The following is a 69,396-nucleotide window of genomic DNA, read 5'->3' on the forward strand; positions in this document are numbered from 1 at the left end:
AATTGGAATTTGCTCCGTTTTACTCAGCTGTGCAGCAGAAGCTGCTACAGGGGGGGTCTCTGAAGCAGTCAGAGCCTCCACCCAGGGTGGGGATCACTGCATTTATGCACAAGAATCAACCTGGGCACAGCAGGATCTGCTCATCTCTAGGGCTGCCCCGAGTCCCCACCTGGAGAGCTCCCAAACATTTCAGTCCCACAGTTCATTTTGAAGGTGACTCATTTTTGCTCATTTTAGAGTTGGTTCATTTTGAGGGCTCTTGACTGAACTCGGTCACTTGGTTTCAAGTTGATGGCCTGTCTCAGACCAGGCTCTCCTCTGCTCTGTGTGGACAATGAGATGGGAGAGCCCTTGGGCCACCCCGGGGACCGATGACTTCAGTGCTCTGGTTGCACATGAACAGAGCTTTGTTTCACTGCTTCAGACCCTCCCTCTCCTCTTCTCCCCTGGCATTTTAAAGAATCCTATTTTCACAGTCATCTGCTCTGCTCTTCTCCATGTTGAAAAGCAAATCAAAAAACCTGAAAAGGAGAACACCAGTCTTTATTGCATATATTTTTTCTCATACATCTTTTCTTAGCTGTGTATTTTGGTTTCAAAACAGAGTAACTTAATTACTTAATTAATCAGGGATTTGAGACTTGAAAAGTGAGTTTCATCTACTCCCCTGCAGGCACCCAGGAGAATTTGTTTTCTCGAGGCTCCCTCTGTAGCCAGTGGAGACAAGAGAACATTTGGAGGCTGGGTACTACCAACTGGCACATAAAACAAAAATTACAAATCTCTTCCTGGCAAATCTTTTCCCTTGCTCTGCACAGGTTCATTTTGGTGCAGACAGGTGACAGCTCAGATCCACACTCTGTGTGGATCCATAATAAATTCCAGTCCTCATTTAGAGTACTAAAAATCCAAGTTCTACTTGGTCCCTATTCTGCCCTCCCCATTCCTTTCCTGAAGAGACAGAGAGGAAAAAGCTGTGGAAGAAAGCAGAGGGTTGCAAAAGAGATACTTGGGATTGCTTCTTTTGGAAGCAACAGTTCCTCAGGGACTCCTGGTCCAAAGGCAAGTACTGAAAAGCAGAAACAAGGAAGTTCAACGCACAGATTTGGTGTAATTTCAGCGTTTAGTGTTTGTGCTGTAGATGAGAGGTGTTTGGTGCATGGGTGTGACAGATGTTTGCAGGAGGTCTGAGTGAGCTGGGAATTTCCCAGGAATGGGGGGAAATAGCCAATAGCTCCTTAGAATCCTCTGTTCTGGTGAAAGAATTCTTTGGGAGTGTTTGGAAAAGATAGAAAGAACACAATAAAATCTCTGAGGTCTCTACCTGAAATGGGAAAGAGAACAATCAGGGTGTGAGAATTGTTTGAAGCACAATCTCTGTGCTCTATAGCAAGAGTGCAGGAAAAGAAAGCAGCAGAGAAGGAAGGATAGAAATGTTTGTCCAGACTGTGAAATGATACCACTTGGTTTTGCCATGTTCCTGTCTCAGCAGGATGAGCTGGAATTCAGCATGGGACCAGAAAATGAAACAGCAGTTACTGAGTTCATCCTAGAGGGTTTCCCAGAGCTTGATCCGAGACTGCAGCTATTTTTCTCTCGGGTCCTTCTGCTCATGTACCTGACAACAGTGATGGGGAATGCAACCATCATTTTCCTCGTGTGTGTGGATCACCAGCTGCAAAGCCCCATGTACTTTTTCATCAGCAACCTGGCCTTCCTGGAGATCTGCTTTACATCCTCCACAAGCATCAAATTGTTTGTCATGCTGAGCTCTGGTCAGAACACTCTCTCACGAAGCAGCTGCTTTGCCCAAAACTATTTCTATTTTGCCCTGGGCTGCACAGAGTTCATCCTGCTCGTTGTCATGTCCTTTGAGCGCTATGTTGCCATCTGCCAACCTTTGCTCCATGCTGCCATCATGAAGCCTCAGCTCTGTGTCCACCTGGTTGTTGCTGCTTGGCTCCTCGGCTTTGCCCTGCTGAGCTACCGGCTGTTCTTCCTCTCGGAGCTGTCTTTCTGTGGCTTCAAGATCCCCCATTTCCTTTGTGACAACTCCCCCTTGTTCAGACTGTCCTGCTCTGACACCAGCCTGCTTTGGAAAATAGACTCTGTCTTCTTACCGTGTGTCGTGCTGGGTTCCTTATGTTTGACTCTGGCATTTTACACCTGCATCCTTTTCTGTGTTCTGCATCTTCCAGCAGCCTCTGGGAGGAAGAAAGCCTTGACTACGTGTTCTTCCCATCTCATCACCTTCTCCATTGCCTATGGGAGCTGCATTGCTCTCTACACGTGTCCTGCAGAAGATGTTTCCTTGAGGACCAACAGAATTGTAGCTCTGCTCAACACAGTCCTGTACCCATTCTTAAATCCATTCATCTACAGCCTTCGGAACAAATCTGTGATCCTGGCCCTGAACAAATCCATTGCCAGGGCAAGAACAAAGCTTTTCCCCTAACCATGGTGCATTTCTGGAAAGCCATCCCAAGAATCTGATGTCATCTGTTGCACACTACCAGTGCCTGTGAGTGCAGCCTCCAAACAGGGCTGCCTCAGGAGACTGATGCTCCTGCCGGCTTGTGTCAGGTTAAGAGATAAGAGACTCATCTGCACACCCAGACAGGGCACCAACAATGGCAGGAGGAGAAACTCAGTTCATTCTCTGCCCTGGCTGCTCCCAGGCCCATCACTGGAGAGCCCCCAGCTCATTAAGAGCCCATCTCCAAAACAGAGAAGAGCTCAGCGGAACAGTGGCAAGTGGCAATCCAAATTACAGCTCCTGAGCAATGGACACCTTGTCCCAGCTCCTTTCCTGGGACAGCCATCAGCCCTCGTGTCCACCTTTGAAACCCCAAAGTCACTGAGAGCAGGTCACCATTTGGACTAAGGGGATTGCTGCCCTGGCGTGTAGGACACGTTTTGGGATGAAGGAGGAGGAGGAGCAGTTTTGGATAGCACAGGACTTGTGGGAAGGTGAGGGGAGGACCCCAACCAGAGCAGTCTGTCCTGTCTTCTCATTAAACTTGAATTCTCCCCCTGTGTGAGCAAATCTCTGTTCTGCCTGAGCATGGGAGCCTGGGGGTGTGAGGGCAGCAGTTGGGGGAGGGCACCAAAGAGCCCACCTGCCAACGGTGCTGGCCACGGAGTGACCGGAGGGACTGGACTTAGGGGTCTGGGGGTGTGGGGTGTGTCTGGTCTGCACCAGCACCTGGAATGGGGCTGTGGGCTCAGGGCTCAGATGCCCAAATGCCTCAGCTGTGAGACTGGAATCCAGGGGAAGCTGCTGAGCAGACGAGTGTCCGAGCACAGCTGTGCAGGGATCCGTGCACAGGTATGACTATGGAATGGGACAGACTGGACCAGGATAGTCCCGCTGGGAATGATCTGCAGTTCAGAGCAGAATGAGGGTCTGGTCCAACTGCCCGACCCCTCCAGGGTCACCAAAAGTTAAAGCAGGCATTAGGGCACTGTCCAAATGCCTCTTAAACACGGACAGGCTTGGGGCATCAGCCACCTCTCCAGGGAGCCTGTTCCAGTGCTTGACCACCCTCTCAGTAAAGAAACCCTTTCTCCTGTCCAGTCTAAAGCATCCCGGTACAGCTTTGAACCCTTCTCAGATGTTCCAACACTAGATATCAGGGAGAAGAGAAAGGGAAATGCAGGGCAGAGCCGGGGGCAGCGAGATGGGAGTGTGCAGCCTGCAGGGACACAGCAGCAGCTGTGGGACATGCAGGACAAGCTGTGCTGGACATGGCCAAGGGCCCTGGCAGGGCTGGCAGTGCCCAGGAGAAGCCCAGTCTGGGTGCCCCGGGGCACAGCAGGGTCTGTGCCACCGAGGGCTGTGAGGAGACACCTTGTCCTGAGGCCCTGGGGCCTCCTGGCACAGCCCCAGCCAGGCTGGGCACTGTCAGCCCCTTGTCCTGCCCTCAGCATCCCCCCCTAGCCCACATCCCAGTGGCCTCAAGGATCTGCTGGAAGGAGTCCCTGGGGAGCCTTGCTCAGGAATGGCCCTGGGGGCTCCACAATGCTCCCAGGGACTGCAGGTTTTTCAAAGGACTTTGGCTTTGGCTTTTGCCTTGGAGTCTCTGAGAGCTTTGTGCAATCATGGCCTCCAATTATCTGCTGTAATTAGTCCCTGGAGAGGCTTTGTCAGGAACAGCACTCAGTGGGGCTCATGAATGCTTCAAGGTACTCAGTTATTTTAAGGTACTTGGTGTTTCCCTTTAGATGCAGACTCTGTGAGAGGTTTGTGCAATCATGGCCCCAATTATCTGCTTTAACGAGTCCCTTGAGAGCTTTGCACTGACACTCAGTGGGGCTCAGTAATGCTTTGAGATACTCAAGATTTTTAAGGTATTTTGGATTTTCCTTTCCATACTGAGAGGTTTTTTGTGCCATTTTGAGTGTCTGAGAGGTTTTTGTGCCATCCTGGCCTCCAGTTCTCTCCTCCAAGAGGTCCATCAGGAGCCTGTGTTGGGGATGGACCTCAGTGGGTCCCATTAATGCTTTGAGACACTTTGGGCTTTTCATCTGACTTGAACTCCTGGAAAGGTTTGTCCTATCTCCTCTCGGGCCCTGAGGTTCCAGGGCTCAGCTCCAAATGAGGGCTCCATGGGGCTCATTAGGATCAAGCAAGTCCAGATAAGCCATGGCTCTGCCTTGATTTCCCTCTGGCCTGGTGCAGTTCATCAGTAAGTTTTCCTACTACAGTTATGGAGAATTATTTCAAAGAGCTTCTAAGAAATATTTATTCCTATTTTAAAGGGTATATTTCATTACTGTTCTCTTTCTAGCAGAGGTGATTGCAGTATTCAGTGATTCATAGTGATCCAGAGATTCTCTTAAGAAGGTCTGGCCTGCTCAGAGAAGCTGTGCCTTGAGATGTGACCCAGTGGGGACAACCTTGCTCCACATTCCCCAACCCATCTTGCCTCTCCTTCCTCATCTGGGGCCTGCCTTGCTTGGAGAACTCATTGCACACAGCCAAAGAAGGGTTTTCTTCTTCTTTTTTAAGCAATCTAAATCTGCCAAGTTGCCCACTAAAAACAGACACCCTCCTCAAGGGTGTGCCAAGACCAAGCTGCCTCCAAGGAGGTACAATTGCAGTGACACTCGTTGGTGCCGCCAGGTGCCACGGCCACGGCCACAGGGACCCGTTCCTTAGTTTGGTGCCACAACAACCAAGGCCTGGAGGCGTTGTGATGGTTGGTTGCCATGGAAACCTGCCCTGGGCCCCTTGCTCAGGGCTGCTCTCACTGCCCAGAGCCAGAGGGGATCCCGTGCTGGGGGCTTGTGCCACGGCCACCTGCCCTGTGCCGCGCTGGCCGCTCAGGCGCCGCGGAACCAGCAGCAAAGGGCAGTGCCAGGGCCAAAGGCCAGGTCAGCCAGACAGAAAGGGGCCGTGCTGGGCACTGTTTCCATGGCAACCCTCACTGGCTGTGACACCTGGGTCACCTGTCCTGGCAGTTGCCATGGAAACCCGGCTCATTGGAAATACAAGGGTGGACAAAGGTTTTAGTAGGGCCTGTCACAACAGGACAAAGGGGAGTGGTTTTAAACTAAAGGAAGGGAGGTTCAGATAAGAAGAGATAAGGAGGAAATTTTTGATTATGAGGTTGGTGATAAAACAGTACAGGTTCCCATGGAGGTGGTCAATGCCCCATCCCTGGAAACATTAAAGTCCAGCTGGGACAGGGCTCTGAACAACCTGATCTGCTGAAAGATGTCCCTGCTCATCGCAGGGTTTGGATGAGATGAGCACTGCAGAGCTCTTCCCATCCAAACCATTCCAGGATTGCGTGGGGAGAAGGGGATTCTCAGTGGACATTGCTGGCTGGTCCTGGTACCTGATCTCCACAGTCTCTCCTATCCTACTCAATCTTCTTCATCCATGTGTGTTTCCTGCCTATTCTAAATTTCTGTCTGTGTGTCTGTGTGTGACTGCGGAGCAGGGACAAGGAGGCAATGAGGCCCCAGGCCTGCAAGGGTCACTTGTCCCCTCCTGGAGCCAGGGCCAGCAGCCACGGCCAAAGTGCTGCACAGGTTGGCTCTGTCAGGGCCTTGCAGCTGCTGCACATGCCTGTGCCCTCTGCAGCCCAGGCTGTCCTACGGTGTCCCTGCCCTGCGCCTCTGTCCCTGCAGGCTGTCCTCATCCCCCGGCTGCCCCACCTGGCTGGCCCCTTCCTTTGCTGACAGCTCTGCCTCCTGCCTGCCCCTGCCTGGCCACACAAAGCCTTGGGCTGCTCCAGGCTCCTTCTGGGGACGTGCTGCACCACAGCCCTGCCCTGGGAGGGCAATTCCTTTCTCCTGGTGTCCAGTCTGGGCCTCCCAGCTGTACTTGGAGTCTTTATTTCCTTCTCATGCTTATGTCCTCTATGAAGAAAAGCTCCAGCCTCTCTGAAACCACCCTTCAATCCCTCCCAGGCTTCTCTTGTTCTGTCCTCAGTCTCCACACCACTGAGCCCAGAGCTCGCAGCCTCTACCTGCTGATTATGTGATGAGGCCTCCAAACCCCATCTTGGGAGATTTTTGGGTCCTCTCCAAGGGCTATGAAAACAGAAACTGTGATCAAAGTTATTTTCTCCCAGAATTTGCAGTGACAGAGAAAGAGTCAATATCTCTAAACTGAATGAAGGTTGATTTTCATTTGTTAGAAGGAGGAAATATTTTTCCATGATGAGAGTGGCAGAAAACTGCAACTGTTTTTCCAGAGAAGTGGATGCCTCATCCCAGGAATGCTCCAAGAGCAGGAGCTTTGTGCAACCTGACCCAGGGAAACCCCGTCCCCTCCCCAAGGATGGAATTCCTGTTGTGTGGGTTCTCTGATGTGCTGGGTGCCCTCACAGCGCTTCTGGCCAGAATGTCTGCTGAGGGCAGCCAGGCTGCTGCAGGGGCTGTGACCTCACAGCCATCACCATTGCAGCCCTGTCCCCTGGGCCTGGCTCTCCCCTTTCCTCTGCCCCTGCCTTGTCTCTGCTGGCATGAAGAGTTTTGTCATTAAGATCTTGTCTCCAAGGTGCTGGGGCCAATGGCTTCCCTGTCAGGCTCCTGGAGCAGAAGTGGCTTTCCAGAGCCCAGCCAGAAATGAGCCCTGAGGCAGCAGCTCTGCAGTGCTGGCCACCAGGCCGGCTTGCCAAGGGAGGCTTCTGGCCATGCCCTGCAAGCAGCTGCTGCTGCCAAGGTGCCTTTGGTGCCTCAGGCTCTCCCTGGCACAGCTCCCAGCACGGCACTCTGCCCTTGTGCCCGAGGCCTTCCCTGGGCTGGGGCTGGCCTGGGGCTTTTCCTGCAGCGGGACCTGCCCTGCTCCTGGCACAGGAAAGGCAGTTCCTGCTGGAGCAGGAGGCTCTGCCTGCACTGGGCTCAAAGAACTTCAGCAAGGCCCTGTTGACTTCAAAATTGGTTCCCAGAGCACTATATTAGAATAATTGTTATAGCTTCTGGACTGTGGAGTAAATAACTCTGGTTAAGATCCTTCTGTCTAATCATGATCAGAATCAATCAGAGCTGTATTTATATAAATATTTCTATTATTCCATCATTAATCCTGTGGGACAAATTGCATTAAGGTCCTATTCTACCTGTCCAATCTTTTACACCTTTGACAAATTGTGGGGCCGGGATTGGATCCAGTCACTCCCAGTCTCCTCTCGGGTCCTGCAGTGGTTTGAGGCTGCATGGTGGCTGCTGGGTGTCATTTCTCCACCTCATGACTCAGCAGGAGTTTCTCCAATAAAGAAATAAAGCTTTTGCCTGAAGCTCCCACTCTGCCCATGACGGGAACCCCTGTGATTGCCTGTGCCATCCTGGCTCTTTGGCAGCCTGGGGACTCCTGGGATGTCACCGTGGAGCCCCCGTGAGTGCCTGTGACAGATCGGTGCCTGAGCAGCCCAAGGTGCCCTGGGATGTCACCATGGAATGGCTGTGACTGCCTCTGACCACACGGCTCTTGACCATCACCAGAAAATCCTGGGAGATCTCCATGGAGCCCCTGTCTCTGCCTGTGACATTCCAGCTCCTGAACAGCCTGGAGACTCTTGGAAAATCCCGATGGAACACCTCTGAGGGCCTGTGACAAATCTGATCCTTAGCAGGCAAACATAACAAGGACCCATTGCTATGGTCAGTTTCCATGGCAACCATAACATCCCCTGTTGCTATGGTCAGTTTCCATGGCAACCATCATCACCCCAGGTTGCTATGGTCAGTTTCCATGGCAACCAGCATCAGGACCCGTTGCTATGTTCAGTTTCCATGGCAACCATCGCATCCCCTGTTCCTATGGTCAGTTTCCATGGCAACCATCATCACCAGCCCCTGTTGCTATCGTCAGTTTCCGTGGCAACCATCATCACATCCCCTGTTGCTATGGTCAGTTTCCATGGCAACCGTCACGTCCCCTGTTCCTATGGTCAGTTTCCATGGCAACCATCTCCAGGACCCCTGTTGCTATGGTCAGTTTCCATGGCAACCATCATCACATCCCCTGTAGCTATGGTCAGTTTCCATGGCAACCGTCACATTCCCCTGTTCCTATGGTCAGTTTCCATGGCAACCATCACCAGGACCCCTGTTGCAATGGTCAGTTTCCATGGCAACCATAATCACCCCATGTTGCTATGCTCAGATTCCATGGCAACCATTTCCTCCCCTGTTGCAAGGGTCAGTTTCCATGGCAACCGTCACCAGCCCCTGTTCCAATGATCAGTTTCCATGGCAACCATCATCAACAACCCCTGTCTTTATGGTCAGTTTCCATGGCAACCATCACCAGGACCCATTGCTATCGGCAGTTTCCATGGCAACCATCATCACATCCCCTGTTGCTGTGGTCAGTTTCCACGGCAACCATCATCACATCCCCTGTAGCTATGGTCAATTTCCATGGCAACCGTCACATCCCCTGTTCCTATGGTCAGTTTCCATGGCAACCATCACCAGGACCCGTTGCTATGGTCAGTTTGCATGGCAACCATCAACATCCCCTGTTGCTATGGTCGGTTTCCATGGCAACCATCATCACCAGCCCCTGTTGCTATGGTCAGTTTCCATGGCAACCATCATCAACAGCCCATGTTGCTAGCGTCAGTTTCCATGGCAACCATCACATCCCCTATTGCTATGGTCAGTTTCCATGGCAACCATCACCAACCCCTGTTGCTATGGTCAGTTTCCATGGCAACCATCATCACCAGCCCCTGTTGCTATGGTCAGTTTCCATGGCAACCATCAAATCCTCTGTTGCTATGGTCAGTTTCCATGGCAACCATCACCAGGAGCCATTGCTATGGTAAGTTTCCATTAACAACCACCATGACACCATGTTGCTGCGCTCAGTTTCCATGGCAACCATCACATCCCCTGTTGCTATGGTCAGTCTCCATGGAAACCATCACCAACACCTGTTGCTATCGGCAGTTTCCATGGCAACCATCACCAGCCTCTGTTCTTATGTTCAGTTTCCATGGCAACCATCATCTCCAGCCCCTGTTGCTGTGGTCAGTTTCCATGGCAACCATCACCAGGACCCGTTGCTATGGTCAGTTTCCATGGCAACCATCATGACACCACGTTGCTGCGCTCAGTTTCCATGGCAACCATCACCAGGACTCATTGCTAGGGGCAGTCTCCATGGAAGCATCACCAGGTCCCGTTCCTGTGGTAAGTTTCCATGGCAACCATAATGACAAAGGCCTGTTGCTATGGTCAGTTTCCATGGCAACCATCATCACCAATCCCTGTTGCTATGGTCAGTTTCCATGGCAACCATCACCAGGACCCGTTGCTGTGGTCAGTTTCCATGGCAACCATCATCACCAACCACTGTTGCAATGGTCAGTTTCCATGACAACCATTACTGTCCCTGTTGCTATGGTCAGTCCCATGGCAACCATCATCACCAATCCCTGTTGCTATGGTCAGTTTCCATGGCAACCATCACCAGTCCCTGTTGCTGTGGTCAGTTTCCATGGCAACCATCATCGCCAACACCTGTTGCAAAGGTCAGTTTCCATGGCAACCATCACATCCCCTGTTGCTATGGTTAGTTTCCATGGCAACCATCACCTCCCCATGTTGCTATGGTCAGTCGCCATGGCAACCATTACCAGGACTCATTGCTATGGTCAGTCTCCATGGCAACCATCACCAGGACCCGTTCCTGTGGTCAGTTTCCATGGCAACCATCATCACCAACCCCTGTTGCTATGGTCAGTTTCCATGGCAACCATCATCACCGGCCCCTGTTGCTATGGTCATTTTCCATGACAACCATCATCATCAACCCCTGTTGCTGTGCTCAGTTTCCATGGCAACCATCATCACCAAACCCTGTTGCTATGGTCGGTCTCCATGGCAACCATCACTTTCCCAGTAACTATGGTTAGTTTCCATGGCAACCATCACCAGGACCCGTTGCTGCAGTCAGTTTCCATGGCAACCATCATCACCAGCCCCTCTTGCTGTGGTCTTATTCCATGGCAACCATCACTGTCCCAGTTGCTATGGTCAGTTTCCATGGCAACCATCATCACCACCCCCCTGTTGCTATGGTCAGTTTCCATGGCAACCATCATCACTAAGCCCTGTTCCTATGTTCAGTTTCCATGGCAACCATCATCACCAGCCCCTGTTGCTATGGTCTGTTTCCATGGCAACCATCATCACCACCCACCCTGTTGCTCTTGTCAGTTTCCATGGCAACCATCCTCACCAGCCCCTGTTGCTATGGTCAGTTTTCATGGCGACCATCACATCCCCTGTTGCTATGGTCAGTTTCCATGGCAACCATCCCTGTCCCTGGTGCTATGGTCAGTTTCCATGGCAACCATCATCACCAACCCCTGTTGCTGTGGTCAGTCTCCATGGCAACCATCACTGTCCGAGTTGCTATGGTCAGTTTCCATGGCAACCATCACCAGGACGCGTTGCTGTGGTCAGTTTCCCTAGCAACCATCATCACCAGCCCCTGTTGCTATGGTCAGTTTCCATGGCAACCATCACCAGTCCCTGTTGCTATGGTCAGTTATCATGGCAACCATCAACACCAGCCCCTGTTGCTATGGTCAGTTTCCATGGCAAGCATCACCAACCCCTGTTGCTAAGGTCATTTTCCATGGCAACCATCACATCCCCTGTTGCTATGGTCAGTTTCCATGGCAACCATCACCAGCCCCTGTTGCTGTGGTCAGTTTCCATGGCAACCATCACCAGGACCCGTTGCTATGGTCAGTTTCCACGGCAACCATCACTGTCCCTGTTGCTGTGGTCAGTCTACATGGCAGCCATCAGCAGGCCCCGTTGCTGTGGTCAGTTTCCATGGCAACCATCATCACCAGCCCCTGTTGCTGTGGTCAGTTTCCATGGCAACCATCATCACCAACCCCTGTTCCAATGTTCAGTTTCCATGGCAACCATCACCATCCCCTTTTGCTATGGTCAGTTTCCATGGGAAACATCACCAGTCCCTGTTGCTATGGTCAGTTTCCATGGCAACCATCATCACCAGCCCCTGTTGCTATGGTCATTTTCCATGGCAACCATCATCACCAACCCCTGTTGCTGTGCTCAGTTTCCATGGCAACCATCATCACCAACCCCTGCTGCTATGGTCAGTCTCCATGGCAACCATCACTGTCCCAGTTGCTATGGTTAGTTTCCATGGCAACCTTTACCAGGACCCGTTGCTGTGGTCAGTTTCCATGGCAACCATCACCACCAGCCCCTGTTGCTATGGTCAGTTTCCATGGCAACCATCACTGTCCCAGTTGCTATGGTCAGTTTCCATGGCAACCATCATCACCAGCCCCTGTTGCTATAGTCAGTTTCCATAGCAACCATCACCAGGACCCGTTCTATGGTCAGTTTCCATGGCAACCATCACATCCCCTGTTGCTATGATCACTTTCCATGGCAACCATCACCATCCCCAGTTGCTATGGTCAGTTTCCATGGCAACCATCATCAACAATCCCTGTTGCTATGGTCAGTTTCCATGGCAACCATCATCACCAGCCCCATTTCCTATGGTCAATTTCCATGGCAACCATCACCAGCCTCTGCTGATGTGGTCAGTTTCCATGGCAACCATCCTCACCAGCCCCTGTTGCTATGGTCAGTTTCCATGGCAACCATCACTGTCCCAGTTGCTATGGTCAGTTTCCATTGCAACCATCACGACCAGCCCCTGTCGCTGTGGTCAGTTTCCATGGCAACCATCATCACCAGCCCCTGTTGCTATGGTCAGTTTCCATGGCAACCATCACCAGGACCCGTTCTGTGGTCAGTTTCCATGGCAACCATCACATCCCCTGTTGCTATGGTCAGTTTTCATGGCAACCATCACCAGTCCCTATTGCTATGGTCAGTTTCCATGGCAACCATCCCCGTCCCTGTTGCTATGGTCAGTTTCCATGGCAACCATCACCAGTCCCTATTGCTATGGTCAGTTTCCATGGCAACCATCCCCGTCCCTGTTGCTATGGTCAGTTTCCATGGCAACCATCACCAGCCCCTGTTGCTATGGCCAGTTTCCGTGGCAACCATCACCAGGAGCCATTGATGTGGTCAGTTTCGATGGCAACCATCACATCCCCTGTTGCTATGGTCAGTTTCCATGGCAACCATCACATCCCCTGTTGCTATGGTCAGTTTCCATGGCAACCATTCCCATCCCCTTTTGCTATGGTCAGTCCCTGGGCAGCTCCATGGAGACCCCATGCCAGGGGTGGTTGCCATGCGCGCCAGCTCAGGCCTGGAGCCAGAGCCCGTTGCCATGGCAACCATTGGCAGTCCCATCCCCAGGGTCATGGGATCCCAGAGCCACAGAATTGGCTGAGCTGGGAGGGACCCATCAGGATCCTCGAGTCCAACTGCTGGCCCTGCACAGGACACCCCAACAATGCCAGCCTGGGCCTGGCAGCGCTGTCCAAACGCTGCTGGAGCTCAGAGAGCCCTGGAGCTGTCACCCTTCCCTGGGCAGCCTGGGCAGTGCCCCAGCAGCCTCTGGGCAAAAACCTTTTCCTGAGATCCAACCCGAGCCTGCCCCGACTCAGCTGCAGCCGCTCCCTCCACTCCTGTCCCTGGGCACCAGAGTGAAGAGGTTCCCACAGCCCCTGCCAGGGACCCTCTCCCAAGGCTGTTGCCGTGGCCACCAAGGCTGACACCAGCTGGGATGCTCGGTTTCCACGGGCCGGGGTTCAGGAATGGGATTCCCCAATTTCCTGCTCCCACTAAAACTGCGCTGCCGCTCACTGCCCTCCCACCTCCCATGGAAAGCACAAAAGGCAAAGATTCCGGGCTGGGATAAGAACAATTTACAGGGAATATCAACGAGACAAGGAACAGACAGGAACAGAAACAACATTGATAACAGAAGGGATAAGAAAAACTATTTACAGGGAAAACTACATCACCACCAACCGTCCCGTCCCAGCCACGTATTTCCTCCTGCCTGGAAAGGACACCCTTCTCCTCAGGGACAGAGAGAGAGAGTCCCTTTCCTGCCCCTGGCAATGACCTGAGGTGGGAGTGAATGTCATGACAGGGCCATGGCCAGACCCTCATGTTCTTCACTCCCACATAATGCCATTGGCAGGGGCAGGAGAAGGTACAGGTGTCTTCCCAGCATGGATCACAGGGAACATGGGTCACCAGGGCTCTTCCCAGTGTGGGTTCTCCAGTGGGAGATGAAGCTGGAGCGGTGCATGAAGCTCTTCCTGGAGTTGGGGCATTTGCAGGGCTTCCCTTACCGGTGACTCCACTGCTTTCTGGTCAAGTTAAAGCTCTGGGGGAAGTTCTTCCCACACTAGGGACACTCGCAGGGCCTCTCCCCAGTGTGGATGCGCCGGTGCCTGACAAGTGTGGAGTTGTGCTTGAAGCTCTTCCGGCAGTCAGGGCAGTGGAAGGGCCTCTCCTTGGTGTGACTCCGCTCATGCAGGAGGAGATTGGAGCTGGTCTGAAACCTCTTCCCACATGTGGGGCACTCGTAAGGCCTCTCCCCAGTGTGGATGCGCCTGTGCCTGATGAGGTGGGAGTTGCGCGTAAAGCTCTTCCCGCAGTCAGGGCAGTGGAATGGCCTCTCCTCTGTGTGACTCTGCTGGTGGCAGAGGAGATCTGAGCTGGTGTGAAACCTCTTCTGACACTCAGGACACTCGTAGGGTCTCTCCCCAGTATGGATGCGTTGGTGGATGATGAGGTTGGATCTGCAGCTGAAGCCCTTCCCATACTCCCCACACTCGTAGGGCCATTCCCCGGTGTGGATCACCTAGTGGCAGATCAGGTGGGAGCTCCACCTGAAGCTCTGCCCACCTTCCTGGCACAGGGTGGGTCTTTCCTCCTCACAGCACCCTGGGCTGGCTTTGCAGCCCCTCCTCCTGTGGAATCTCTGGGGCTTTTCCTTCCCGTTGGATTCCTGTGCCATGGAGCTGCTCAAAACAGCCTCTGCCACGAGGTTCTGCTGTGGGGATTTGTCCTCCCTGATCTCCATCCTCAGCTCCTGGTCTGGGGGAGGAAGGACAAGGAGAGGATGTGATTTGCCTCCGTGCCAGAGGGAAGGGGAAGGAGATCCCCCCAGTGCATTCCCGGCAGGATGGCGTCGGCAGCAGGGCTGTCCTGCAGCCGGGGGCTGTGCTGGGCTGGGAGATGGAGCAGGAGAGAGGGGAAAGGGGCACTGACTTCCTCCTCACGTGCCTGGTTGTCTTGGGGCACCTTTCTCTTCCTCGCAACCTTCTCCTCCATCCAGACAAGGTTTGAGGATGGGAAATTCTGTTTTGGGAGGAAAACAAGGGATAAGCACGTTGAGTTTTGTACTGGTTTGAGGGCAAACCAGGGGGAGAGGCTAAGCCAGAATTACAATTTAATAGGAAATTAAAATCAAAGCAATGATACAGAAACCCTGGCTTACACGGACAGAGTCAGGAGATAACCTGACACACCATTGGTCAGGGTGGTGGTAGCCGTCTGATGAAATGGTGGCTGCAGTCCTGTTGGAGTGATGAACGTGATTCTGTCAAAGCAGGGATCCTGTAGAAGGGTCTGGTCTTCCTCTGAAGGTCCAGTGGTGTTTATGGAGCTCTTGTCCTCTGGGAATCCAGTAGGCAAGGTGCTCCTGGTGTTGCAAGGGTGAGATTATATCCAGGTAGGAATGCTTGGTTCCTCCCCCTGGGCGGAGCATCCCACAATGGGATGATGTAATTTTATCAGTCCTGCAGTGACACTCAATGGCCCATTAAGAGAAGATGGCCCCTGGAGGGCGTTATCAGGGCTGAGTCATGGAAGAGATAAAGAACACTGCCCCACCTGTTTATAGCAGTTCATGAAGATGGTGACTGAAAACATACTTTTGGTTACATCTTACATTGTCACCTGAAACAGTGAGGCAATCCCTGCTCGGGGTGGGGGGTGAACACCACCCCCCTTACCCAAACTGGATCCGGTGTAAAACCCCCACCCCGGGAAGGCCACACACACAGGGGACAATGTCACACTTGCCCTGCCCCAGGGGAGGTCTCTGTCCCTGTCACTCCCTTGCTCTCCCCCCAATTCTCCTTCCTTCCATCTCTCTCTCTACCTCATATTTACTGTCCAATAAAATCCACTTTAGATTCGGTCTCCTTAGCACCTTAATTGGGGCAGAGGCATCTCTCTAACAATTTTATTAACCAGATTGTTGTGGGTATTCTCAGCTCAGTCATAGAGAAAGAGAAAGGTTTTCTAACCAGGCGACAGCCTGGAAAGCAGGTGGGGAGAGAATGTAAATAATTTTCTAATCTACCTTGTTATTCACATTGTTTATAGATATGTTCTGCCTCTGTGCGTCATTCACTGCACACCAATGCTGTGAAGTGTTTTTACTCTAAGACCAATGAAATTAGTCTTCTCAATGTTCTCTATATATAGAGGGGTGCATTTGAAATAAAGGAGAGAGTTCATTTTCTTTGCCTTCTGATCTGGAGTTCTCTGTTCCCGTCCTGCTCAACGGCGTCAGATTGTGATATTATTTTGGCACAGTGAGTTCAGGGCACTGTTCTCTGACACCAAGTGCCTTTGACAACAGCATGGTTCCCTCCTCTGAGCAGGTTCTGGCTCTTTCTGGAGGAACTCTTGGAAACTTGGACGCAGCTTCCTCTGAGCGACTTATGGGAGAACTTATGAGGAAAATGGCTCTTGTGGCTGGCCAGTGTAAAGAAAATATTTTGTTGTCCTTCCTTGAAAAGTTTGTTCAAATCACTGGAGGAAAGGGAGCAAATGATATCAGCAAGACTGACAAGGAGCATTCACCACAAGGTGAGGAAAACAAGGCTGCCAGAAGTCCTACAAGAAGCCCAGCTCAAGTAGCTAAATTCCCAAATAACTCCCAAATTCACAGGCTTGGGGCTTTGCCAAATGTGAGAATCATTATTTTCTTTGTCCCTGTCACCTTTTTGACAGATACACTGAGCTTTCCCTTCATTTTAATAATCTGTATTGGGCCGAATTTCCACTTTTCTCAGAACCTGCCAGCAGCTGAGCTGGAGCTGTGCAGGAACCGATGAAATTTGGAATTGCCACAGAATTGCTTCTATTGTCGATTTCTTCATGTTTGGGACTTGTCTGCGTTTCCATCACAAGTGACTTGTGGGAAGAGCAAATATTCCTCAAGGCACTTTATGTAGCCTTAAGTTTGATTTCTGCTGAGTTTATTTTGTCCAGTGCCCAGGGGATGCTCGAGGGGTCTCTGTGCCTCTCGCCCTGGGTGATGCTTGGGAGGGGCTTGGATGGGTTGTCCCTGTCCCTGTCACCCCAGGCCATTCCCCATGGGGTCTCCATCGTTTTCACTCCAGGGAATTCCTGCGGGGGTCTCCCTCCCTCTCACCCTGTGCCAGGAGAGTGCTCATGGGAGTCTCTGTCTCTGTCAGCCCAGGGGGTGCTCGGGGGTTGAAACAGGGTATTTTACAGGATACATTTAACAGGGTAGAATCCATTTGTATTTAGGTGAAATGTGCTGCTTTGAATCATTAGTAACTTGCTAGCATAGGTAAAATATGCTGTTTAGTCTGCTAGTTCTGCTGCACTTGTAAAATCTGCCTCAGCTGAGAAGAAAGAATGTGAATTTCCAAGCTGGAGAAATAAGAGAGGCCCCTTGAACTTTGAAACAAAGAGGAAAAAAATCCAAAGCTGAGTCTGCAAGAGATGAACAAAGTGACTGGAGAGTTCTCTGTACAAGGACTGTTCTCTGTACTAGGACTAATGGGGTTCCAGAGTCCATCAGGACTCAGATCTAAACTGGAAATTCATTGGGAAGAAGTGATTTGTTGACTTAATACCCCAAAAACTCACCTGCTCTGTCCAGTTGTTTCTTCTGGTTGCATCAAGCAGTGCTGCATGATCTTGGAGGTCTTCTCCATCTAAATAATTTCCTTTTTCACCCTGTCTAAACAACCAAAACTGGGTGGAAATAAAGAAATTAAGCAAATAGATCTAAAGCTGCACCATTTACCAGGATTTGGGGGTGAATTTGGGGTTGGTTCACTGGAATATTTGGGAGGATTTGGGTGTTCTGAGGCTATCAAAGGCAGGGGACATGTCCACAATCTCATAGGTGTGCTGGCAAAATGTGTCCACCTGAGCCCACCTGTTCTCCAAGAATTCTAATTGTCTGTCCCAGTCCCTGGCCTGGGTCTTCCCATTTGGGATGTTCCCCCAAAGTGCCCAAATGGCTGCTGAAGTGCCCGAGCTGATCCTGGCTGTAAATGTTCCTGTCCACCAACGTCTCCTGGTCAGTGCCACGGGAGGTGGGAGTTTAGGGGCTCCTGGGGGGACTGGGAAGGGCTTCTGAGGGCATTTGTGGTGCTGGGAGGGGGCTTGGCAGAGTGTGTCAGAGAGGTTTGGGTCCCTGACAGGGCTGCGTGGCTTGCAGAGGATTTGGGTGGGTCTTGGGGGAGATGCAAAGGGGTTTTGGTGGTTCTTGGGGTCATTTATCTTGCAGGGAGTAGTTGGGGGAGTCCTGGCTGGGAGCTGTGGGGTAGTTTGAGGAGTCCGGGAGTGGCTGTGGGGCTGGGAGGGCGTTTTTGGGTGGTTGTGACTCCCCCAGACCCCCAAAGCTGCCACCAGACCCCACCCCCCAAGATGCTGCCAGGGGTCAGTGGCTCCATGTTTGGGTTCATCCTCCTGGCCCTGCAGAAGATATGGGGGGGTCCCCAGGGCCGTGTGTGTCCCCCCCAGAGTGTGTGTGACACCCCCCATCCCATTGTCACCCCCTTGTCCCTCCCCACGGGGCTCCTGCCCCAGCTCCTGCTCCCCTGGGAGGGAATTTGGGGAGGGGGCAGAGGGAGTGCACAGCCCCCGCCGGGGGATGACCCCGGCCCAGCCCCTTTGTTCAGCACCAAGCTGGGCTCGGGGCCGCAGGAGGAAGAGGCCGGTGGGAAGCAGATCCTGCAGCTGGGACAGTGCTGGGGGTCAGGGCAATGTGAAAAATGCCATTCACTTGGTTTTTAAAAATTTTAAAGTTTAATAATAATAAAATGGTTATAAAAATAGTAATACAATTAGAGTAATAAAAATTTAGAGTTAGGACAATTACAAGACAATAAAAAGCAAAGAATTACCGACGTCCGGATGCTCTTGGGCACTTAAGCCACGACAAGCATGCCTTGTGAACAAAGGAATAACCCTTAAAAGCAATAGCCTGTTGCATATACAAAACACTTCATGATTATGCATATATTTTATTTAAAACAAGAAATTCATATGGTACTTGTCAAAAAGTTTCTGTTAATCCCCAGGCGCCTTCGAGTCTAAGTCAGGCTTGAAGAAGTTCGTTTCTGTTGATAAGGAAAGCCATAAATTCCTCTTCTCTGGAAAATTTAGGGGTTTCTGTAATTGTTATCTCTGTGTGAAGAATTCCTTGATTATCTTCTCCTTTTCTAATAAAAAGAATATCTCACACACATAGTTTCTATTTTAACTACTAATGCTTAATTTTGATTACAAAACTACATTTACTACATTATTAGAATATTAATACAGCATAACTTTCAGCATAATACATAGAGTAAATATCTGCATAGAGCCATATAATATGCATTTTTCACAGCAAGGTCCTGCCCTGCACACCTGGCTCAGGTGGGACCCTGCCCTGGCAAGGGAGCGGGACATTCCCATCCCCACGGATCAGGGCTGGGAGCAGCACTTGGAGCACGGACATGGAAATACTGGGAGCGATTGGGAGCACACTGAGGGTGTGAATTATTCCCCCCGCCTCCACCTTCTCAGGCTGCCCTGCCAGCTGAGAAATGCTCGCTGGGCCTCGGCCTTGGCCAGCAGCCCCTGGGCTCAGCTCCTCTGGAGCTCATCACAAACACTGTCTGCTCCAGGCACTGCTGCTGCCCAAACCAGCTCCTGGTTCCTTTAGGAGCAGCCCTGGGAACTGTTTTGTTCCCTCGGTGGCACAACATCCCTGTTCTCACCCTGCCAAAGAAAGCTGTTGATGCCAAGTGTGGCCAGGATGAAACATTGCTGGGACTGAAGCCCCTCTCTCGGGGCCCTACAAACAGCGCTCCAAAAGGAGCCCCTTGGAGCTCTCCTGGGCCAGCGACTCCCTCTGAGTGGGGCCTCTCCGAGCCAGGAACTCTCCCGTTTGCTGCACTCGGGGGATCCCGAACAACGAGGGAGCCTGGGCTGATCCCCCCACTCCTCCAGGCTCAACCCTTCCCCGCTGGGGAGATGCCAAAGCATCCGCATGGAGCATTTCCCTGCCCTCAGGGGAATTTCTCACAGGTGCCTTGCACTGACTCTTTGTGTCTGTGTGCACACAGGAGTGCCTGTGCTCGGGAAATGTGGCAGAAATGCTGCTCTCTGAGGGGTCGGAGTGCCTTGGGCAGCTGAGCCAGTCAGGCCTGTAAGTAAGGTCAAATCACAAGGTGAAAGTGAAGTTAAATGCTGCTAAGAGTTGTTCTTTTGCTAAGTTGTTATGTTTAATATAAGTTATAAGCTGAGTTAAATACTGTTAAATGTTATTCCTCTGTTAAATTGCAAAGTCATAGGTTATTAGTTAGGTAAAATGCTGTAAAGTGCTGTGCTTTTGCTAAATTGTGAAGTTTAAGGTAGAAGTTAAGGTTAAGGTATGAGTTAAGTCCTGTCAAGTTTGAGCTCTGTTAAGCTTTTAGGCTGTATTCTTTTTATCCTTGCCCTCACTGTCCTTGTGTCACACACACACAGGGCCAGTTCTCTGATAATTTCTGGTTTGATTGCCGGGATTCTGTTTGGTTTTGTTGTTGCTTTGTTTCCTTGGAGTGCCTGAAGTGTCCAGTCAGGAGCAGAGCGACTCTTGCCAAGGAACTTTGCCGTGCTGTCACTTAATATTAAAACTAATCTTAATATTAAATTAAATGGTTTTTGCTGATCCCTTGCCAGGGGATTTTTTCAGCACTCTCAAGCCCTCGTTGGTAACAGGGTGAAGGAGCCCTGGCCCAGGCTCTGGCCCTGGGGGACACGGGGACGCTGCCGGGGGTCCCTGTCCCCCTGTCCCACCCCCCACAGCCCTGTCCCCGTCCCCGTGTCAGGCTCTGGGGTCGATCTCGTGGAACATCCTCTGGGGGAGGCTGCGGCGCCGGGGGCGGGGGGACCCGGGGGGACAGGGGACCCCGCTGTGCACGAGCAGCGTTGGACTTCTCTGGGGGAACTGTGAGGGGGGGCTGGGGTGGAGTGACCTCCCCAGTGACCTCACACAGCCCCTGTGGTGTCACACAGCCCATGTGATGTCACACAGCCACCTTTGATGTTACAACCCACTTTGGGATGTCACACAGCGTCCTTTTGATGTCATAGAGCGAACTCTGAGATGTCACTCTCTGATGTCAGAGTTGTGCTGTGATGTCACTGAAGGCTGATGTCACAAAGTCACCCTGAGATGTCACTGTCTGTTCTTTGATGTCACCCTGAGATGTCACAGTCTGTTCTGTGATGTCACAGCCTGCTCTATGAAGTTACACAGCCACCCGGTGATGTCACAACCCACTCTCTGATGTCACAGAGCCACCCTCCATGATGGCAGAATCTGCTCTATGGCCTCACACCCTATTCTATGATGTCACAGTCCGCTCTGTGATGTCACAAAACCCTCTCTGAGATGTCATACTGCCACTCTGTAATGTCACAGCACACACTTTGACTTCACAGCCTGCTTGATGGTGTCATACAGCCATGCCATGATGTCCCAGCCTGCTCTGTGATGTCACACAGTCCCCTCTATCATGCCGTAGCTGCTCAATGACCTCACACAACAAACTCTGTGATGTCATAGCCTAATCTGTGACCTCACACAACCCACTCTGGGCTGTCACACAGCCCCTTTCTGACATCACAGCTGCTCTGTGCCTCCGGGACACAGCCACAGAGGTGCTGCTGTGACACAGCCCTCTCTGGGACATCCCACAGCCCTGCCAGTGCTGAGCCCCTGTGAGCTCTGTCTGTGCCCTGCTCGTGTTCCTGGCATGCCCTGGCAGTGCCCCAGCCCTGCTGGGCTGTGCACAGGAGCTGCTCCTGGCCAGAGCTGTCTCTCTGCAGCGCTGCCCTTGCCAGGAGCTGCCTCTGGGCCAGGAGCCCGACCCAGCTCAGCAGCACAGACACAGCACATGGACTTTAATGACCCTCTGGGGCTTTGGTGCTCTTTGCATCAGACCCAGTCCCTCAGAGTGTGCTCAAAGAACTTCTCAAGAACTCCAAGTGAGATTGAAGTTTCTTTTACTTTGAAGAGATCCCTGTGAGGGACACAACTGAGAAAGTGTCCCCAGGTTCCAGTTAGAGCAGAATACTGGAGGCACTGATGACAAGTGGGGACAGCAAGGCAAAGGTGTCTCTGGTGCTGAGCAAACCTGGACGTTTTTCAGGAATGCAAAGGGCCAAGGCTGAGCCCCAGCCCCTGGCAAGGCAGATCCTGTCCCTCCCTCCTTGCTCAGGGCTCTTCCCGGGATGGGCACTGGCATGTGGGGATGTGCAGTGCCAAGGGCAGGACCATGGGGCGGCCCCTGCCAGCTGCTGAGCAGGGACAAGGAGGCAATGAGGCCCCAGGCCTGCAAGGGTCACTTGTCCCCTCCTGGAGCCAGGGCCAGCAGCCACGGCCAAAGTGCTGCACAGGTTGGCTCTGTCAGGGCCTTGCAGCTGCTGCACATGCCTGTGCCCTCTGCAGCCCAGGCTGTCCTACGGTGTCCCTGCCCTGCGCCTCTGTCCCTGCCGGCTGTCCTCATCCCCCGGCTGCCCCACCTGGCTGGCCCCTTCCTTTGCTGACAGCTCTGCCTCCTGCCTGCCCCTGCCTGGCCACACAAAGCCTTGGGCTGCTCCAGGCTCCTTCTGGGGATGTGTTGCACCACAGCCCTGCCCTGGGAGTGAAATTCCTTTCTCCTGGTGTCCAGTCTGGACCTCCCCAGGTGATCTGTGTGGCATCATTTTTTTCTCAGGTTGTTTCATATAATGAAGAAGAGCTCTGCCATCTCTGAAACCACCCTCCAAGTCCTCTCAGGCTTCTCTTGTTCTGTTCTCAGTCTTCACACCACTGAGCCCAGCGCCCTCAGTCTCTCTGGGTCATGTGCTTGAGGCCTCCAATCCCATCTTGGGAGATTTTTGTGTCCTTTCTAGGTCTTTTCAGACCTAGAAATATTGTGGTCATAATCCAAGAAAATTTGAAATATTTGTATTGCCCTGTAGTGGCAGAGGAAGGGACATAGCCTTTAAAATGCTCAAGGATAGATTTCGATTTGATATAAGAAAGAAATATTTGGTGATGAGGTTGACAATTCGTAAACAGGTCATCCATAAGAGTGAATGTCCCATCCCAAAAAGTGTTCAAGGTCAGGAGCTTTGACCATCTGTTCCAGAGGTAGTTGTGCCTTCCCACAGCAAGGGGGCTGCAGTAGATGATATTTTAGGGCCATTCCAATTTTAAAAACAGAAGATAAAACATAATTTAAAGACAGTTCTGACACCTCCTCATGAAAGACTCACCCAGGGGGTCAATGGCAGGGCTTTCCAGCATGACCTCGCCAGTTGAGCATGGGGGGTTCTGCATTGGCTCTGAGATTCATGATGGAAATTAAGCTTAGGCATAGTAGTGAAATAGCTATGCTTGTGTTAAAATGCCTGCTTGGATGGGATAACATCCAGTGAACACAGGATGAGGACGCCTGTACAGATCTGCCAATGATCAGCATTCACCGTCTGAAGGCAGTGTGGGCTGGGACCCGGACTGGAAGTGATAAAGAGAAGGAGCCAAAACCACAGCCAAGAAACAGGCATGCTCTAAAAAGGCAGACCCGAGGAGGGGCCATGTCAAATAGTTCCTGGAAAATGTAAATTAGTTAATGGGTATGCATAAGAGTCTATGAATATGCAACAGGCTGATGTAATAGAAAAGGCATTTAAGGGGAATCCCCAAAGAGAAGGGTGTGCTCTTGGCTGCGTGTCAAGATGCACCCGGCCAAACTAACCTTTGCTCTATGGTCCTTGTCTCCTATTGTCCTTTATTAAACTTTGTAAATTTTCACAGGAGAGTGAATGTGTTTTTCACAGTTCCATGAGGTTCCCCAGTGTCACCATGGTGTCCTTGGACCTGCATTGTCACAACTGACCCATGGCTCCATGAGGCTCCCCAGTGTCACCGTGGTCGCTGTCAGAGGCTGGATGAGATCGATGTCCCAGGACACCTTGGGCTGAGCTGTCAATCAGTCACACAGAGGGGACAGCGCTAACCCAGCCCTGATTGCCCGAGCAATCAGAAATCCCACCTGGGGGAGGCCCACAAAGGCCCAGGGCCTTAAAACACAGAGCACAAGGTCAGCCCCTGCTATGGACTCTGCCTTCTCCTGGGTTTGTGTCTCACCCACACTGGAACGCCAGGAGCTGGGAGCCACGTGCGTGTCTTTCTATGGAGCTTCTGTCTTTGCGTCTCTCTCTCTTTCCTCTCCTTCTCATGCTCTTTCTATGGAACATTTTTTGGGTACCTCAACAACTAAAGTGTTTAAAGGTTTCCAGGTTAAATGGGCTGAGTGAATTAAGTTACTTCTAGGGTGTTTTATGTTGGATTGGATGTTGTATTAAATCCTTTTCCAAGGTTTCTTGCTTTTTTGTACTTTGCCAGTAAAATTGTGCGGGGTCCCAAATGGCCGCTGAGGGTCACTCGGGGACCCTGGAGGGTCTGGGGGACACTTACGGCACAGATGGGGGCGGATACCGGGGTTCTGTGGAGTGCGGGGCATGACGGGCGTTGTAGTCCCGGCTCCAATGGGGCTCTATTGGGCTGCGAGGCATGATGGGAGTTGTAGGCAAAAGAAAAGACAGCACTGACTCCAGGCACCGCCCCCAAAGCCACAATCCCCGGCGATGATTGGCTGCGGGTGATGATGGGCGGGAGCCTCAGCAAATGGGAGGCGGTGAAGGCGGGAACAGCCCATTCAACCCCTCCAGTCCCTCCCAGTACAGCCCAGTGCATCCCCAGTTCATCCCCAGTACAACCCCAGTGCCCCTCCAATCCCTCCCAGTACAGCCCAGTCCCTCCCAGTACACCTCAGTTCATTCCCAGGCCCTTCCAGTTCCCCCCAGTGCCATCCATAGTCTGCTCCAGTGTCCCCCAGTCTTCCCCACAGCGTTCCCGCCCATTGCGGGGCAGCGGCGCAGACGGAATGTCCTGCGGCCCAAACCTCCTGCTCCTGCCACACAGCGCCCAGCGTTCTCCCCCTCCTCCTCCTCCTCTCCCAGCACGGCACAAATTCCAGCTCGGAGGAGGCTTCCCCAGAGAGGGCTCCGGCTCCTGCTTCAGCCTGAGTGTCCCTGCAGAGGAACAGGGCATCTTTCAGGCACTTCCACAAGCTCAGGCTACCCATTTCATGGGGAATCTGGGGTGAAAATGGCCTTTTTCCAAAAGATAATTGCAGAGGAGATTGATTACAAATTATATGGGAAAAATTACACTTCTTACAGACAAAGTCGACCAAGTCATTGCCTGCATTTTTCTTTTCAGATTCTTTCGGTCGTCTCCTGAGAGCTCCAGCTTGTTCTGGTGCTTTCCATGAACTGATTGAACTCCTGATTTATATCAGTGCACTAGATGTAGAAGCATCTGAACTGAACACAGAAACAAACTCCCTCTGTCAGCCCATTTTCATCTTCTAGATCACTTTCAAGATGTGCATGGGGATGTTGCAATGCTGATCACACAGCTCTCCATTTCTGGCTGCAGGCTCTGCAGATTCTTTCTCTGCATTCAGTCAGGCTTGTGCTCCCTAACAATTCCTGGTAGCCCATCATGTTTTCTTAGGGTAGAACAATAACAATGAAATCCTTACCAATGGCACAACTGCCCAGCCCACAAGGAAAAGAAAGAACAAGCTGCCAAGTTCTTCAAACATTTGTCCTGCTTTGCTGCAAGAGTTGTGCTGCACACACGGTGTGGAATGCCAAGAGAAGCTGCAGCTGGTGGCACATCTTGAGATAGAAGCTTCACCTCGTTCTCCAGGAAAGGTTCTTGGAAAGAGCAAACAGGCCCCGGCCCCAGCGCCGGCTCCTCCCGGGCCCCGTGGAGGACACAGGCGGCGCAGCCGCTGCCGCCGCCTCCGCTGCGGCTTCCCCGGCCCGAGCTCCGCCGCTCGGCAGCGCGGCCGCCGGCCCCGAGCCGCCGCTGTCCCGTTGCCAGGAGCGAACGCCTGGAGATGGCCGGCCCGGGGCGCTTGAGGGGCGCTCGGGGGCCGCTCCTGGCCCCGGGCCGAGCGCTGACAGCCGCGTCCCGCCGGCAGGGAAGGCGCAGCAGGGCCTGCAGGAGCAGTACCGGCTGGGTTCGCTGCTGGGCCGCGGCGGCTTCGGCAGCGTCTTCGGGCGGGGATGAGCTGGGCCCCAGCAGGGTGGAAGCCGCCGGGACGGCTCGAGGGAGAGCGGGCGTGGGGCCAGCGCAGGGCGCAGAGCATCCCGGGCTGGGCGAGGGGTTCCCGAGCCCCGGCACGGCCTCAGCCCCACTGACGGCATCGTGCTCCTCCCGCAGCCCGACGGCACCAGCGCACCCCTGGAGGTGGTGCTGCTGGCCAAGGTGTCCACTGGCTTCCCCGGTGTCGTCCAGCTGCTGGAGTGGCTTGAGCTCCCCAACGACATCGTGATGGTGCTGGAGCGCCCAAAGCGGTCTCAGGACCTGCACCATTTCATTCGGGCACGGGGGTTCCTGTCCGAGGAGGTGGCGCGGGAGCTGTTCCGCCAGGTGCTGGAGGCCGTGCGGCACTGCACCAGCTGCGGGGTCCTGCACAGGGACATCAAACCACGGAACATCCTGGTTGACCTGGCCACCGGGGAGGCTAAATTGATCGACTTTGGCTGTGACACCTACCTGCAAGACACAGCCTACACTCACTTTGCAGGTGAGTCCACACAGGGGTGTGCTCCCGGTCCCAGCATCTCACGGCCCAACATCTCCCAGCCCAAGCTGGGTGTGGCATCGGGGATTGTCCCTTTTGCTCCCCTTGATGGCACTGAGATTTCAGCCGTGTTGCGTTTCAGCAGGGCTGGGTGGGGAGCCAGCTTCCAGCCCTGCTGGCAGCCTTTGCCCACCACTCTGCCCAGGGCTGGGGCTGGGGCAGCCAGCCCAACAAAAACACCCGTGGGTGGGGGTAGCAGAGAGGGGGGGCCAGAACCTGTGCCCCAACCGGTTTGGTGTGCAGGTGAGAAAGGGCTTGGACTGCTCCACTCACCTGGTTTGCTTTGAATTCATAATGGTTTTTGTGGCAATGCAGGCAGGGAGGATGAAGGCATGGTTTTCCCCAGCACTGAGTGGGTTTTTCCTTGTCATGGTCGGGCCTTGCCAGGGCTTCAGCTGCCCTCTTCCAGCATCTGTGGCTTCTTTTCCAACCCCAAGTCTGTACACAAGTCCCAGGTGCTGGCGAGAGGGCAGCGGTCACCCCGTGTGCCACTGGGGCAGCCCCCGCATGCCCAGGGATGCTGGGGCCAGGCTCTGGGAGCAGCAGCATCCCCCTGCTGAAGCCCATCTCTATTCCATAGGAACACGGTCATACAGCCCCCCGGAATGGATGCATTTTGGCTGGTACTACGGCAAGCCAGCTACTGTCTGGTCCCTGGGCATCGTGCTGCACCAGATGGTCTGCGGGGAGCACCCTTTCAGGGGGTGCCAGAACATCAGCTGGGACCATCAGCTCTCACTGCCACAACGGCTCTCGCCAGGTGGATCCTCATCTCTGGCCACAGGGGCAATACCAGTGCTGCGAGACAGCAGCAGCTCGTGAGCATCCCGCTCTGGCAGCTGCTGAGGAGGGAGCACATGTCCTGCTCTCCTGCTCTCCTCCAAATCAGGGAATTGATGGGAAAGTTTAGGCCCAGCTCTGAGCACATCCAGCATGGCCTGGGCACGGGAATAGTGGGGCAAAGCCAACAGGAGCCTTCTCCAACTGACCGGCGGGTTCTGGTTTCTCTGCCCAGAGTGCCAAGATCTGATCAGGAGGTGTTTATCCATGCTGGACATGGAAAGGCCTTCGTTAGAAGAGCTGTTGTGTGATCCCTGGATGCAGGACGTTCATCTGCCCTAGAAGAAGGGAAAGAGCCACAGGCACACTCTGATGCAGGGCCCTGGTAAGTTACAGCCCCACACACGCATTGGCAATCAGAAGCACAGGAACCCAGACTTTTTTGTGCTGCCTGTGTCACTGCCCAGAGGTCATCAGATGGGAACACGCAGCCCTTATGCTGGAGCTGAGCTGCTCTGCCCAGCACTGGTGGCCGCCATCTGAGCTGGTTTTGCTTGTCCTTGGTTCCCTGACAGCTGGGGCCCTGGGCAGAACCCTGACAGCCTGGTCTCAGCCCCAGGGAAGGAGAAGGAGCCCCTGGAGAAGCTGTAGCAGGTGGGGCTGCTGCTGCTGGAGACAGCGAGGACGACATCAAGGATGACAACCTCTTGCTCCACCTGGTCACCGGCAGACTGAAGATGACGTCACTTTGATTCTGGCACCTTCTCCAAAGCCAGGCTCCACAGGGAATTTGCAGATGAGTCCACACGCAGGGGATGCTCCCAGATTTGGCCATTGCACAGCCTGGCCGGGAACAGAAGGTTCCCCCTTTGCTGGGGCGGATGCAGCTGATCCTTCAGTCGGCTGCCCAGCTGCTTTTGGCAGGGCTCGGGGCATGGGCTGGGGTGGGTACGAAATGGGAGTGGGCTCCTGGCCCTGCCAACAGCCCCCACCACCCACCGGGCTGGGGCTGGTGCTGGGGCTGGGGCAGCCAGCCCGACACAAACCAACCCCCATGGTGGGAGCAGAGGTGGGACTCCAGAACCTGTGCAGGGGCTGCTTTGATTTGCAGGCAAGGAAGGGCTTGGGCTGCTCCCCTGCCCTTGTTTGCTTTGGGATCACTCTTATTTTGGGGGGCAGTGCAGGGGGAAGGGAGAAAGCCTGGGCTTCCTTCACCCGTGAGTGGGTTTTTCCCTGGCATGCAGGGGTTGGGCCTTCCTCAAGCCCCAGACAGAGATATGATTTTTGACCTTTTTTCTTGTTTCCCCTTTTTGTCTGTAATCTACTTTCAATAATTTGTTGTGTGTTTTTCTAGAGGAAGCGTTCTAGGTGGGGTCCAGTCTGGATGGGGAAGTGCTTGGGAGCAGCTGCGGCGTGGATGGGCCGTGCCCTTGGAGAAGGCTGAGGACATCGTTTGGGACCAGCTTTTCTTCCAGCGGTGGATGGCGTCAGGTGGGTCCCGTCTGCTTGGCATGGTGGGATCAGAGCTTTGGGGAGATGGCAGCGAGCACAGGAGCATCCTGCTCTGGGCAGCTGCTGAGGGCTGGATGTGCCGTGGCTGGCTGCAGGCTGGGCACATGTCCTGCCCTCCTGCTCTGCTGCCAAAGGCAGCAGTGATGGGCAGCTCTGGGCACCGCTCTGGGCACGGCCAGCATGGCCTGGGCACTGCGGGCAGCTGGGACAAGGGGACAGGAGCCTTCAGCTGAGGGGCACTTTCTGGTTTCTCTCCTTGCAGCCGGGCTCTGCAGATGCTGAGGCTGCTCTGGGCTCTGCCAGGGCTCTGCTGGAGCTCAGCACCGGGCCCCAATCAGCCAAAGAAGAAATGGTGTGACCTGCAGCACAGACTTGCTTGAGCATTTCAGCAACACAGCTCAAGTTTGCAGAGTGCACACCTCCAAGGGAAAACATGCCACCACCCAAAAATTAAACTTGTTCAATAGCTTCTGAAATGAAAGCAGTCTGGGATGACCCCAAATGCCATTTTTCAGCTTGCTCAAGCTGTAGCTCAGGCCTTCTCTGAACAATTCTCTCCCCACCTGCCTTTTACTTCCCAACTGCTCCCTCTTTTCCCCCAGTGAGTTCCCAGCCTGTGGCAGTCTCCATCACACTGCTGCCTTCCTTGATGCGCTTCACCACGAGGAAGGCCGAGCCCCTGGCTTAGGGACTCATCCTGTCACTGGCTGAGGAGCAGCAATGTCTCAGAGGTCTGGTTGGATTTTAGTGGCATTCAGAGCTCTTCTCCAGCCCTCAGCTCTCCTCACTGCTGAGCTCCCACTCCCTTTTCCTTGTCCTTTCAGCAGGATGAGCTCTGTGAATCCCCTTGGGCCTCCCCACTCTTCCCAGCCCATGCACCCACCTCAGTTAGGCTGAAGCTGCAGCTTCTCTGTCTCCTCTGGCACACCAGTCCAGTCCCCTGTGCGGGGAGCCCCAGCCCCAGAGCGCAGCACCCAACAGTGCCGTCCGGGCTGGAGCAGCTGCCCTGCAGCCCTGGCTTGGCTCTTGGTGGCAAGGGAATGCTCCCTGTTTGCAGCTGTCCCTGCAGGATGGCCCCAGGGCAGAGCCCAGCTCCCACTGCAGCCCTGAAGCTTGGGGCAGACAGTGGTCCCAGAGCTGAGGTTCATGGGGAGCACCCGCAGCTGTGCCTGGCACTCTGTTGCCGTGTGTCACAGTGCAGGCTGCCTTGTACTGGCTGAATGGACCAGCCCCTGCTTTGACTGACAGGGGCCTCGCCCATCACATCTCTCCCAAGGCTGCAGGCATTTCACAGGCCAGAATCTGAAGGGGCGCAGAGATCAGACCAGTGAAATTATCCAGACTGGCTTTTTCAAAGGCCCCTTAGAAGGAAGGGCTTGAGCACAAACCCTCTCTGTTTGCCCCATGAACATTGGGCTGAGTGGTCTCTTTGGCTCCAACCCACTTTCCTCCTCGAGCCAACGTTACCCACTCCCTTTCCACATCCCCCCCGTGCCTTCCCACTGCCTTGTCCTGTCAGGGCTTTCGCAGCCCCTCATCCCTTGGTGGCCCCATCCCCTCAGGGTCTCCCTCAGCCCGGCCAACCTGCCCGGCAGCAGCGCCGCAGCCCCACAGGAGCTCCCGAGGAGCCCCATCCAGAGGCACCTCGGAGCCCTCAGCAATGCAGCCAGCAACACACGGGCAGGAGGACACAGATGGCGGTTCCTGCCTGGGACAGGGCTTGTGGCCATCTCCAGGCACCGGTCTCACAGGGATCCCTGGAACTCCGGCCCCTGCCCACCGGCTCTGTTGGCAGCACAAAGGCTTCAACAGAACCACCAAAGGCCAAGGGGCTTCTGGCCATTTTCCCTGCAAGCCTGCACGTGCCTGGGCAGCTTGCTGAGCCCAGGCACCCTTTGCTCCCTCTTCCCCTATGCCCTGCAGAGCCTGGGCAGCAAAAGAAAGATCCTGGGAGTCTGTCTATTACAACACATCCTATATTTATATCCTAAAGAAAAGCCAAAAGAAGGAAAGAACAACCTCGAAGAAATGAAACATTCCTGCTGGCTCAGGTGGCCCCAGCAGACAGAGCCTCTGGGATCAGCACTCTGCACAGCTCCGGCAGCGCAGCCAGCCGAGCCCCAAGAGACGAGGCCGTGTCCTCCATGCCCTGCGGAGCTGATCATGCAGGCTGTCCAAGAGGGAATATCCAGCTCTCTCTACGGCCTGGAGGATGTACAACGTTTGAATTGCCAGGCTTCCAACGGCGACGCTGATGTCATTTGCCGTGCCTTCAAGGGCTGAAAGAGAGCAACAGAGCCATGGTCAGATCCCAGATCTGAGGGGACCCGAGGAGACCTCCCTGCCAGGGCCATCCCAGCCGGCTCCGGCCACAGCCAGCAGGAAATAAGGGACAAATGGGATCAGCCCGAAGCTGCTGGCCACAAATCCCCCAGGTGGCCCTGAAATCTCCGTGTGCTCTGCCCACGCCGCCCCTCATCCGCACAGGGAGCAGAGCCCTGCACAGCCGGGGCACGGCTTGCAGCTCCCCCGCCAGCCCCCGCTGACAGCCCGCTGCCCTCACTCACCCTCACAGATGAGCTGGAGCTCTTCCTTCTTCCCCCTCAGCTGCCGCCCGGCCATCCCTGCCAACACAGAGCCTGTCACGGCCCAGCGGCACAGCTCCCTGCCAGCGGCGCTGCCAGCCCTGTGGCCACACGGCCTCCTGGCCCGGCAGGGCTCAGCCGGGCCCTTGCCGCACGCTGCCGCCCAAGGGCACGGCTGCGAGAGGGCGGCAGCAGCGCCCAGGCCAGCCGGGGCTCCACCCCGCCGGGCCCGGATGGCGCTGCCGGGGCAGCAGGCGGGGCTGGGGCCGAGCTGCGGCGGGGCGGGGAGGGAGCCCGGGCTCGCGGCTCACCCAGGAACCTGATGGCCGCCTCTCGCAGGGGCTCCTCTGGGCTCTCCAGGTAGGGCATGGCCTGGCGCAGGTGCTCGGCCGCTCTGCTGCTGTCGTCTGCCAGCTGGAGAGAGCGGCAGGAGGGAAGGCTTGGCGCGGGCTCAGCCCCTGGACCGGGCACTCCCTGCGCCCAGCCCCAGCCTCCCCTGCCCGCACCGCCGTGAGCTCGGGCCCACAGGAGCCTGGAGAAGAGCCCGCGCCGCCTCTGGCTGCAGCAGCGGGCAGGGGCACAGCTGCCAGCCCCACACACTGAGCACTGCGCTCAGGGGGATTCTCCAGCCTGAGGCTGGCACTTCCAGACCATCCTTACCAGGCACTCGGTGAACTTCCACAGCTTCTTGTTCTTCACCACTTTTTCCAGATCCCTCCTCTTCAGGAACTGGGCCACACAAAGCAGCGTTTCCTGAGAAGCCTGGAGAGCAGCAGAGACGCGGAGATGGCTCCACAGCCCAGGGCGCAGGACCTGTGTCCCTGTGCCAAGGCCTGGAGGAGGCTGCAGCCCAGCAGGCGCCAGGGCAGGAGGCAGCTGAGCCGCCTCCCAGGGGGACAGCAGCAGCCCACGAGTCCTCACCTGTGCCACACGCCCATCCTCATCATGGCAGTGGAAGAAGAGTGGCAGCAGGCTCTGGCGCACGTGTGTCTTCAGGGCCTTTTTGTCCTTTTCCAGTGGAAGAGACAGCAATGTTTGGAAGAGCAGGATGGAGAGCAGCTGCACCTGGCTATTGTCCTGTATGAAAGGAAGAAAAAAAGACCTGAGCATTGGCTGCACGGGGCTCAGCTTGGCTCAGGCCTGGAAATCCACAGGGCACAAAGTGTCCGGGCAGCAGCCAGTGGCTGTGGCTGGAGGCAGCGAGCCTTACGTGGTCAAAGAGTGGCAGGAGCGCCTCAACCAGCCGCAGTGCAATGGAGCTGGCTATCAGCATGTCCTTGTCCCGGGAGATAAAGCTGAGGAGCATGACAGCCATGCTAACTATCTCTCCATCTGCGTCGCACAGGAGCTCCACAAGACTTTCAGTCAGGCTCCCCATTTTTTCACTCTGTGCGGAACACAAGTTTGTGAAACGCCACCCTGCTGCCGCAGGGCCTAGAGGCCAAAGGGCTGTTGCGGAGCACTTGGGCAGCTGAAGCAGGAGGCAGGAGAGCTGGGAGCAGCTGCCCCAGTGCCTAAAGCCCAGCAAAGCCCAAGCGACTGCATTCCCGAGCGCAGCCTCAGCCGCTGCCCCCTTCTCACCATCGAGGGATTGTCAATGAGCTTGAGAAGGGCCCTGAGCGCCAGGCGACGCCTGTCCCTGCACTTGCTGTGCAGGTGCCTTGACAAGATTTGCAGGACTCTGTTAGCACTGCCTCCACTCAAGTTCAGGCACTCGAGGACCTGAAAGGCACAGGGCAGTGACAGGGGACCCGGCCGGCAGGAGCCCGGAACCGCACAGGGCTGGGCCCAGGCAGCAGCACAGGGCGCGGGCACCCGTCCCAGGCAGCTGCGGCTACGAGAGGGCAGAGAGCTGGGAGGCAGCTGAGCGAGGCAGCGCTGGCCATCAGGCTCACCTCCACAAGGAAGGCCAGGGCGGGCAGCTCCCAGCGTGGCTCCAGTGTGCTGAGCAGCTGGAGCAGGTAGCGAGCGATCCGGGAGCACAAGGGGATGGAGACACGGGATATCTCCCTGGCAGGAGAAAAAGTAACCAAAACTTTGGGCCGGGGGACAAACCTCTCCCAGGACAGACTGACAGAGGTCTGGTCTTTCCCCAGCATCCTGCAAGGGGCCCTGGGCTATTTGGGAGGCAGCTCCTTGTGGGTACCCTCCTCTGCCAGCCTTTTCCAGTCTGCTTGGCTGTGCCTCGGTGACAAGGCCCTCTGGCCCACGACCACTGGGACTGTGTGGGGCACCCTGGGCACAGAGCACAAATGTCAGAGGCAGCGGGGAGAAGGGGGTCTCACCTGGCCAGCAGACCCATGGCATAGTGGTGGGTGTCAGCACATAGCAGCGTGTCCCAGCCACGCTTGCATTCCATTGCCAGCACCACATCCTCGTGCTCCATTTGGCAGAGCAGGGACTTCAGGGTCCGCACTGCAAACCTGCGTGCAGAGCAAAGCCCAGGTAACACTGGGAGCACTGGCTCCTGCCCAGGGATGTGGCAGGGACAGAGGAGTGGGATGGAGTACCTGTTGGGGCTGGTGGCAAGGCCGTATTGCTGCTGGCATCCCTTCCAGAAGGTATCGACCTCCTCTGGCATATCCAGAGTGCTGAAGAACACTTGGAAGAGCAGATGCACAAGTAGGTGGGGGAAATACACCGTCACCATCTGTGGGACACAGGGCACCTGGAGGATCTTCCACATCACCACAGTTGCCTGCAAAGGACAAAGCCCCCCGAGACAGCGCTCAGTGCCGAGGTGTCCGTGTGGCAGGGCCCGAGCACGGGAGGGAGAGGCCCGGAGAGACGCAGGGGGAGCAGCGGGCCTGGTGCCCCTGAAGCTGCCCCGAGGCCAGGTTTCAGCCCAGCGCCTGAGGCAGGGAGATGCAGTGGGGCAAGGAGGATGGAGAGCTGCTGGGCAGGTGGCCTTGGGACCAGCAAAGGCCAGTTGCAGAAACTCACAGCCAGGACAAAGACACCCATTTTGTCCCCATCAGAGGTGAACGTGCTGTGCTCTGGCCAACTCCCCAGCACATCGAGGAGCATCAGCTGCACTGGCTCGGCAGTCCTGGGCGAGCACATGATGCTCTTCCACATGGTGAAAGCAGCTCTGCGGGGTTAGAGCTCTGTCTCAGGGGGGTCTGGGACACGGCACCGTGGCCTGGGCAGCAGCGGGGACCTGAGCTGGCTGCCGGCTCTGCCTCTGCCCACTGCCCCTCGCCAGCAGCACCCAGGCAGCCCAGGCCTGTGGGGACAGGCCCCTGAGGGGCAGCGAGGGAGCATGGCAGCAGGCTCGGGGGCTGAGGTGCCAGGGCTGGCAAAGGGAGCAGCCAGAGGGCCCTGGGGACTCTCTGTTGGTCAGACACCTGGCACAGGCTGTACAGGCTGATGGGCTGGGGAGCCCTGAGCCCTCTGGGCAGGTGGCCCCATACCTGTCACAGGATGGGGCCACACACAGGAGTGTCATTACTACATCAGCAGGCTGTTCTTCGGTGAGATCCAGCAGGGCCCTGTTCAGTCTCTGCTCAGCAAACTGATTGTCCATGAGCCACTGGTGGATGTACCTCACCATGGCGGGCACCTGGAGAAGGCACGGGGAGACTTGGAAAGCTGCCAGAGGGAGGAATGTCCCCAGCTTCCCCAGAGAAGTGCTTCCCTTCCCACCACACTGCCATGGCCTCAAAGGCTTCCAGTGACCAGCGGGACTGGCTTGGGAGGCCAAGCAATTCCTGGGAGGATCAAACCCTGGCCACAGGCTGCTTATTTGCTTTGGATTGCAAAACCCCCCCTCTTGGAGCATATCCAGCAGGGCAGCAGAGGTCTTGGTTTTGAAGGTGTGTGAATATGCTCTGAGCCCTGTGCCCATGGTGCTGGTCTCTTCCTCCTGAATCCTCTTGATGAATTTGCAAAGCAGGTGTTGGAGAAGGGCAGGAAGCCAGGGATGTTCCACGGAATGCTCCAAGCGCGGTGCTCGGCTGAGCGGTGACAGCAGGCCCAGCCCAGGTGGGGATGGCTGCAGGTACCTCCACTGTTCTGCGGAAGAGGCCACGGGCGGGGTCCTGCTCTTGTGTGCGGTCCACGGCTGCATCTGGCAAAGAGCGAGCGCAGCCAGAGCTGAGGGGCTGCGGGAGAGGCCGGAGAACACAGCCCAGCCCTGAGCTCCCCAGGCAGGGACAGCCACGGGATGCCCCAGGGGATGGAGCACGGCCGCTGCGGGGTGTCTGCCCGGCCCCTCTTCTGTCCTGTCCGTGGGCATGTCCTCAGGGGATGGGATGCCATGGGATGGGATGGGATGCAGTGGGATGGGATGCAATGGTGCCAAGCTGGCTGCAGGCACCAACCCTAAGCCCAGCTCTGCCACTCACCCTCCTGTAGAGTCTTGAACCGCACCACCTCTTTGATCTCCTCTACTGGGGCAGCTCCAGGGCCTTCTTCCTCCTCCTGCACCCAGGCCAGCTTGGGCCCTCTCAGGGATCTCTGCTCCATGGCAGTCACTGGATTTGAGGCTACTTGCAGGAGAGATGCCTCGGAAAACCTCCGAGTCAGCAAGTCCTGCAGTCGTGCCTGGAAGGCACCTTCAAGAGAGAAGCCTCAGGAAGGCTACAGGACAGCAAGTCCTGCACTCTGGTCTTGAGGGCTCCTGCCACAAGGACAGGAGACTCCTGTCAAGGATTGATTGTGGTCAGGCCTCGAGGGCACCGGTGGCAGGGATGGGAGATGCCTCCGGGGCACCAAGTCCCACGGTCTGCCCTCAAGGGCACCTGCAGAAGAGAAGCCTCAGGAAGGCCACAGGTCAGCAAGTCCTGTGGTCTGGCCTCGAGGTCAGCTGCAGGAATAACGCCTGGGAAAAGCTCCGGGTCAGACACGAACGAGTGCGCTGTGCGGGGGCTCCTCACGGCACCGCTCTGTCCCGTCCTGTCCCGTCGCGTGCTCCAAGCACTCTGGCGTGGTCTTGTCACCGCCAGCTCCTATGTCACCCCGTGTCACAAAGGGCCCTTGGACACGCTGTCCTGTTCCATGACACGGTGACCACGCAGCACCGTGTCACAAAGGGCCCCTGCACACACTGCCCCCTGCCCTGGGGCCGCCCCCGACCCACCCAAAGTGGCCCAGGTTGGAAGGAATTCCTCACCCCAAGTGTCTAAGACAGCCCGACAGGGTCTTTAGGAATGGCTGAAACCATCAGCAAATAGAAAAGGAGGAATCCCCAAATTTCCCCCCAAAATTCCCGATTTCCCTCCCCCAAATCCCGAATTTTCCCCCCAAAATTCCCGAATTTTCCCCCAGATCCCCTCAGGAGCCTTCATCCCTCCCCCCTCCTCCTCCTCCTTATCTTCCTCCCCTTTCCCACTTTTCCTCCCTCACCTTCCTCCTCCTCCTCCTCCCGAGCCTTCCTCCCCTCCCGCTCCATCCTCATCTTCCCGAGCCTTCATCTTCCTCCTCCCTGCGGCTCCTTCCTCTTCCTCACCTCGCTTTTCCCTCCTCCTCCTCCTCCTCCCAAGCCTTCATCCCCTCCCGGCTCCATCCTCTTACTCCCAGCTCTGCATCCCCATGCCTTCCTCTTCATCTTCCTCCTCCTCTTCCTGAGCCTTCCTCCCTTCCCGCATCCTCCTCCTCCTCACGCTGCTCCTCCTCTTCCTCCCCCCCGGGGCTCTCCTTCATCTTCCTCCTCCTCCTCTTCTTCATTCCCTCGCTTTCTTCATTTTCCTCTTCCTCCTCTCCATCCTCCTCCTTCTCCTCCTCCTCCCGGGCCTTCCTCCCGCTCCTCCTCCTCTCCAAGGTCCCTCCTTCCGGGCCTTCCTCCTCCTCTTCCTCCTCCTCCTCCCCCCAGATCTTCATCCCCTCCATCCTCCTCCTCCCGCTCCTTCATCCCCTCCTCCTCCTCCTCTCCATCCTCTCCCCCCCATCCCGAGCCTTCATCCCCTCCATCCTCATCCTCCTCCCGAGCCTTCATCTCTTCATCCCCTCCATCCTCATCCTCCTCCTCCTCCATCCAGGTCCTTCATCCCCCCCCCTCCCTTCCTCCTCCTCTTCTTGAGCCTTTATCCCCTCATCCTCTCCATCCTCTTCTTCCTGCTCCTTCATCCTCCACCTCCTCCTCTTCCTCTTCCCGGTCCTTCCTGCTCCTCCTCATGAGCCTTCATCCCTTCATCCTCTCCATCCTCTTCCTCCCCCCGTTCCCCCCCGTCCTCCTCCTCCTCCTCCCGAGCCTTCATCCTCCCCCCCATTCCCATCCTCCTACTCCTCATCCTCCCCCTCCTCCAGGGCCTTCATCCCCACCCTGTTTTCCCTCCTCCTCCTCCCCCTCTTTTCTTTCTCCTCATCCTCCTCCACCTCTGGGGCCTTCATCCCTTCATCCTCTCCATCCTCCTCTTCCTCCCCCCCCCCCTTTTCTTCTGCCTCCTCCTCCTCCTCCCCCCAGGCCTCAGAGCCCCCAGGGCTGCCGACGCAGCTGTGCTGGGAAGGGCACGGGGCCTTCCACAGAAGCTGGCACGGCCTCCTTGGGACACGTCCCGGCTGGTGGCCATCCTAAACCCGCGGGTGTGACACAGACAAGGAACGTGTGGGCCAGGGCACCAATGCTGCTCCGACCCTTGGGGCCCGGGGAGCGCTGACATCAGCAGGTGTGGCAGAGTCCCTGCCCAAGCAGACCTGCCACCCCCCGGGCCCTGGCAGCTCTGGTGCCCTTCTCCTGCCCCAGAGACCTGTGCCCGTGGGGGGCTTCTGTGCCAGAGGGAGCCAAAGCCCACGTGCATTGGGGGCTGCGCTCCTGCCTGCAGGGGCTCTTGGCAGGAGCACCTGGAACAACTGCTGGCAACACTTGGTCTCTGTCAGAAGCTCTTACTCCATGCTGAAATTATTTTCTCATTGAAGTTCTTGCCTTCTGCACAAAAACACCTTAGTGGCCAAGGCACGGAAGAATCTGGCAAGTAAGAATCCTCAGTTCAGGAAAGCTTGACTTCCCATTGCTCAACTCAAGTAGTTCCAAAAATTTGCAAACTTCCCAAATTAATTGGGATGGCCTGAGGAGGTGAAGATTTGGAAGTAATTAGCACAGACATACCTAAGTACTTAGCACCAGTTAGCATAAGAAAAACCTGGCAGGCCTAACTTGACCTGAGAGTGACTTGACAAAAAGCTTTAGCCATAGTCTAGCAGAAGAACTAAGGGCAAGTGTGGAGTCAGCCCTGTGCAGGGAAGCCATGAGGAAGACTTTGTGCTGCTTTGGGGCATGGAGACGGCTCCTGGCCAGGGCCTGGACATCAGCTTCAAGTACAGCAATCTGACACAATGTATTTCTAACCCCCTGCCTATCGAATCACCTCAGCAGCGTAAAGATGGATGGTATGTTTGATACAATTCCTACATCAACCCACTGGAATTTATAGGTGGTGGAAAAACATTTCAGTGGGTGCAGACTCCTGCCCTCCTGCCAGGTCAGTAAAAGGGCTTTTGGCAGACAGTGCATTTGTCTGCCGATTTCTTTGAATAAGGGAGACCCCTCAGGACTGCTGTATCCTGAGGGAACACCGTTGGCCTTGACCTGTAGGCACCTGCACCAGCTTAAAATCAGCTGCCTCAGCTTGCAGGACCTCTCTTGGCCAGCATCCTGACATGGATGCAGGACTGCTGCGAGGCACTGCTGGGACCCAGCGGGACGGGACCGGCTGTCTCGTGTCCACGTAGCACCCCCTGACACAGCCAGGGTCATCCCGAAACCAGAGAAATGCTCACGTGTCAGCACAGGGGAGCAAGGAGCACTGGGCTCCTCTCAGGGTATCTCAGCTGGGCTGGCTCCACAACACAGCCCCATTTTAAGGCCTGCTGATGCCCAGCTGCCAGAAATGCCTACCTTGCTCTCTCCAAGATGCACAGGGAGAGCCAATGAGCAGGACGCCTTGGGAGGCAAACCTTCCCTGCCTTTTCTGAGGCCAGGGACACACCAAGATCAAACAAGACTCTCCACGCTGCGTGGTCCACACAGCCCAGCTCTGTGCTGGCCCTGGGCCACAGCAGCATCCCCCAAGCAAGAGGCAAATGCATATTGCCAAGAGTTGAAACCCAGCAGACAGGGAAGATGTGAAAAGTGTGTGCATAAAGGCCTTTTAATTCACAGCTCTCAAAGAGAGCTTTGGGGCTCGTGGCTGGACAGAGATGCTCCTGCTCACACCTCTGTCCAAAGGGGGGAACACACCCTGCTGCAGGTGCTTGGGTTGGTCTGCATAGGTCCAGGCGGATGCCAAACCTGCTCTTCACAGCCTTCTCCCTTGCCCTGCCCCTCTGCCAAGTGCAACGAGCCTCAAAGACTGAAAGGACCACAGAGAGACAAAGGGGGACACTTGCACCTGCCTCCCTGGGAAGCACTTCCCTTGAGAAGCAAGCCCCTTTCCTCCAAAGGCATTTCCCCAAACGTGTAGCTTTCCTGGGGAACACCAACACACTCTTAAGAAAAGCTGGCAAGGCTGAATGACTTCAGGTCCTTTCAGGACAGGCACTCCAGCTGTAGCTCCTATTCCCCCAAGTGTGTTTCCAGGTGGAGGTTCAGAGGTACAGCCCCAGGCCCTCTACAAACACAAGCTGCCCGCTGCCTTTTCAGCTGTCTGAACACCTGCCTGGGGTCACGGCAGGAAAACCAGGCTGTTCCAGCCAGAGCCCAGAGCCCTGTTCCTACAAGACGCTCTTGCCAGTACCTTCCTGCAAATGAATATCATCTAGGATATCATGCCCTGGTTCCACGAGAAATTCCTCTACCCATTTCCCTTTTTATTTCTGGACAACCTAGGCTCTATTTACAATAGACTCTAAAGTTTTCTTCATACACGAAAAAATACTGCCAAAGATAATAAGCACAGCAAAAGTGACAAGAAGGATTCGAATTCCTTCCATCAAGAAGGTTTTCAGCCATCCACTAATTCCATATTTCTTGAGCCATTTGTCAGAAGGATTTTCAACAATAGTAAGCTTTTTCATATTCTCTTGAAGTAGGGAAAATCTCTTGTGAATGGAAGCAAAGTGATCAGAAAGATTCATGCAACACATTCCTTCAAAATCTTCACAGCGATGTCCTTGAGCCAGTAACAAGAAATCAGTAGCAGCACGATTCTGTAATCCAGCGTGTCGTCTACTGCCAACGTCAGTGGTGAGCTCACTTAATATTTTGGAGGTGATATTACTTTGTTTCCCTGTCCAACAAGCCAGTCGTCTCATTAGTTCAAAAGCTCAGGCGGAAGCAACTCCTGGTGCAAAAATTGATGCTGAAATGACAGATGGTCGTCCCCACAATTGAACATCATCTCTACAGTCAGGTCCTAATTCTAATTGGTGTACGCTACGCTTAACACGTTGAGACTTGTGACTTATGTTGAGTACCTGTTGGATGCTGGGGGCAAATGATGTTAATTTGCCAAAGTAACACGGTCCTCCTGCTGCTTTAGCAGGTATGGCAGGCCAGGCACGATCCCCACAAATGAGGAATACTCCTGGAGGTTACATCTGTGCCGTGGCCCTAAACCATGGAACAGGCCAAATCCAATTGTCACAAACAGCAGGAATGTTGTTGTTGTTCCAAGGGGATCCAAGGGCAATGCAAGTACTATTACTTCTTGGTTTGAATGCCTGAAGGTTTTCGGAGCTAATGTCCTTTCTCTGAAATCCAAAAACTAGACAGTAATTTCCTGGAGCAGACCCTAACATGTCAAGCTCCTGAGGTTCTTTTTATACCTGTAACATTCAGTCCTTTTTGCAATTAAGAATGCTCGGGACCCTAGGGGGGTTGGTCGAAATGTTGAGTTGTTTGCAGCAATTAATTGGAACACCTTTTGTTTCATTTAATTGTTGTGGATATTCTCAGTTCAGTCAGAGAGAAAAAGAGAGATTTCTACCAGGCTGGGCCTGGGAGAGAGTTGGAAAAGAATGTAAAGAATTCACTATGTCTCTTGTTGTTCATATTGTTTATAGATATATTCTGCCACCGTGCGTCATTCAGAGCGCACCAATGGTGTGAGATGATTTTACTTTAAGACCAATGAAATTTGTCTGCACAATGTTCTCGCTAAGGAGAGTGGTGCATTTGAAATAAATCAGTTTTCCTTCTCGCCCTCTGAACTGGAGTTCTTTGTTCCTGTCCTGCCACAACAACAACAACAGGCGGTAGTACAAAACTCATCTGCTGCTTGTTCAGGCTTGGGATATACTTTAATTTTTGTCCAAGGCCTGAATTCTGTGAGATTGTTCAAAGGAACTCCGATGAAGCAAGTACAAAAGGGATCAGAGGGGGTAGCTAGTGATAAATAGAATGATTTTTGCCCTGTCTGCTTGGCCCAGGGAACCCACATATTTGTTCATGGTTGGATGTTAATCCATGCTGTCTTCTCCAAGGACAGTTTTGTCAGTCCTAACAGGCCTATAATCAAATGAAACAAGAATTTTGTAATTCTTGTTCCTAACTGGCAAAATGAACACCACAAGCTAAGAGCTTGCGTTCTTTTTGTGGCTAAGACAACAGTGTAAGCCTTGGTTACAACATGCCAAAATAAAGCTTTGTATAGGCCTTCAATCTTTTCTGGTATCCATGTTTCTGGAAAAGGCTGATCTGGCTCAAGGTTCAGAAATGCTCTACCAGGTTCTTCAAAGGTAATACTAACAATGACATCTCAGCAGCCTAAGCACAAAGCATGATCATTTTGCAAGTGGTTCCACTGTATAACAAAATTCTTTCTACAACTACTGCAATGTAACACTATGTCAGCTTGCTTTCCACAATTTTCACAAGCAGAATTTTTATAGCATTTTCTTAACACAGCATTACAAGCTAGCAGACCAAATGATTGTCCTGCTATGACTTTTGACACGACGTCTTCTCTGGAAGGTGGGATTGGTCCGAGTTCTTTGTGGAGTCTCTTGAAGATTGGGAAGAAGTAGAGTTGATATCGATATTCCCTTCATTCTGCTGGGGTTGACATGCAGGGCTGACAAATCTGCTAGGGACCCACAAAGGTTCTTTACCTGTGGAAATACAGAAATATCCTTGACCGATAAAGAACACTGGACTGGGTCCCTCCCAGTTGCCCGTAGTCATATGTTTTTAGAATGAACTTGCATCCCAGGAATGGTTTGATTTTGACTGTTTTCAATAGCCTGATGATGTATAACAACAGGAGGCCCCTCTCTTCCTTCTGTTAGAGACAAGTAATTCCATGTAAAAATTACTTTATTTAACCGTTTACTTGCATCAATCTCTGTTGTCTTTTCTTTCCTCAAGTATTCTTTTATTGTGCGATTTGCTCTCTCGACTACGGCCTGTCCTGTAGGGGAGTGGGGAATTCCCCTGACATGTTTCACCCCCCATGTTATCATAAATCTAGCAACCCATAAACTACTGTATGCAGGACCATTATCTGTTTTGATTTCTGCAGGCACTCCCATAACTGCAAACCAGGCTGTTAAATGTCTTTCAACATGAACTGCCTTTTCTCCAGCCTGGGCAGTGGCCCAAATGAAGTGAGAGTATGCATCAATTGTTACATGGACACATCTAGACTTCCTAAATTCAGGAATATGTGTTACATCCATTTTCCAAATTTGGAATGCTTTTAAACCTTTTGGGTTTAAACCCTATACCAGGCCCATGATGACTACACTGAGGACAGGAACGAACAATTCCTTTTGCATCTGCCAAAGGGATTCTGTTCTGTCGATGCAATGATTTTGCATTTGGATGAAACATTTTGTGAAAAATGACAGACACTTGTTTTTAGAATTTTTAAAAGTTTAATAATAATAAAATGGTTATAAAAATAGCAATGCAATTAGAGTAATAAAAATTTAGGGTTGGGACAATGACAAGACAATTAAAAGCAAAGACTTACAGACATCCGGATGTTCTTGGGCACTAAGCTGCCAAAAACATGCCTTGTAAACAAAGGAATAACCCTTAAAAGCAACAGCCTGTTGCATATTCATCTATCTCATATATGATGCATAAATTCCTTGCAAATTAAGAACTTTTCTGGTTTTTGTCAACTTCTTCCCCTTAATCCTGGTGCTTCCATAAAGATGGAGAGAAGGTGGAAGAATGTTTGTCTTTTCCGATAAGGAGGCCGTAACTCTTTGCGTCCTGTCACTGTTATCTCTCTGCAGAGAGTTTCTTGAATATCTTATCCCTTTCTTGATCTAGTAAAAAATCTTACATTGCAGAGTTTCTATGTTAACATTATGTTATAACCTAAAACTATATTTAACACACCACTCAAGAGAATTAATGCAGCATAACTTTCTAATATTACACATATCATATTCATTTTAGTATTTGTGAAAAGCCAGTCATAAAAGATGCATTTTTCACAATTTCATGGCTGTTTCGGGCTTCTTTGAATTTGTTTCTTGGAAGTGTTATTGCAAAACAACTGACTGCTTCATCTGCTAGTGCATTGCCTTCGCCTAATCTAATGTTCCACTGATGGCTTCTGATATGCATCATGCAGAATTCTTGCTCTCTTTGCTGAAGCGTGGTATGGAACTGTACAAACAGTTCACCGGGCTGCTGATTTTTTGTTTCTCGTAGCAAAGCATCTTCAATGCGCTGCACTACGCCGACTACACACAATTACTCTGATGCTATGTTTACAGGCGTATCTTTCCAGTTTCCAAAAGCCCAGCACACGGCTTTCGGTTCTAAGGTTTGGAGGCTGTCTCTCTGTTGCCCAGGGATGATGTGCTTCTGCCAGTGATTTTCTGATTGCCACACACATGCAGCCTTCTTCATTTTTCGCCCTGCATCTGTAAACACCGTTGGCCCTTTAACTGGCCTTTCAGAACAGAGTGTCCTTTTGACCCGTATCGTTCAAGCATCTTCCAAAGAGGCCCTTTTGGTCGATTATTATGTACAGTTCCTGCAGAGCCTATCAAGGCTTCTTGCACTTCAATCGAATGCCACAGGAGCCATTCCAAATCATCTCCACGGACCGGGATGCTGATGTCTGCAGCCTCAGCTCCATCTAGTTCAATGATTCTGTCCTTCCCTTTCCTTACCAAAGCTGCTAATGCTTCTGACCGACACGAAATACGATGCCATAGTTGCATTGGCAAAAAGTCCCACTCAAGAATGATCGCTGTGTCCTCCCCCTTTTTCTTTTGCCATTGTAGGATAATGGCAAGGGGAGAAGTGGTGGCGTTGCAGATCAGGAGAGATAATGGCTGATCTGGCAATCGGCGATTACTCCATCCTGTTTGAATCTTACGAGCTACTGCATCCAGGGCAGCCTGTTGTTCTGGTGAACAAGTGCAGGGACTATGTGCCTGGGTGCCATGCAGCCAAGACTGGAAGGGGAGGAGGTCATCACTGGTGATGCCAACTAGATTACGAACCCATTGTAAGTCTCCGAAAAGCCTTTGAGCATCATGCAGGGTACCGATCTGTGCAGTGATGGTTACCTTTTGTGGCCTGATCTGAGCGTCTGAGATGAGCCAACCCAGGTATTTCCATGGTACAGAACGCTGGACCTTTTCAGGGGTGACCATCAGTCACAGGAGTGCAAATGGTTGATGATCCACTCGAATTCACTATGTGTTAAAGCAGATTCGGCAGCAAACAAAATATCATCCATGTGGTGATAAATGAGCATGTGAGACCATCGCTTTCGCACAGGCTGAAGTGCCCAATCCACAAAGATTTGACACATACTTGGACTCTTTCTGGACCCCTGGGGTAAAACTACCCATTCATAGTGTTTGGCAGGGGCTGCAGGGTTGACAGATGGCAGAGTAAATGCAAACCTCTGTGTATCATCAGGGTGTAAAGGATTTGTGAAAAAGCAATCCTTTAAGTCTATTATTATTATGATTTGCCAATTTTGTGGGATCATTGTAGGAGCAGGAAGGCCAGGTTGCAGTGCACCCATACTTAATATTTGATCATTAACTTTTCGTAAATCATGCAAAAGTTGCCACTTGCCAGATTTTTTTCAGGATGACAAATATAGGAGTGTTCCACGGGCTTGTGGAAGGTTGAATGTGACCTGCTTTTAGCTGTTCCTGCACTAACTCTTTTGCAATGCGCAGCCTTTCTGAGGTCATCGGCCACTGGTCTACCCACACTGGTTTTTCAGTTAACCATGTAATTTTTAGAATGGGCGGCTGCCGCCCAGTGGCCGTGGCACAAAATGCTGCTCTTTTGTCAGCACCAGTCCCGGTTGTGACAAAACATCCCGTCCAATCAATCCTGGTAAAGTGTGTGGAAGCTGCATTACATAAGGTTTAATTACAATTGTTTGGCCATCTTCAAACTGCAAAGTAATTAAGCCTTTACTTTGTTTTGGTGCTTTTGCTCCTCCCACCCCCACTGCTTGGGCAACTGGAGATTGTAATTCCCATGTCTGAGGCCACATATGTTGATTAATGATGGTGACATCTGCTCCAGTGTCTAGTAATGGTTCTAAACTAATTTGTTGACTGCCCTTTTTCAGTTGAATTTTCGCATATGGTCTTTGATTAAGGTCCAGTGTGAAAAACACACCATATCCAGAGGATCCAAAACCTTTATTTCCTCTTACTTTGGCTACTTGGCCTTGTTTTCTGAGTTTTTCATAATACTCTCAATGTGTAAGAAAGTTGTCATAAGGAAGTATTTGTGCAATCTTGCTGCCTTTAGGAATTGTTACAGGTGGTTGTAAAGCACAGGCCAGTGCACTGGGGATGGATCAGCCCCTGCTCTGCTGCTCCTTCCCGTCTCCCCAGGGCCCTGGCAGAGCACTAGCCCTGCTGTTTGCCCCCAGCCTGCCCACGGCCAGCCTGGGGCTGCTGACGGGGGTTTTCTGTGCTGAGCATTGGCCTGGCCGTGTTCTTGAGAGAGCCTGGGCAAGGAGCCTGGAGCCCCCAGGCCCTGGCCTGAGGCGTCAGCGCTGCCCCAGCAGTGCCCATGGCCTGTCCCTGCTGCAGCCCTGGCACTGCCACCCCCAGGACTGTGCCCGGCCCCGAGAGCACTCAGGCCCTGCAGCAACACCAGGGCCACCAGGGCAGCGGGGCAGGGCCACGGGAGCAGCACTGGCAACACCAAGTGCTGCTGCTGCTGCTGGGCACAGCTGCTGTGCCAGCACTGATCTGCCCCCAGCTCTGCACACAGACATTGCTGCTGCAGCTCTCTGCTGGGAGATCCTTGAGCTCCTTTAAAGCCACCAAGACTGCAGACCCTCACTGACACAGTCTGTGGCTGCAGGGAAGGTGGAGAGAAACAAAATGAAAAATGGCACAAACAAAGACATTTCTTTGTGGACAATATTGAAAAAAAAACAAAGTAAACAAACCTCCAAAATGAAACCAACAAGAAGAACCAAAGATTACTTTTATTTGAAGTGATTTGGCGAAATTGGCCAGCAGTTTAATGTTCCTGAATGCATCCAGTCATCAGTGTCCACAGTGCAGCCTTGAGCTCCTGGTTCCTCAGGCTGTAGATGAGGGGGTTCAGGGCTGGAGGCACCACTGAGTACAGAACTGACAGGGCCAGATCCAGGGATGGAGAGGAGATGGAGGGGGGCTTCAGATAAGCAAATGTGCCAGTGCTGAGGAACAGGGAGACCACAGCCAGGTGAGGGAGGCAGGTGGAAAAGGCTTTGTGCTGTCCCTGCTCAGAGGGGATCCTCAGCACAGCCCTGAAGATCTGCACATAGGAGAAAACCATGAACAGCAAACATCCGAATCCTAAACAGACACTAACAGCAAGAAGCCCCAGTTCCCTGAGGTAGGATTTGGAGCAGGAGAGCTTGAGAATCTGGGGGATTTCACAGAAGAACTGGCCCAGGGCATTGCCATGGCACAGGGGCAGGGAAAATGTATTGGCCGTGTGCATGAGAGCATTGAGAAAGGCACTGGCACAGGCAGCTGCTGCCATGTGGGCACAAGCTCTGCTGCCCAGGAGGGTCCCGTAGTGCAGGGGTTTGCAGATGGACACGAAGCAGTCGTAGGAAATGATGGTGAGAACGGAAAACTCTGCTGAGATGAAGAGAAACAGAAACAGCTGAGCAGCACATCCTGAGTAGGGGATGGTGCTGGTGTCCCAGAGGGAATTGTGCATGGCTTTGGGGACAGTGGTGCAGATGGAGCCCAGGTGGCTGAGGGCCAGGTTGAGCAGGAAGAAGAACATGGGCGTGTGCAGGTGGTGGCCGCAGGCTCCGGCGCTGATGATGAGGCCGTTGCCCAGGAGGGCAGGCAGGGAGATGCCCAGCAAGAGGCAGAAGTGCAGGAGCTGCAGCTGCCGCGTCTCTGCCAGTGCCAGCAGGAGGAAGTGGCTGATGGAGCTGCTGTTGGACATTTGCTGTGGCTGCACAGGGGGACCTGTTCATGGAGAAAGGGCAGGGAAGAGTTAGAGGAGATACCTGTAACCAAAATCAAAGCCATTTCCCATACACCCTGCCCAGGAATACAGAGACACACTTCTGTGTTCAAGAGTTCTGGGGTTTTCTTCATAAGCTCCCCTATATTTGTCCTGGTGTTCTTGGATGTCAGAAACCCTCAGCATTTCTGCTGCCGTCAGGGAGAACAGAGCAAGTTCTGTGAAAGTGGAGAGTGGGGAGTGAGGGGAGATGGTCTGTCCTTCTCACCTGTTCTGAGTTTCTCTGGGCTCTAACTTTTCTCTGGGGGAGGTTGATCAGCTTCCCACATTTTCCCTAAAAAAAACCCCAGGTACAGTGGAGAGCAGATGGAGCCCAGCCCACAACCACAGCCCAGCTCCACATTTGTAGCCAAGGACTCACATTGCTCATTTCACCAACCCAGCAGCATTTTCAGTGTCACAACACCTCTGTCTTTCCCCATCAATCTTATAACTCAGAGATGCTCTAGGACAGATTTGCATCCTGGATTGGAGCTCCCAGCTTGGACTGAAATCTCAGGGAGACTTCCAAGAATCCTTCTGATGGCATTGGATGAAGGGAGATGCAGCTCCTTCCCTGGCTGCAGTGCCAGCGTTGCCCAGAGCCGGGCCCTGGGGACAGCTGTGTCACCCTGAGCCAGCTGTGCCCCCTGCCAGAGCCCCCAGTGCCGGGCAGCTGCTCCCAGCCCTGTGCTCTGCAGAGGGAACTGGGCCCGGGGCTGCAGAGCTGCCCCACGGCTCTGCTGCAGCTCTGCCTGCACAGGAGGGGCTGCACGCCTTGGAGCCCCAGCCCTGAGGGCAGAGGCTTGGCTGGGGGCACAGGAGGGAGGGGGCTTGTGCAGAGGGAGGGGCTGCACTGGAGGGGATCCTCTGCACATCTCTAAACTCTCCCTGCCACCGCACTAATGGGTTTTGTTTTCTCTCCTTGCCTGATCTCCTCTCTGCTTCCTGGAGATTTTCCTCCTGCAGGTGTTTCCCTGTGCCTGATCTCTCCGTGCCAGCACTCAGAGACCCCAAATCTCTGTGCACTCTCCTTGGCCTGACAGAACCCTGCCTGTTTGCAGGGCACTGGCTGAGGGCAGCTTCTGTTTGCAGCTTGGAGAAAGGACAGCTCAGACTGAGCCTGATGACTCCAGCAAATGTGATGCTGCTGCTGTCCATGGGCAGAGTGGCTGCAAGCACATTAGGGATGTACTGTGAACCTGTACATCACTAAAAGTAACAGCTCAGATGTCTCAGGCACTTGACAAAATTAATAATCAATAATTCATAATCAACATTTAATATTCATCCATCCCTCCCTGCCATCCTGGAATATTAGGAAACTGAATATAAAGTCTTTGGAAATCTCCTAATTTTTATCAAATCCTTGTCCTGGAAATATTCTGTGACTGATCAGAACCCCTCAGCATGTCAGAGCTTCATGAGCATTTCACCTGCCCTGCAACAGAAATACTCAGAGTTGTACTCACAGGGTCTGTGGGCATTGGGATGTTCCAGCTTGAGGAGATCACTGCAGGAGCTGCAGCTGCATTGTCCTGCAGCCAGAGGTTCCTGTGCCAAGGGCTGGCAGTGATTCTGCCCCAGGCACTTCTCAGCACCTTCCCAGCCCTGACTGATTGAAGCTCTCTGTGCCTCTGGGCTGTGCCCGGGCTGGCTGCAGGCAGTGCCCCAGCCCTGCTGGGCTGGGAGAAGAGCTGCTCATCAAGAGAAATGTGCTTTTGAAGCTCTGCTTGGTTGCCAGGATCACCCTCTGTGCCAGGAGCCTGGCCCAGCTCAGCAGCACAGACACAGCACAAGGACTTGAATGAGCCTCTGGGGCTTTGTGCTCAGGCCCTGAACATCAGGCCCTGAGAGGGAGCTGCAGAAACCTCTCTGTAGGAGGAGGGGTTGGGGAAGGCAGTCTAGGGTTGCCATGGGAAACAGCAGTTGTATGAGTCCTCCACTCCCTTTTGTAAGAGCATTGTACCCTCCCCCTGTCCTGTCAGTTATAGTTCAAGTCTGCCCTTTAGCCTAGAATCTTCTCTGTTCCACGTTTTCCCTTTGGTTCTTCCACCAAGAACACTCCTTTCCCTTTTCCCCACTGGTTAATGTTATATTTCTCCTCCCTTTAGCCTTCTCCCGATTGTACCCTCGAATACTAAACCCTCCTACCCCTACGCAGTAAAAGAATCCTCACCCCGCCCTTCGGGGCTCTCGGAATCTGCCTCCCTTCTGCTTCGTTGTCTCCCTGTTTGCCCCTTCTGCGACCCTTCAATAAACGAGCAGGATTTCAGCAGCCTGAGTGTCCCTCCCATTCTTCTGGTGGACCCTCAGATGTACCAGCTATCCGAGCTTCGTGCCGAGTGGCTACAAGCCCCCATGGCTCGGCAATCATGAAACTTTGTGGAACAAAGGCTCCATTGTTAACCTCCAAAATTAAAAATACAATTTCGACATCATGGAACCTTGTGAAACCAAGGCTCCATTGTTACCACCCAGAACCAAGGAGACCATTGTGACATCATGGAACCTTGTGGAACTAAGGATCCATCCTTTCCGTCCGGAAACATGAAGACGATTGTGACATCATGGAACCTCGTGGAACCAAGGCTCCATTATAACCATCCAGAACCAAGGAGACCATTGTGACATCAAGGAACCTCGTGGGACCAAGGCTCCATTGCTACCGTCCAAAATCTAGGAGACCATTGTGACATCATTGAGCCTCTTGGAACCAAGGCTCCATTCTTTCCATCTGGAACCATGGACACACTTGTGACATAATGGAACCTCATGGAATCAAGCCCCCATTGTTACTGCCCAGAATTAAAGAGACCATTGTGACATATGGAACCTCGTGGAACCAAGGCTCCATTCTTTCCGTCCGGAAACAAGGAGACCATTGTGACATCATGGAACTTAGTGGAACCAAGCCTCCATTGTTACCGTCCAGAACCGAGGAGACCATTGTGACATCATGGAACTTCGTGGAACTAAGGCTCCATTTTTAGCATCCAGAACCCTAAGAGCATTGTGACATCATGGAAACTCGTGGAACCAAGGCTCCATTAATACCCACGAAAAACAAGGAGAGTATTGTGACATCATGGAATCTCGTGGAACCAAGGCTCCATTGATCCAAACCATATCCGTGGAGACCATTGTGACACCATGGAACCTCGTGGGACCAAGGCTCCATTGCTACCGTCCAAAATCTAGGATACCATTGTGAGATCATGGAACGTCGTGGAACCAAGGCTCCATTCTTACCCTCCAGAAGCAAGGAGGCCACAGTGACTTCATGGAAGCTCATGGAAGCAAGGCTGAAATTTTACTGTCCATAAACGAGGAGACCACTGTGACATCATGGAACCTCGTGGAACACGGCTTCATTTTTACCCTCCAGAAATGAGAAGACCCTTGTGAAATCATGGGACCTCGTGGAACCAAGGCTCCATTCTTACCCTCCAAAACAAAGGACACAATTCTGAAATCATGGAACCTCGTAGAACCAAGGCTCCATTGTTACCCTCCAAAAGAAAGGATACGATTGTGACATCATGGAACCTTGTGGAACCAAGGCCCCATTGTTACCGTCCAGAACCAAGGAGACCATTGTGACATCATGGAAGCTCGTGGAACCAAGCCTCCATTGTTACCGTCCACAACTGAGGAGACCATTGTGACATCATGGAACCTCGAGGAACAAAGGCTCCATTGTTACCCTCCTGAAGGAAGGAGACACTTGGGACATCATGGAACCTCATGGAACCAAGGCTCCATTGTTACCGTCCAGAACAAAGGAGACCATTGTGACATCAAGGAACCTCGTGGAACAAAGTCTCCATTTTCACATCCAGAACCGTGGAGACCACTGTGACATCATGGAACCTCGAGGAACCAAGGCTCCATTGTTACCCTCCATAATCAAGGCGACCATTGTGACATCATGTAACCTCGTGGAACCAAGGCTCCACTGTTACACTCCAAAACCAAGGCGACAATTGTGACATCATGGAACCTCGTGTAGCCACGGATTCATTGTTACCGTCCAGAACAAAGGAGACCATTGTGACATCATGGAACCTCGTGGAACGAAGGCTCCATTGTCACGTTTAGAGGTAAGGAGACAATTTTGACAACATGGAACGTCATGGAACCAAGGCCCCATTGTTACCTTCCAGAACTAAGGAGACCATTGTGACACCATGAAACCTCGTGGAACCAAGGCTCCATTGTTACACTCCAAAACCGAGGAGACCAATGTGACATCATGGAACCTCGTGGAACCAAGGCTCCATTGTTACTGTCCAGAACCAAGGAGACCATTGTGACACCATGGAACCTCGTGGAACCAAGACTCCATTGTTAACGTCCAGAGCCGTGGAGACAATTGTGACATCATGGCACCTCGTGGAACCAAGGTTCCATTGTTAACAGTCGAGAACAAAGGAGACCATTTTGACATCATGGAACCTCTTGGAACCAAGGCTCCATTGTTACTGTCCATAACCCAGGACATCCATGTGACATCATGGAACCTCGTGGAACAACGGATCCATTGTTACCCTCCAGAACAAAGGAGACTATTGTGAGATCAGGGAACCTCGTGGAACCCAGGCTCCATTGTTATCATCCAGACGCAAGGAGATATTTGTGACATCATGAAACCTCGTGGAACCCAGGCTTCGTTGCTACCGTCCAGCACTGTGGAGACCATTGTGACATCATGTAATCTCATGGAACCAACACTCCATTGTTATTGGAAAGAACCAAGGAGATCCTTGTGACATCTTGGAACCTCGTGGAAACAAGGCTCCATTGTTACCCTCCAGAACTAAGGAGACCATTGTGACATCATGTAACCTCGTGGAACCAAGGCTCGATTTTCATGCCCAGTACCAAGGATACCATTGTGACATCATGGAACCTTGTGGAACCAAGGCTCCATTCTTACCATTCAGAAACAATGAGACCATTGTGACATCATGGAACCTCATGTAACCAAGGCTCAATTGTTACACTCCAGAACCAAGGAGGCCATTCTGACATCATGGAACATCGTAGAACCAAGGTTCCATTTTCATGTCCAGAACCAAGGAGACCATTCTGACATCATGGAACCTCGTGGAACCAAGGGTCCATTGCTACCATCCAGAACCGAGGAGACCCTTGTGACAACATGGATCCTTGTGGAACTAAGGCTCCATTGTTACCAAACAGAACCAAGGAGACCATTGTGACATCATGGAACCTCGTGGAAGCAAAGCTCCATTGTCATCGTCCAGAACCGAGGAGACCATTGTGACATCATGGAACATCGTGGAACCAAGCCTCCACTGTTACCCTCCAGAACCAGGGAGATCCCTGTGACATCATGGGACCTCATGGAACCAAGGCTCCATTATTGAGAGTCAAGAACCAAGGAGACCATTGTGACATCATGGAACCTCGTGGAACCTAGGATCCTTTGTTATCATCCAGAACCAAGGAGACCATTATGACATCATGGAACTTCGTGGAACCAAAGCTCCATTGTCAAGTGCAGAGCCAAGGAGACCCTTGTGGCATCATGGAACCTCGAGAGAGCATGGCTCCTTTGTAACATTTCACAACCACGGAGATCCTTGTGACATCATAGAGCCTCATGGAACCAAGGCTCCACTGTTACCCTCCAGAACCAAGGAGACTATTGCGACATCATGGATCCTCGTGGAACCAAGACTCCATTGTTACCCTCCAGAAACCAGGAGACAATTGTGACACCATGGAACCTTGTGGAGCCATGGCTCCAATGTTACTCTCCAAAACCCAGGAGGTAATTGTGACATCATAGAACTCAGTGGATCCAAGGCTCCATTGTTAACAGTCGAGAACCAAGGAGACCATTGTGACATCATGGAACCTCGTGGAAGAAAGGCTCCATTGTTACCATCCACAACCAAGGAGACTACTTTGATATCATGTAACCTCGTGGAACCAAGGCTCCACTGTTACTGTCCACTTAGTGTGAGACCATTGTGACATCATGGAATCTCGTGGAACCAAGGATCCATTGTCAACTACAGAACCAAGGAGGCCCTTGTGACATCATGGCACCTCGTGGAACCAAGGTCCATTGTTACCATCCAGAACAAAGGAGAACATTGTGACATCTTAGACACTTGTAGAACCAAGGCTCTATTGCTGCCATCCAGAAGCGAGGAGACCATTCTGACATCTTAGAACATCGTGGAACCAAGGCTCCATTGTTACCCTCCGGAACCGAGGAGACCCTTGTGGCACTATGGAACCTCATAGAACCAAGGCTCCATTTTTACCTTTCAGAACGAAGGAGATCCTTGTGACATCATGGAACCTCTTGGAACAAAGGCTCCATTGTTAACGTCCAGAACCAAGGAGACTATTTTGACATCATGGAACCTCGTGGAACCAAGACTACATTGTTACCATACAGAACCAAGGACATCCTTGTGACATCATGGAACCTCGTGGAACCAAGGCTACATTGCTGCTGTCGAGTACGAAGGAGACCATTGTGACATAATGGTAGCTCGTGGAACCGAGGCTCCATTGTTACTCTCCAGAACCAAGGAGACCATTGTGAGATCATTGAACCTTGTAGAACCAAGGCTCCGTTGTTATCGTCCAGAGCCGTGGAGACACCTGTGACATCATGGAACCTCGTGGAACCAAGGCTTCATTGTTACCCTCCAGAAGAAAGGAGACCCTTGTGACATCCTGGAAACTCGTGGAACCAAGGCTCCATTGTTACCCTCCAGAAGAAAGGAGACCCTTGTGACATCCTGGAACCTCGTGGAACCAAGGCTCCATTCTTAACAGTCAAGAACAAAGCAGACCATTGTGACACCATGGAACCTCGTGGAAGCAAGACTACATTGTTACTGTCCAGAACCGAGGAGACCATTGTGACATCATGGAACATCGTGGAACAAAGGCTCCATTATTATCGTCCGGAACCAAGGAGACCATTGTGACATTTCGAAATTTCGTAGAACCAAAGCTCTATTGTTGCAGTCTGGAACCAAGGAGATCCTTGTGACATCATGGAACCTTGTGGAAGGAAGGCTCCATTGTGGATATCCAGAACCGATAAGAGCATTGTGACATCATGGAACCACGTGGAACACGGCTCCATTTTTACCCTCCAGAACTGAGAAGACCATTGTGAAATCATGGGACCTTGTGGAACCAAGGCTCCTTGTTACCTTCCAGAACCAAGGAGACCATTGTGACATCATGGAACATCGTGGAACCAAGCCTCCATTATTACCCTCCAAAACAAAGGATACGATTGTGACATCATGGAACCTCATGGAACCAAGGCTCCATTGCTACCCCCCAGAACCGAGGAGACCATTGTGACATCATGGAAACTCATTGAAACAGGGCTACATTGTTACCGTCCAGGACCGAGGAGACCCTGATGACATCTTGGAACCTCGTAGCAGCAAGGCTCCATTGTTTCCGTCCAGAACCAAGGAGACTTGTGACATCATGGAACCTCATGGAAGCAAGGCTCCATTGCTATCATCCTGAACCGAGGAGACCATTGTGACATCATGGAACCTCATTGAACCAAGGCTCCATTATTGCAGTCCAGGACCAAGGAGACCATTGTGACATCATGGAACCTTGTGGAACCAAGGCTCCATTTTTACAGTCCAGAACCATGGAGACCCTTCTGACATCATGGAACCTCGTGGAACCCGGGCTCCATTGCTACCCTCCACAACCAAGGAGACCATTGTGAAATCATGGAACTTCATGGAACCAAGGCTCCATTGTTACCGTCCGAAACAAGGGGACCATTGTGACATCATGGAACTTAGTGGAACCAAGGCTCCATTGCTACCATCCAGAACCGAGGAGAACATTGTGGCATCATGGAACCCCTGGGAAGCAAGGCTCCATTCTCAGATACAGAACCGAGGAGACTATTGTGAGATCATGGACCCTCGCGGAACCAAGGCTCCATTGCTACCGTTCAGGTCTGGGGAAACCATTGTGACGTCATGGAACCTTGTGGAACCAGGGCTCCATCGTTACCCTCCAGAACCAAGGAGACCATTGTGACATCATGGAACCTCGTGGAAGCAAGGCTCCATTTTTACCATCGAGAACCAAGGAGACCATTGTGACATCATGGAACCGCATGGAAGCAAGGCACCATTGTTACCCTCGAAAATCAAGGAGGCAATTTTGACATCATGGAACCTCGTGGGACCAAGGCTCCATTGTTACCTTCCAAAACCAAGGAGATCATTTTGTCGTCAAGGAAACTCGTGAAACCCAGGTTCCATTCCTACCGTCCAGAACCAAGGAGACCATTGTGACATCATGGAACCTCATGGGACCAAGGCTCCATTGTTACCCTCCAGAACCAAGGAGACCATTGTGACATCATGGAACCTCGTGGAACCAAGCTTCCATTGCTACCATCCGGAACCAAGGAGACGATTGTGACATCATGGAAACTCGTGGAACCAAGGCTCCATTTTTACCATCCAGAACCGAGGAGACCATTGTGACACCATGGAACCTCGTGGAACCAAGGCTCCATTTTTACCATCCAGAACCGAGGAGAACATTGTGACATCATGGAACCTCGTGGAACCAAGGCTCCATTGCTACCCTCCAATATCTAGGAGACCATTGTGACATCATGGAACCTCGTGGAACCAAGGCTCCATTGTTACCGTCCAGAACCAAGGAGACCATTGTGACATCATGGAACCTCATGGAACCAAGGCTCCATTGTTACCATCCATAAACAAGGAGGTTCTTTTGACATCATGGAACCTCCTGGAACCAAGGCTCCATTGTTAACAGTCCAGAACCAAGGAGACCATTGTGACATCATGGAACCTCGTGGAACCAACGCTTCATTTTTTCCCTGAGAACCGCAGAGACCCTTGTGACATCATGTAACCTTGTGGAACCAAGGCTCCATTGTTACAGTCCGGAACAAAGGAGATCCTTGTGACATCATGGAACCACGTGGAACCAAGACTCCATTGTTACCCTCCAGAACCTAGGAGACTACTGTGAGATCATGGAACCTCGTGGAACCAAGGCTCAGTTGTTACCGTCCAGAACCAATGAGAGCATTGTGACATCATGGAACCTCGTGGAACCAAGGCTCCAGTGTTATGCTCCAATGCCAAGGCGATCCTTGTGACATTTTGGAAACTTGTGTAACTAAGGATTCATTGTTACCGTCCATAACCAAGGAGGCCATTGTGACGTCATGGAACCTCATGGAATGAAGGCTCCATTGTTGCCGTCCAGAACCAAGGAGACCATTGTGACAATCTGGAACCTCGTGGAACCAGGATTCCATTTCTATGCAGTGAAGCTTCGTGGAACCAAGGAACCAATGTGACACAGCAGGGCTGCATGGAATCAATGGTCCACTGAGATAGTGCCGATCCAAGGAGACCATGGTGATGCTGTGGAACCTCATGGAACCAAGGGACCAATGTGACACAGTAGAATCTCTTGGAATCAAAGCAACCGGCTTACGCTATGGAACCTCATGGAGCCAAGGGGCCACTGTGACATTGTGGGGCCTCATTGGAACAAAGGACATGGTTGATAGGACAGAAGCTCCTGGAAACTATGGGACATTGTGACACTGCAGAGCCTCATGGAACCAAGGAGACCCCTGTGACACTGAGAACCTTATGGAAGCAAGCAGCCATTGTCACCCTACAGAACCAAGGAGACCATTGCTGACAGAACAAAACCTCATGGAACTGAGGGGCCCTTGTTATACAGCGAGGCCTCGTGGAACCAAGGGGCCGTTGTGACACTGTGGGGCCCCATGGAACCAAATATTCATGGTGACACAGCAGGGCTGCTTGTAACCAATTGTCCATTGTGATCCTGCAGATCCAAGAGAGCGGGTGACACGATGGCAGTTCATGGAACCAAGGGGCTGCTGTGACACACCAAGGCCTCGTGGAACCAAGGAGAGCATTGTGGCAGTGCAGAACCAAGGAGGCCATTTTAAGAGTACAGAACCAAGGGTCCATTGTTATACAGCAGGGCCTGATGGAACCAAGGGGCCATTGTGAAACTGTGGGGCATAATGGAGTCAAGGACAGCACTGATACTGAAATGTGCTGGATAGAAACCTTCTCACACAGTTCTGAGGATTTGAAAGTAGATATTATTCATTACATACAGCATGGCAGTCATTTGGCTGATCCTACATCCATTTGAGTGCAGTGAACATCGAGTGAAGAATTTTTTGCAGACACACTGATTACATATTCATGAGCTATCCCCACTTCCTTTGACATTATTTGACATAGTTGCACCCCTTATCAGAAGTCTTTATGTGGTTCTTTGGGGTCTGTCTCCAACATCCAGTGTCCTTTTTAGATGGCTGTTCCTCAACTCCTGCTTTTGAGTAAGGGCAATATCATTGTTTTGCATAACTTCTGCTTTGTCAGCCTTGCAGAGCAGATTTGGCATCCTGCTTGTGCTTTGCATGAGTTACATCCTTTATCTGTTTCTCCAAGGTTGTGCTGTTCTGTTCTACTGCCCTCATCAAGTCCCCCCTTTTCTTGAGACTCAGTTCCTTATGGGCACCGGTCTCTCAATATCTCTATTTTGTTTTATAGTGTAGGGCACTATAACACTGAATCGTGATGCAAGCTAAATCCATACAGCAATTATTGTGGTGACCATTATAAACAGATGTTTTAACCAAACCCAGCTGGGTAACCATGAAGGAAATTTGGCCCAGATTTCTTTAAATCCCCAGGAGGTTTCATCTTGAGCTGTGCGTTGAAAGAATTTTTAAACTATAACACTCTGTCCCAAAGTCAGTTCTTTAGCTTTCTGGATGAAGAGAAGAATAGCTGCTACTTCCCTCAGACAGCCCAGCAGCTCTGGCTGACATTGTCTGGTTGCTGTGAAAAGTAGGCACAGCCCTGCTCCACTCCCCAGGAACTGTGACAGCACTCCCCGTGCTGGGTTTTGTCTCTCACATGGAAAAAACAGATCCAATGGGTCCATGGGGTTTGAGAGTCCCAAAACAGGGCCCGCATGAGGGCTCGCTGGAGCTGTGAAAAGGCAGCCCATGCCACACCAGTCCAGACTATAAAGCCCTGCTGAGCTGCCTGAGCTCACACAGAGGCTTTAGCAGCAGCCCATAATTGCTGATGCACAGCTGACATCATCCCACACCCCGAGAAATGCCTCTGACTCTCTCATTGTTCATGGCTGTGGGACTTGCCAAATTGCTTCTTTTCCTTCCTGTCCCAACCTCCTTTGTCCCTGGAGGATTTTGAATCCCAGGTAGGGTTCTGTGCTCTGGACTGTTTGTACTCTGTATCCACTTAGTCCCAGAAAATTCCACAATGCCACAGTCTGATCCCTGAACTGCTGCTGAGTTTCAGTTTCAGAGATGAATGCCATCTCCAGACTGGAACAAGACTCCAAAGAGGGTTCTGATGTTTCCATTCCTCCAGTTCTTTTGCCACTTGGTTTCCATATATCATGGGGGTATTTTTAAACTCCTGTGGTAGAACTGGCCAAGTCAGCCGGGCTCTTCTCACTGTGTTTGGACTGTCCCATTCAGAAGTAAATAGTTCTTGACTTTCACTACTCCAAGAGATACAGAAAAAGCCACTTTCAAATTCTACACTCTCAACCATTTTAATTTTTCACTCTAGGTTGTTAGCAAGGTACAAGGATTTGCTACGGACGGGTGTATATCTTCTACTGTCTCATGTATGGCTCTAGGATCCTGTACCAGCCACTAATCCTCTCCATTTGCCTTCTTAACTGCAAAATAAGGCTATTAAATTTGGATTCATATTCCTTCAACAGGCCTCATTTTATAAATTTTTCTTTTATAAATCTAATCTTTCTTTTCTTTTATAAATCTATCCAAGGGATAATAACCCCTTACAACTTTCTGTTCTCAAAGGGTATTGCTTCTGCCTTACTGGTCCTGCTCAGGGTTTCAATTTGTTTCTCACAGGCTCTGCTTTTCTGGGTCACTGGGGCACCTCTCCAGTCCAGACTAGCAGATTTACTGCATCCTCAAGTGATACAGATGGCAGATGGATCACATCTGAAGATTGGAGTGCAAAAACAGAGGCTTCCACATAATTAGATTTTGGAGTAATAACCTGCATTTTGCCATTTTAATCTTGATTTTAGCATTCAGGCTTTCCAATAAATTGTCCAAGGAGAGGCTTAAGTAAATGGAGTAGATACAAAAACTGGGGAGTCACCCATTGTTTTCCTAATTTAAAATCAATGGGTTGGAAAAATGGCTGAGTTTCATGATTCCCTGTTGCACCAATGATTGTTATAGAATCATTACTCAAGTTTCCTTTTACTGTATTTAGCACAGAGCAACCAGCTCCTGTAGCCACTAAAAATCCTAACTCCTCATTGTCCCAGCTTAGCTGTGACCGGATGTTCTGCTGGGAAAGAATCCTCTGGTCCCCCGCAGTGACCATCGGTGATGGCCACGAGAGGGGAGTTTCGTGTTGTACCTGCGGACAGTCCCTTTTCAAACGCCTCTCTTTCTTACAGTGTGCACATTGATTAACAGCAAGTCTCTTTTCTTCCTTCCTCTGCTCTTCTTTGATGAGCCCTCAGGGGAAAGATGGACTGAATTGTGGAATAACTCACTTTGGGAGAGTGTCCTTTGCAACAGAGCCTTCAACTGCATCAAATGTGGCTTCACTTACAGCTGTTCCGATTGCTTCTGATAATCCGCCTGCCCTGTGGTCTCTGGAGTGTGGAAGCATCCTATGGAATTGGAATTTGCTCCGTTTTACTCAGCTGTGCAGCAGAAGCTGCTACAGGGGGGTCTCTGAAGCAGTCAGAGCCTCCACCCAGGGTGGGGATCACTGCATTTATGCACAAGAATCAACCTGGGCACAGCAGGATCTGCTCATCTCTAGGGCTGCCCCGAGTCCCCACCTGGAGAGCTCCCAAACATTTCAGTCCCACAGTTCATTTTGAAGGTGACTCATTTGTGCTCATTTTAGAGTTGGTTCATTTTGAGGGCTCTTGACTGAACTCGGTCACTTGGTTTCAAGTTGATGGCCTGTCTCAGACCAGGCTCTCCTCTGCTCTGTGTGGACAATGAGATGGGAGAGCCCTTGGGCCACCCAGGGGACCGATGACTTCAGTGCTCTGGTTGCACATGAACAGAGCTTTGTTTCACTGCTTCAGACCCTCCCTCTCCTCTTCTCCCCTGGCATTTTAAATTATCCTATTTTCACTGTCATCTGCTCTGCTCTTCTCCATGTTGAAAAGCAAATCAAAAAACCTGAAAAGGAGAACACCAGTCTTTATTGCATATATTTTTTCTCATACATCTTTTCTTAGCTGTGTATTTTGGTTTCAAAACAGAGTAACTTAATTACTTAAGTAATCAGGGATTTGAGACTTGAAAAGTGAGTTTCATCTACTCCCCTGCAGGCACCCAGGAGAATTTGTTTTCTCGAGGCTCCCTCTGTAGCCAGTGGAGACAATAGAACATTTGGAGGCTGGGTGCTCCCAACTGCCACATAAAACAAAAATTACAAATCTCTTGCTGGCACTTTTCCCTTGCTCTGCACAGGTTCATTTTGCTGCAGACAGGTGACAGCTCAGATTGTGACACTCTGTGTGGATCCATAATAAATTCCAGTCCTCATTTAGAGTACTAAAAATCCAAGTTCTACTTGGTCCCTATTCTGCCCTCCCCATTCCTTTCCTGAAGAGACAGAGAGGAAAAAGCTGTGGAAGAAAGCAGAGGGTTGCAAAAGAGATACTTGGGATTGCTTCTTTTGGAAGCAACAGTTCCTCAGGGACTCCTGGTCCAAAGGCAAATACTGAAAAGTAGAAACAAGGAAGTTCAACGCACAGATTTGGTGTAATTTCAGTGTTTAGTGTTTGTGCTGTAGATGAGAGGTGTTTGGCGCATGGGTGTGACAGATGTTTGCAGTAGGTCTGAGTGAGCTGGGAATTTCCCAGGAATGGGGGGAAATAGCCAATAGCTCCTTAGAATCCTCTGTTCTGGTGAAAGAATTCTTTGGGAGTGTTTGGAGAAGGTAGAAAGAACACAATAAAATCTCTGAGGTCTCTACCTGAAATGGGAAAGAGAACAATCAGGGTGTGAGAATTGTTTGAAGCACAATCTCTGTGCTCTATAGCAAGAGTGCAGGAAAAGAAAGCAGCAGAGAAGGAAGGATAGAAATGTTTGTCCAGACTGTGAAGTGATCCCACTTGGTTTTGCCATGTTCCTGTCTCAGCAGGATGAGCTGGAATTCAGCATGGGACCAGAAAATGAAACAGCAGTTACCGAGTTCATCCTAGAGGGTTTCCCAGAGCTTGATCCGAGACTGCAGCTATTTTTCTCTCGGGTCCTTCTGCTCATGTACCTGACAACAGTGATGGGGAATGCAACCATCATTTTCCTCGTGTGTGTGGATCACCAGCTGCAAAGCCCCATGTACTTTTTCATCAGCAACCTGGCCTTCCTGGAGATCTGCTTTACATCCTCCACAAGCATCAAATTGTTTGTCATGCTGAGCTCTGGTCAGAACACTCTCTCATGAAGGAGCTGTTTTGCCCAAAACTATTTCTATTTTGCCCTGGGCTGCACAGAGTTCATCCTGCTCGTTGTCATGTCCTTTGAGCGCTATGTTGCCATCTGCCAACCTTTGCTCCATGCTGCCATCATGAAGCCTCAGCTCTGTGTCCACCTGGTTGTTGCTGCTTGGGTCCTCAGCTTTGCCCTGCTGAGCTACCGGCTGTTCTTCCTCTCGGAGCTGTCTTTCTGTGGCTCCAAGATCCCCCATTTCCTTTGTGACAACTCCCCCTTGTTCAGACTGTCTTGTTCTGACACCAGCCTGCTTTGGAAAATAGACTCTGTCTTCTTACCGTGTGTCGTGCTGGGTTCCTTATGTTTGACTCTGGCATTTTACACCTGCATCCTTTTCTGTGTTCTGCATCTTCCAGCAGCCTCTGGGAGGAAGAAAGCTTTGACTACGTGTTCTTCCCATCTCATCACCTTCTCCATTGCCTATGGGAGCTGCATTGCTCTCTACACGTGTCCTGCAGAAGATGTTTCCTTGAGGACCAACAGAATTGTAGCTCTGCTCAACACAGTCCTGTACCCATTCTTAAATCCATTCATCTGCAGCCTTCGGAACAAATCTGTGATCCTGGCCCTGAACAAATCCATTGCCAGGGCAAGAACAAAGCTTTTCCCCTAACCATGGTGCATTTCTGGAAAGCCATCCCAAGAATCTGATGTCATCTGTTGCACACTACCAGTGCCTGTGAGTGCAGCCTCCAAACAGGGCTGCCTCAGGAGACTGATGCTCCTGCCGGCTTGTGTCAGGTTAAGAGATAAGAGACTCATCTGCACACACAGACAGGGCACCAACAATGGCAGGAGGAGAAACTCAGTTCATTCTCTGCCCTGGCTGCTCCCAGGCCCATCACTGGAGAGCCCCCAGCTCATTAAGAGCCCATCTCCAAAACAGAGAAGAGCTCAGCGGAACAGTGGCAAGTGGCAATCCAAATTACAGCTCCTGAGCAATGGACACCTTGTCCCAGCTCCTTTCCTGGGACAGCCATCAGCCCTCGTGTCCACCTTTGAAACCCCAAAGTCACTGAGAGCAGGTCACCATTTGGACTAAGGGGATTGCTGCCCTGGCGTGTAGGACATGTTTTGGGATGAAGGGGAGGAGCAGTTTTGGATAGCACAGGACTTGTGGGAAGGTGAGGGGAGGACCCCAACCAGAGCAGTCTGTCCTGTCTTCTCATTAAACTTGAATTCTCCCCCTGTGTGAGCAAATCTCTGTTCTGCCTGAGCATGGGAGCCTGGGGGTGTGAGGGCAGCAGTTGGGGGAGGGCACCAAAGAGCCCACCTGCCAACGGTGCTGGCCACGGAGTGACCGGAGGGACTGGACTTAGGGGTCTGGGGGTGTGGGGTGTGTCTGGTCTGCACCAGCACCTGGAATGGGGCTGTGGGCTCAGGGCTCAGATGCCCAAATGCCTCAGCTGTGAGACTGGAATCCAGGGGAAGCTGCTGAGCAGACGAGTGTCCGAGCACAGCTGTGCAGGGATCCGTGCACAGGTATGACTATGGAATGGGACAGACTGGACCAGGATAGTCCCGCTGGGAATGATCTGCAGTTCAGAGCAGAATGAGGGTCTGGTCCAACTGCCCACCCCTCCAGGGTCACCAAAAGTTAAAGCAGGCATTAGGGCACTGTCCAAATGCCTCTTAAACACGGACAGGCTTGGGGCATCAGCCACCTCTCCAGGGAGCCTGTTCCAGTGCTTGACCACCCTCTCACTAAAGAAACCCTTTCTCCTGTCCAGTCTAAAGCATCCCGGTACAGCTTTGAACCCTTCTCAGATGTTCCAACACTAGATATCAGGGAGAAGAGAAAGGGAAATGCAGGGCAGAGCCGGGGGCAGCGAGATGGGAGTGTGCAGCCTGCAGGGACACAGCAGCAGCTGTGGGACATGCAGGACAAGCTGTGCTGGACATGGCCAAGGGCCCTGGCAGGGCTGGCAGTGCCCAGGAGAAGCCCAGTCTGGGTGCCCCGGGGCACAGCAGGGTCTGTGCCACCGAGGGCTGTCAGGAGACACCTTGTCCTGAGGCCCTGGGGCCTCCTGGCACAGCCCCAGCCAGGCTGGCCACTGTCAGCCCCTTGTCCTGCCCTCAGCATCCCCCCCCAGCCCACATCCCAGTGGCCTCAAGGATCTGCTGGAAGGAGTCCCTGGGGAGCCTTGCTCAGGAATGGCCCTGGGGGCTCCACAATGCTCCCAGGGACTGCAGGTTTTTCAAAGGACTTTGGCTTTGGCTTTTGCCTTGGAGTCTCTGAGAGCTTTGTGCAGTCATGGCCTCCAATTATCTGCTGTAATTAGTCCCTGGAGAGGCTTTGTCAGGAACAGCACTCAGTGGGGCTCATTAATGCTTCAAGGTACTTCAGTTATTTTAAGGTACTTGGTGTTTCCCTTTAGATGCAGACTCTGTGAGAGGTTTGTGCAATCATGGCCCCAATTATCTGCTTTAAGGAGTCCCTTGAGAGCTTTGCACTGACACTCAGTGGGGCTCAGTAATGCTTTGAGATACTCAAGATTTTTAAGGTATTTTGGATTTTCCTTTCCATACTGAGAGGTTTTTTGTGCCATTTTGAGTGTCTGAGAGGTTTTTGTGCCATCCTGGCCTCCAGTTCTCTCCTCCAAGGGGTCCATCAGGAGCCTGTGTTGGGGATGGACCTCAGTGGGTCCCATTAATGCTTTGAGACACGTTGGGCTTTTCATCTGACTTGGACTCCTGGAAAGGTTTGTGCAATCTCCTCTCGGGCCCTGAGGTTCCAGGGCTCAGCTCCAAATGAGGGCTCCATGGGGCTCATTAGGATCAAGCAAGAACAGATAAGCCATGGCTCTGCCTTGATTTCCCTCTGGCCTGGTGCAGTTCATCAGTAAGTTTTCCTACTACAGTTATGGAGAATTATTTCAAAGAGCTTCTAAGAAATATTTATTCCTATTTTAAAGGGTATATTTCATTACTGTTCTCTTTCTAGCAGAGGTGATTGCAGTATTCAGTGATTCATAGTGATCCAGGGATTCTCTTAAGAAGGTCTGGCCTGCTCAGAGAAGCTGTGCCTTGAGATGCAACCCAGTGGGCACAACCTTGCTCCACATTCCCCAACCCATCTTGCCTCTCCTTCCTCATCTGGGGCCTGCCTTGCTTGGAGAACTCATTGCACACAGCCAAAGAAGGGTTTTCTTCTTCTTTTTTTAAGCAATCTAAATCTGCCAAGTTGCCCACTAAAAACAGACACCCTCCTCTAGGGTGTGCCAAGACCAAGCTGCCTCCAAGGAGGTACAATTGCAGTGACACCCGTTGGTGCCGCCAGGTGCCACGGCCACGGCCACAGGGACCCGTTCCTTAGTTTGGTGCCACGGCAACCAAGGCCTGGAGGCGTTGTGATGGTTGGTTGCCATGGAAACCTGCCCTGGGCCCCTTGCTCAGGGCTGCTGTCACTGCCCAGAGCCAGAGGGGATCCCGTGCTGGGGGCTTGTGCCACGGCCACCTGCCCTGTGCCGCGCTGGCCGCTCAGGCGCCGCGGAACCAGCAGCAAACGCCAGGGCCAAAGGCCAGGTCAGCCAGACAGAAAGGGGCCGTGCTGGGCACTGTTTCCATGGCAACCCTCACTGGCTGTGACACCTGGGTCACCTGTCCTGGCAGTTGCCATGGCAACCCGGCTCATTGGAAAGACAAGGGTGGACAAAGGTTTTAGTAGGGCCTGTCACAACAGGACAAAGGGGAGTGGTTTTAAACTAAAGGAAGGGAGGTTCAGATAAGAAGAGATAAGGAGGAAATTTTTGATGATGAGGTTGGTGATAAAGCAGTACAGGTTCCCAGGGAGGTGGTCAATGCCCCATCCCTGGAAACATTCAAGTCCAGCTGGGACAGGGCTCTGAACAACCTGATCTGCTGAAAGATGTCCCTGCTCATCGCAGGGTTTGGATGAGATGAGCACTGCAGAGCTCTTCCCATCCAAACCATTCCAGGATTGCGTGGGGAGAAGGGGATTCTCAGTGGACTTTGCTGGCTGGTACTGGTACATGATCTCCACAGTCTCTCCTATCCTACTCAATCTTCTTCACCAATGTTTGTTTCCTGCCTATTCTAAATTTCTGTTTGTGTGTCTGTGTGTGACTGCTGAGCAGGGACAAGGAGGCAATGAGGCCCCAGGCCTGCAAGGGTCACTTGTCCCCTCCTGGAGCCAGGGCCAGCAGCCACGGCCAAAGTGCTGCACAGGTTGGCTCTGTCAGGGCCTTGCAGCTGCTGCACATGCCTGTGCCCTCTGCAGCCCAGGCTGTCCTACGGTGTCCCTGCCCTGCGCCTCTGTCCCTGCCGGCTGTCCTCATCCCCCAGCTGCCCCACCTGGCTGGCCCCTTCCTTTGCTGACAGCTCTGCCTCCTGCCTGCCCCTGCCTGGCCACACAAAGCCTTGGGCTGCTCCAGGCTCCTTCTGGGGACGTGCTGCACCACAGCCCTGCCCTGGGAGGGAAATTCCTTTCTCCTGGTGTCCAGTCTGGGCCGCCCCAGCTGTACTTGGAGTCTTTATTTCCTTCTCATGCTTATGTCCTCTATGAAGAAAAGCTCCAGCCTCTCTGAAACCACCCTTCAATCCCTCCCAGGCTTCTCTTGTTCTGTCCTCAGTCTCCACACCACTGAGCCCAGAGCCTGCAGCCTCTACCTGCTGATTATGTGATGAGGCCTCCAAACCCCATCTTGGGAGATTTTTGGGTCCTCTCCAAGGTCTATGAAAACAGAAACTGTGATCAAAGTTATTTTCTCCCAGAACTTGCAGTGACAGAAGAAGAGTCAATATCTCTAAACTGAATGAAGGTTGATTTTCATTTGTTAGAAGGAGGAAATATTTTTCCATGATGAGAGTGGCAGAAAACTGCAACTGTTTTTCCAGAGAAGTGGATGCCTCATCCCAGGAATGCTCCAAGAGCAGGAGCTTTGTGCAACCTGACCCAGGGAAACCCCGTCCCCTCCCCAAGGATGGAATTCCTGTTGTGTGGGTTCTCTGATGTGCTGGGTGCCCTCACAGCGCTTCTGGCCAGAATGTCTGCTGAGGGCAGCCAGGCTGCTGCAGGGGCTGTGACCTCACAGCCATCACCATTGCAGCCCTGTCCCCTGGGCCTGGCTCTCCCCTTTCCTCTGCCCCTGCCTTGTCTCTGCTGGCATGAAGAGTTTTGTCATTAAGATCTTGTCTCCAAGGTGCTGGGGCCAATGGCTTCCCTGTCAGGCTCCTGGAGCAGAAGTGGCTTTCCAGAGCCCAGCCAGAAATGAGCCCTGAGGCAGCAGCTCTGCAGTGCTGGCCACCAGGCCGGCTTGCCAAGGGAGGCTTCTGGCCATGCCCTGCAAGCAGCTGCTGCTGCCAAGGTGCCTTTGGTGCCTCAGGCTCTCCCTGGCACAGCTCCCAGCATGGCACTCTGCCCTTGTGCCCGAGGCCTTCCCTGGGCTGGGGCTGGCCTGGGGCTTTTCCTGCAGCGGGACCTGCCCTGCTCCTGGCACAGGAAAGGCAGTTCCTGCTGGAGCAGGAGGCTCTGCCTGCACTGGGCTCAAAGAACTTCAGCAAGGCCCTGTTGACTTCAAAATTGGTTCCCAGAGCACTATATTAGAATAATTGTTATAGCTTCTGGACTGTGGAGTAAATAACTCTGGTTAAGATCCTTCTGTCTAATCATGATCAGAATCAATCAGAGCTGTATTTATATAAATATTTCTATTATTCCATCATTAATCCTGTGGGACAAATTGCATTAAGGTCCTATTCTACCTGTCCAATCTTTTACACCTTTGACAAATTGTGGGGCCGGGATTGGATCCAGTCACTCCTAGTCTCCTCTCTCTGGTCCTGCAGTGGTTTGAGGCTGCCTGGTGGCTGCTGGGTGTCATTTCTCCACCTCATGACTCAGCAGGAGTTTCTCCATAAAGAAATAAAGCTTTTGCCTGAAGCTCCCACTCTGCCCATGACGGGAACCCCTGTGATTGCCTGTGCCATCCTGGCTCTTTGGCAGCCTGGGGACTCCTGGGATGTCACCGTGGAGCCCCCGTGAGTGCCAGTGACAGATCGGTGCCTGAGCAGCCCAAGGTGCCCTGGGATGTCACCATGGAATGACTGTGACTGCCTCTGACCACACGGCTCTTGACCATCCGCAGAAACTCCTGGGAGGTCTCCATGGAGCCCCTGTCTCAGCCTGTGACATTCCAGCTCCTGAACAGCCTGGAGACTCTTGGAAAATCCCGATGGAACACCTCTGAGGGCCTGTGACAAATCTGATCCCTAGCAGGCAAACATAACAAGGACCCATTCCTATGATCAGTTTCCATGGCAACCATCACCAGCCCCTCTTGATGTGGTCAGTTTCCATGGCAACCATCATCACCCCAGGTTGCTATAGTCAGTTTCCATGGCAACCAGCATCAGGACCCGTTGCTATGTTCAGTTTCCATGGCAACCATCGCATCCCCTGCTGCTATGGTCAGTTTCCATGGACACCATCACCAGGACCCGTTGCTATGGTCAGTTTCCATGGCAACCGTCACCAGGCCCCTGTTGCTATGGTCAGTTTCCATGGCAACCATCACCAGGACCCGTTGCTGAGGTCAGTTTCCATGGCAACCATCATCACCAGCCCCTGTTTCTATGGTCAGTTTCCATGGCAACCATCACCATCCGCTGTTGCTGTGGTCAGTTTCCATGGCAACCATTATCACCAAGCCCGGTTCCTATGGTCAGTTTCCATGGCAACCATCATCAACAGCCCCTGTTGCTATCGTCAGTTTCCATGGCAACCATGGCCATCCCCTGTTTCTTTGGTCAGTTTCCATGGCAACCATCATCACCAGCCCCTGTTGCTACGGTCAGTTTTCATGGCAACCATCATCACATGCCCTGTTGCTATGGTCAGTTTCCATGGCAACCATCACCAGGACCCATTGCCATGCTCAGTTTCCATTAACAACCACCATGACACCATGTTGCTGCGCTCAGTTTCCATGGCAACCATCACATCCCCTGTTGCTATGGTCAGTTTCCATGGCAACCATCACCAACCCCTGTTGCTATGGTCAGTTTCCATGGCAACCATCACCAGTCCCTGTTGCTATCGGCAGTTTCCATGGAAACCATCACCAGCCTCTGTTCTTATGTTCAGTTTCCATGGCAACCATCATC

At 52.5% G+C, this 69,396-nt stretch overlaps 4 protein-coding genes and 1 pseudogene across 5 annotated transcripts; 3 read left to right on the forward strand and 2 right to left on the reverse strand.

Annotated features, from left to right (window-relative positions):
- The first annotated feature begins 875 nt into the window (after positions 1-875).
- Positions 876-3,036, forward strand: LOC128783195 (olfactory receptor 6M1-like). The gene has a single exon (XM_053933826.1). It carries the CDS (start codon positions 1,454-1,456, stop codon positions 2,453-2,455), a length of 1,002 nt encoding a protein of 333 aa, XP_053789801.1. The 5' UTR covers positions 876-1,453; the 3' UTR covers positions 2,456-3,036.
- A 21,326-nt stretch (positions 3,037-24,362) lies between these two features.
- LOC128783199 (serine/threonine-protein kinase pim-1-like) lies at positions 24,363-28,937 on the forward strand. The gene is made up of 6 exons (XM_053933829.1): positions 24,363-24,395; positions 25,478-25,793; positions 25,845-26,363; positions 27,001-27,180; positions 27,436-27,585; positions 27,776-28,937. The coding sequence occupies exons 1-5, from the start codon at positions 24,363-24,365 to the stop codon at positions 27,540-27,542; spliced, it is 1,155 nt and encodes a 384-aa protein (XP_053789804.1). The 3' UTR covers positions 27,543-27,585; positions 27,776-28,937.
- A 1,735-nt stretch (positions 28,938-30,672) lies between these two features.
- Positions 30,673-36,184, reverse strand: LOC128783194 (uncharacterized). Its single transcript, XM_053933825.1, has 14 exons — positions 35,644-36,184; positions 35,302-35,366; positions 34,711-34,859; positions 34,241-34,388; positions 33,808-33,995; positions 33,583-33,720; positions 33,193-33,307; positions 32,879-33,019; positions 32,508-32,684; positions 32,219-32,374; positions 31,958-32,059; positions 31,609-31,711; positions 31,280-31,336; positions 30,673-30,991 (listed from the first exon to the last, which is right to left on the reverse strand). Exons 1-14 carry the CDS (start codon positions 35,762-35,764, stop codon positions 30,792-30,794), a joined length of 1,860 nt encoding a protein of 619 aa, XP_053789800.1. The 5' UTR covers positions 35,765-36,184; the 3' UTR covers positions 30,673-30,791.
- A 10,467-nt stretch (positions 36,185-46,651) lies between these two features.
- On the reverse strand, positions 46,652-50,078 carry LOC128783198 (olfactory receptor 14A16-like). Of its 2 annotated transcripts, XM_053933827.1 has the most exons (3): positions 49,822-50,078; positions 47,872-48,814; positions 46,652-47,605 (listed from the first exon to the last, which is right to left on the reverse strand). In XM_053933827.1, the coding sequence occupies exon 3, from the start codon at positions 47,580-47,582 to the stop codon at positions 46,653-46,655; it is 930 nt and encodes a 309-aa protein (XP_053789802.1). In that variant the 5' UTR covers positions 47,583-47,605; positions 47,872-48,814; positions 49,822-50,078; the 3' UTR covers position 46,652. The 2 variants fall into 2 exon arrangements, with proteins under 2 accessions (XP_053789802.1, XP_053789803.1); XM_053933828.1 differs by lacking the exons at positions 47,872-48,814; positions 49,822-50,078 and adding an exon at positions 49,115-49,341.
- Positions 50,079-61,939: 11,861 nt separating this feature from the next.
- LOC128783197 (olfactory receptor 6M1-like) lies at positions 61,940-62,908 on the forward strand (annotated as a pseudogene).
- Positions 62,909-69,396: the final 6,488 nt, after the last annotated feature.

This window comes from Vidua chalybeata, unplaced genomic scaffold, assembly GCF_026979565.1.
Source record: "Vidua chalybeata isolate OUT-0048 unplaced genomic scaffold, bVidCha1 merged haplotype W_reject_25, whole genome shotgun sequence".
NCBI classification, from domain to species: domain Eukaryota; kingdom Metazoa; phylum Chordata; class Aves; order Passeriformes; family Viduidae; genus Vidua; species Vidua chalybeata.

Bases quoted from the DNA above. Each gene is read 5' to 3' on its own strand.
- LOC128783199 (XM_053933829.1), top strand. From the start codon at position 24,363: ATGATGGGCGGGAGCCTCAGCAAATGGGAGGCG. The intron at 25,794-25,844 runs GTTCGCTGCTGG...GGCGGGGATGAG, and splicing joins GCAGGAGCAGTACCGGCTGG to CTGGGCCCCAGCAGGGTGGA. The intron at 27,181-27,435 runs GTGGATCCTCAT...TTCTCTGCCCAG, and splicing joins GCCACAACGGCTCTCGCCAG to AGTGCCAAGATCTGATCAGG.
- LOC128783195 (XM_053933826.1), top strand. From the start codon at position 1,454: ATGATACCACTTGGTTTTGCCATGTTCCTGTCTCAGCAGGATGAGCTG.
- LOC128783194 (XM_053933825.1), bottom strand. From the start codon at position 35,764: ATGGAGCAGAGATCCCTGAGAGGGCCCAAGCTGGCCTGGGTGCAGGAG. The intron at 33,721-33,807 runs GTACTCCATCCC...CTCTGCACGCAG, and splicing joins CTTGCCACCAGCCCCAACAG to GTTTGCAGTGCGGACCCTGA. The intron at 33,020-33,192 runs GTGAGCCTGATG...TGTGCCTTTCAG, and splicing joins CCCTGGCCTTCCTTGTGGAG to GTCCTCGAGTGCCTGAACTT.
- LOC128783198 (XM_053933827.1), bottom strand. From the start codon at position 47,582: ATGTCCAACAGCAGCTCCATCAGCCACTTCCTCCTGCTGGCACTGGCA.